The 67,061-nt window shown below is 51.5% G+C and overlaps 9 protein-coding genes and 1 pseudogene across 10 annotated transcripts in view; 6 read left to right on the top strand and 4 right to left on the bottom strand.

Annotated features, from left to right (window-relative positions):
- Nucleotides 1-1,801, top strand: part of Not1 (CCR4-NOT transcription complex subunit 1) — a 9,574-nt gene extending 7,773 nt beyond the window's left edge. Inside the window, 2 exon segments of the mRNA XM_029110528.1 lie at nt 1-1,098; nt 1,231-1,801. The exon segment at nt 1-1,098 is cut by the window's left edge and continues 784 nt beyond it. Coding sequence (XP_028966361.1) covers nt 1-1,098; nt 1,231-1,291 — 1,159 coding nt within the window. The 3' untranslated portion in view covers nt 1,292-1,801.
- Nucleotides 1,802-6,269: 4,468 nt separating this feature from the next.
- LOC100907787 (serine/threonine-protein phosphatase PP1 isozyme 7-like) lies at nt 6,270-7,901 on the bottom strand. The gene is made up of 4 exons (XM_003740014.1): nt 7,715-7,901; nt 7,197-7,449; nt 6,852-7,083; nt 6,270-6,479 (listed from the first exon to the last, which is right to left on the bottom strand). The coding sequence occupies exons 1-4, from the start codon at nt 7,899-7,901 to the stop codon at nt 6,270-6,272; spliced, it is 882 nt and encodes a 293-aa protein (XP_003740062.1).
- An 11,624-nt stretch (nt 7,902-19,525) lies between these two features.
- Nucleotides 19,526-34,285, top strand: chico (insulin receptor substrate 1 chico). Its single transcript, XM_018638179.1, has 11 exons — nt 19,526-19,607; nt 19,916-19,963; nt 21,916-21,923; nt 24,268-24,401; nt 29,214-29,416; nt 29,509-29,836; nt 29,970-30,760; nt 30,924-31,079; nt 32,515-32,823; nt 33,093-33,358; nt 33,593-34,285. The coding sequence occupies exons 1-11, from the start codon at nt 19,526-19,528 to the stop codon at nt 34,283-34,285; spliced, it is 3,018 nt and encodes a 1,005-aa protein (XP_018493695.1).
- A 3,236-nt stretch (nt 34,286-37,521) lies between these two features.
- On the top strand, nt 37,522-40,768 carry Srp72 (signal recognition particle 72). The gene is made up of 10 exons (XM_003740016.1): nt 37,522-37,624; nt 37,840-37,948; nt 38,094-38,279; nt 38,439-38,650; nt 38,801-38,940; nt 39,086-39,268; nt 39,361-39,711; nt 39,815-40,035; nt 40,215-40,562; nt 40,651-40,768. The coding sequence occupies exons 1-10, from the start codon at nt 37,522-37,524 to the stop codon at nt 40,766-40,768; spliced, it is 1,971 nt and encodes a 656-aa protein (XP_003740064.1).
- A 1,092-nt stretch (nt 40,769-41,860) lies between these two features.
- LOC100908208 (S-phase kinase-associated protein 1 pseudogene) lies at nt 41,861-42,349 on the top strand (annotated as a pseudogene).
- A 728-nt stretch (nt 42,350-43,077) lies between these two features.
- On the top strand, nt 43,078-45,658 carry LOC100908350 (uncharacterized). Its single transcript, XM_003740018.1, has 9 exons — nt 43,078-43,119; nt 43,203-43,406; nt 43,493-43,654; nt 43,826-44,005; nt 44,423-44,587; nt 44,706-44,850; nt 44,971-45,133; nt 45,226-45,416; nt 45,564-45,658. Exons 1-9 carry the CDS (start codon nt 43,078-43,080, stop codon nt 45,656-45,658), a joined length of 1,347 nt encoding a protein of 448 aa, XP_003740066.1.
- A 636-nt stretch (nt 45,659-46,294) lies between these two features.
- LOC100903352 (probable ubiquitin-conjugating enzyme E2 W-A) lies at nt 46,295-48,315 on the bottom strand. Of its 2 annotated transcripts, none has more exons than XM_003739986.1 (7): nt 48,311-48,315; nt 47,623-47,661; nt 47,397-47,485; nt 47,175-47,277; nt 46,878-47,033; nt 46,713-46,788; nt 46,295-46,579 (listed from the first exon to the last, which is right to left on the bottom strand). In XM_003739986.1, exons 2-7 carry the CDS (start codon nt 47,653-47,655, stop codon nt 46,566-46,568), a joined length of 471 nt encoding a protein of 156 aa, XP_003740034.1. In that variant the 5' UTR covers nt 47,656-47,661; nt 48,311-48,315; the 3' UTR covers nt 46,295-46,565. The 2 variants fall into 2 exon arrangements, with proteins under 2 accessions (XP_003740034.1, XP_003740033.1); XM_003739985.1 differs by lacking the exon at nt 48,311-48,315 and adding an exon at nt 47,912-48,048.
- Nucleotides 48,316-49,426: 1,111 nt separating this feature from the next.
- Nucleotides 49,427-50,920, bottom strand: LOC100903593 (dynein light chain roadblock-type 1). The gene is made up of 3 exons (XM_003739987.1): nt 50,730-50,920; nt 50,214-50,367; nt 49,427-50,030 (listed from the first exon to the last, which is right to left on the bottom strand). Exons 1-3 carry the CDS (start codon nt 50,785-50,787, stop codon nt 49,940-49,942), a joined length of 303 nt encoding a protein of 100 aa, XP_003740035.1. The 5' UTR covers nt 50,788-50,920; the 3' UTR covers nt 49,427-49,939.
- Nucleotides 50,921-52,679: 1,759 nt separating this feature from the next.
- Nucleotides 52,680-55,822, top strand: LOC100903735 (protein ABHD18). Its single transcript, XM_003739988.2, has 11 exons — nt 52,680-52,749; nt 52,823-52,950; nt 53,341-53,449; nt 53,554-53,746; nt 53,838-54,023; nt 54,134-54,274; nt 54,403-54,603; nt 54,693-54,788; nt 54,899-55,057; nt 55,159-55,322; nt 55,436-55,822. Exons 3-11 carry the CDS (start codon nt 53,349-53,351, stop codon nt 55,512-55,514), a joined length of 1,320 nt encoding a protein of 439 aa, XP_003740036.1. The 5' UTR covers nt 52,680-52,749; nt 52,823-52,950; nt 53,341-53,348; the 3' UTR covers nt 55,515-55,822.
- Nucleotides 55,823-57,708: 1,886 nt separating this feature from the next.
- LOC100908494 (lamin-A) lies at nt 57,709-59,834 on the bottom strand. The gene is made up of 5 exons (XM_018638180.1): nt 59,647-59,834; nt 59,350-59,549; nt 58,670-59,132; nt 58,294-58,585; nt 57,709-58,202 (listed from the first exon to the last, which is right to left on the bottom strand). The coding sequence occupies exons 1-5, from the start codon at nt 59,832-59,834 to the stop codon at nt 57,894-57,896; spliced, it is 1,452 nt and encodes a 483-aa protein (XP_018493696.1). The 3' UTR covers nt 57,709-57,893.
- Between the last annotated feature and the right edge of the window lie 7,227 nt (nt 59,835-67,061).

Here is a 67,061-nt window from a genome sequence, read left to right on the forward strand (position 1 = left end):
CCATCCGTCGAAGGTTCCGGGATTCGCGTTCGCGTGGCTGGAGCTGATTTCCCACCGCGTATTCCTGACCCGCATGCTTGCCATCACACCTCAGCAGAAGTGTTGGGGCATGTTCGCCCAACTGCTCCAAGACCTGTTCAAATTCCTCGCGCCCTTCCTGCGCAACATGGAGCTCGCGGCACCGATCCACCTGCTGTACAAGGGAACCGTCCGAGTGCTCCTGGTGCTTCTTCACGACTTCCCCGAGTTTCTGGTCGACTACCACTATGGATTCTGCGACATCATTCCCGCGAACTGCGTGCAGATGCGCAACCTCATCCTGTCGGCCTTCCCGCGCCACATGCGTCTACCGGATCCTTTCACGCCGACGCTGAGAGTCGACACCCTGCAGGACTGTCACACGAACCCGAGGATCCTGCCCGACTTCGTGCTGGTCATCCAACCGCTGTCGCTGCGTAAATCCATCGATTCCTACATGAAGAATCGACAGCCTGCCTCGGTGGTGACCGATCTCATCGAGGCCTTGAAGAGCGGTCCTCTCGACCAGGGTTCGAAGTACAACATCACTTTCATCAACGCAGCCGTTCTCTACATCGGCACACAGGCGATTTCGGTCGTTCAACAGCTGCAGTCCTCGCCGCAGTACCAATTCGGTGACAGCAGTCGACCTACTCCTAAGGGCTCAGGTCTTCAAGGACCCGTTTCGATGACATGGCAGGGCGTGTCGCGCACGCCACACTTCGAATTATTCGAGCAGTTGATGGCCGAGCTCGATCATGAAGGCGTTTACCTCGTGTTGAACGCAATCGCGAACCAGCTTCGCTTCCCTAACTCTCACACCGCGTACTTCAGTGCTTTGATGTTGGCTCTGTTCGCCGACAGAGAGAACAAGGACGAGGATCCTGAGATGAAGAGCATCAGCAACAACTCCACGGCGAACCATCTTCGTGAGCAAATCACTCGTGTTCTTCTCGAGCGACTGATCGTAAACCGTCCACATCCCTGGGGATTGCTGGTGACATTTGTCGAGCTCCTCAAGAACCAGCAGCTGAACTTCTGGAAATATGAGTTCATTCGGTGCGCACCGGAGATAGAAAAGTGAGTACCTTTCGATGGCCGTTCTGATTTTTTAAGCCGAAAGAATGGGGGTTTTAGGATGAATATCAAAATTCTCTTCTCGGAAATATTCATCCCGGGATCCGTGCTGATAACGTTGTTCCTCTCCAACAGACTTTTCGACTCCGTTGCCAGATCCTGCGTTGGTCAGGGTAAACCCGCAGGACTCGACTAACGCGCATCGATAAACAAGGAGTTCGCACCTGCACCCTCAGGAAGGGATTGAGCACGTTCACCATTCACGCATCTTTTTAAACAAAAAACCATTATGTAAAATGAGCGTCGAGAACGATTTCAAGCTGTGCTATTAGTAGATGAATGATTTTTTTGTTCTTGAGAACCATCGTCAAGCTCGCCTTGAATCCGCATGTGAAATATAGCTTCTACAATAGGGTTTCGCCCTATGTTTAAAGGACATACCAGTGATAGAGCTGGTTTTCAACGGTCTCGGACTCAGTCAGGATAACTTCAGCACTTCGTCAGCTATCCTAGCCGAGTTCCAATGGATGCGTGCGCTGTGTTTGTGTCTTGCAGTGAAGCTGTGGACGAGTTGGGGGACTTGTTCACTGTTAACTGGCCCCGGGATCGAAACGGCGATGGTTATATAGAATATATTCTTGCTTTGGAAATTCTATTCCTTATATGTAATAAATATACATACATAGCTTTCTTTCACAACAAAATATGTCTAGTCGTTTCTTGTAAGCCGGCTGATCGCGATATAAATTTTCATTCGAATCCGAGACGGAGCAACTGAGCTCTGAGTCATCAATCGACTCCCCGAATTTCGATTTCCCGAAGGCGTGCCCGTATCCGCAGCGCGAGCTCGGCTTCGTATCCTAACTCTATCGCACTGGTCTCAAACGTCCGAGAAGAGCCTCGATTTCCAAATCGAATGCGCGGCCCACTCAACGGGTCCAGTGACCGCGGGGTGATACAGTCGAGCCAACGTCTTGGAAAATTTCAGTCCAACGACTTGGATCGGATGGAGCTACCGCGCGTGCTACGCGACCGCATGACACGTATGATCAATTTCGCGCTCGGGAGAAGTCTCGAGGTTCTGGATCCCTCACCACGTCCTTGCGGAACCACTACCTGTGAGAAATACGAGCTTTCCGCCCGGCGCAACGATTCCTCACGGTATACGTTCACCTATATTCATCCATGTTCAGTTCATGTACAATTTATGCTTATCGAGCACACTTCTGAGCGGTCCCTGCAAATCCACGATGTCTGCGATCGGCAGCCCGTCAGGCTCGGAGCTATGCGCGTGTCTGCTTCAGCGCTCCGGCAGACGGTCTGAATGCGCTCGGTACCCAAGGTTCTGAGTCCAGCGTCCCGGATCCAGGCTGCTCGCGGCTGCTCCGACGATATTTCTGAGACCAGGCTGCTGCTCTTCGGTAGCTTGGGGACAAATACTAATTCCAAGTCCCCCTGCTGATCGTCAGTGATACTTGATGGTCCTCAGTCAGATCGCCCGAAATTTCTGACGGGGCGTGATTCGCTCAATATCCTCGCGGAAGATCGAATACTCTGATCCTTTCCTCGGTCCTTCCTTCATCGATAACACTACAATTTTCTCTGGGCTTCAAGACCCCCGGAGGTTCGGAACTCGCAGAAGGTACCGGGTTCCCCGGTCTAGTTGGGAAGGGAATATTGAATGACTACGCTGACGAATGAGAAAGCAACGATGGAGCCGCTGTAAAGCACGACGATGTCACGCGAATACCTTATCATCGTAGTCGACTGACGACGAAAGCAGTAGCCGCGACGCTCAAAAAGTCCATTCAGGACAAATGAAAGCGGTTGATGCGAGCCACGTGTCTGACTTGGGGTCATCGGAACTCTGAAAGTCAGTGTGCCGCCTAGTGATCGGCTCTACTCCGCATATCATTGCGGAAACGGGCATCGATCACGAGTCTCCCGAGCCTCGTTCACAATGGAGCTTCGTAATATATAATTCTGGCCGCGGATCACCCTGGAGAATTCAACGACGTATTTTCATTTCTCCATCGACAGAACTACGCTTGCCTTCCCAGGCCATCGGTCGTGAATGGCTTCCACAGGGGACAAGACAAAGAGAACTAAAGGACAACCGTTCCCGAGGCTTGCCTGGATGCTTACAGGGAGTGCTTGGAAGTGAGTACTCGACCTCGATACATTCTCGGATTAGGAGAGGAAGATGAAGGAGCCTCAAAATTTAGCAATATCCCACGCGAAAATGCGAGGCAAGCCTCAAACGATATCGGCAGCGGAGTTAGTGTGCTTCTCGTACGATTCGACGTCCCGGAGAACGGAAAATGTGATCGAGCTCCGTGAGAAACGATCCCAACCACAAGGGAGGCGGCACGGGAGGGTATCTATAAGGTGAGCCATGTTTGGGAGAGATAGATGGACTGTCGCTTCGATTCTCAGAGAATACTTGGGAGACGAGAATCTGTTCGTGGAAGACCGAGGGAGAGGGACTCAATGGAGGCCCTGTGGTAGATTCCAAGCATAATTTGTATGGCAGCTGGGAGGTCTCAAGCGGATTCTCCTGTACTCGCTGGGTATCGGGTCATGTTCCAATCCATAAATGTAAAGGCCACGGGACGAAGACTTTGTACGGTACTTGGGCTACCCCCCGGCACCGTTCCCTACACCTATGAGCTCAAGCTTATCATCGTGAGAAGCAGCACGGGAGGGCGCGTCGGGACCTAAGGCAGCTCAGGCAGTGAGTCGAGGGAGCTCCTACGCTACGACGCATATATCAAGCAACACGCTTGCGTACGGATTGTTGGATTGCTCGAGACGGCCTCACGATCGAGAGCTGAATCAGGCTCGGAGTCTCGAGGGGCAGCATTGTTTGTCGATAGGATGATCGGTATATGATCACGCAATTTTATCGGAGAAAATTGACGCTGGGCCCGATTTTCTCCCTGACCTCGCGGCACTAAAGGTGGGAACCTCAAGTTCAGGTGTGAAACGACAGTATATGTAGCTTATGCTCCTCCATAAAAGGAGGGAAGCATGAAAAACTATCAGATGGTGAGTCTGATAGTCTCATCATAACGGAGTGAATCGAAACTTCCGTTCCAAAAATCCAGGTAGAGCGTTGGAGGACATCAAGTGTCGAGCCTTCTCCGCGGAGCTTTTCGGAGACCAGGTCCTCCCTCCCATCCCGTCTCCTTCTTGTTCTGGTCACGTGGCTTTTGCCCGGGACCATATCGACCCAATCGTCAGATGGATGCCGCGCAGCACGAAGGGCGCCAGGATCCATGTCAAACTTCTCGCGGGACGCTGAGCGAACTCTTTACCGACGAGAGGAAAAAAAACGAGAAGTGGATTCAAGTTCTTCAAAATCCTCCTCGACTCCGTGTCATGTCTTCAGCACAATCGAAGGGAACTGCAATCCCTGGGCACTAGTAGTATCTCAATGTTCCGCCACGATACCGATCAGGATCTAGGTGTCTATATATATATATAGATCGATCCCAAGCGGACGAATCGCGAATCCGGATTGCTGACAAGCGAGAGGCGCTCTTACTCGGTGTCAGTACGGCATCGCGAGCAAGCGCGCGCATGTCGTTATGGCCATCTCACCTTTCTTCAGGCAACGGGGAAACTTCAATGATCAGCATTGCGTAATGAATTCAGGTCGAGCTCTCATTGGTTAGATTATTTCTCCCGAAATCGGAGGGTGCCTCGATCTGGATCCATCGGATACTTCTTTCAGCGAGCGAAGTCGGAAATTGATGAAAAGCATGAGACTTGATGAGTACCCGATCTAACTTCTGATTCGAATGCGGGCTGGGTGAATCAATACGGAAAAAATATCGTTTCCCATTAACACCACAAAAAGAATGAGATCGTATCTCCCATAGAGCTTTTTCTAATAATCATATTCCAGCCGTCATAGTCGAATCCACGATCTCACTTGGCTGGGCTTCCGTACGCATCCCATATTAACAGAGCTCGTATTCTCTTTATCTGCCCAGGGCTGGAATTCCCGCTCGAGATTTTTCGGGAAGAATCGCGTGCTTCCGACGAGACCTCAGCGCGGGAGATAGACACAGGCAACCATCATTGTGCGCATCGTCGATGGTTCGCGGCAGAGGTCCAGCCGACGGATGTCGCCTCAGCACGCGACGGTGTCGTCTCCGAAAAGCTTGCTCGCCGGGCTGTCGTCTGTCTCGGCGTCATCCACCGTCGTAGAAACGAACGAGACGACCCAAGGCTATATTTTTGGGCTTGTATTCCGTTGACATTCTGCCTTGTTCCGCGGTGTCCCTCGAGTTCCGCTTGTCGCATGTTTCCGCTTCTTGTGTCAATCGTCAGAGTCCTCGATAGTTTTAGATGGCGGCGCGGCGGTGGGGAGGTTTCCATGTAGTTTGTTGGTCGAACGCCTGTGTAAGTGTCGTATATCTACTGTTCATGTGACAACCAGAGAGCGGAACTCGCTCGGTCGGACTGAGCCCAATTCCATGGATGAATACTGAATACTCCCGCTCTCAGACTTGAGGAATGTGCGGCACTGTGAACCCTGGAAATCATTGCAGAGGACATGGTCACCTCCGACGGAATCTGTGATACCGCCGCACACACGGAGCTTGTCTGATGCACGTAATGATGCTCAAGATCGAACGAAGGGATCTGAGGATAATGGCGAAGGGATGATGCTTTTGAAAATGTCTCGACTGATTTCGAACCGCCGGAGAGAATCTTGTAGTTCAAGTCACCGAGCTGGGCGCGCCTTCCGACCCGGTGCTCGCGTCTTCCGGGATTTCATCCAGCGAAGTCAGTGGGAATGTGATGAACTCCTGATGCCGATGCGGTCTGAGTGTCGGTAATGGGCGACGGAACTTCCACCGTCTGGCAAGTATTCGCTCGGATTCGACTGCAGGCTTCTGTTCTCAAGAATCCATGTCCTGCCTGTCAAGGTAATCACTCCTCCCAGATATCGAATCAGAGCTCCATTTTGTGGTCGGAGAAGCCCGTCATCCAATATTCGGTCGTCAGATCAGCGCTCAGGTCGGGAGAAACCTGTATGAAAGCAACCAGTCATCCTCCGCCCAGAGCATTGTATTATCTCCGACGGTTAAGCAGCCTTGGAATATTCCAATCCGAAGCCAGGAAGTCTGAATCAGTTTGATTAGGTTTCCACAAGAACGAAATCAGCTCCCTTCTTCCTTGCAAAGCACAACTTCCCATGTTCCATTTCGGGCGACCTTCAAAAGTGCAGCCGGGTTACCATGTCCACAGAAATTCATCGTCGAGAATATATTGATCACATTCCGGTTGCAGTGATAGCGAAATCCTCCGGGTACACAATCGCCAGTACGACAGATGAGATCGAGTCCCGCTGCCTTCAGGAAACTCAACACCTGCAACGACGAAATTTTCTTCCCCTTTCAGCGTCAGTCCCGGCACCGTAGATGATTATTTTAGCAAAACTGCTTCGGAGACTGTCCTGTACGGAGTAAGGCTCGAGCCGCCTTCCGACTACAAAACCTTAGACTGAATATTTTCATCAGCGAGCAATATTCGCCGGGGATGTACGACCTAGCTTATGTTTATATCGAACTCAATCCTCGAAGCCCCTCGATGACGCTATTAGCTTTTCCTTCACATCAGATAAGTGCTCTCCAGACGGCGACTCGCCACCCTTGATGAAGGTATCGCCGGTCTCCTTCCCCTCAGGATGTTTCGGAGCGACAGGGTGCCGGCGAATGTCATAAAATGATGAGTATACTAACCTTATCGGAGCCATAGCCGCAGGACTCGTCGGCGTGTCCAAGGAAGCCTGTACCTTCGATCGGTTCGGAGAAAACGATTCCAGCAGCAGCTCGCTCGAGTGTGGGGAGCGGCCTAATTATTCTCCTCACGCTGTCGATGGTGTGAACATGTCTGTTGAGTCCCCCGTGGCAAGCGAATATTCTACCCGCAACAACACTCGCTAGCGGGAGGAAGCCGAAGAATTCCATGAGCCTGTGGAGATGGCTCAAATGGTAGCCGGACAGCGAGCCACTATGCTCGAGGTTGTCCGCAGACAGCCAGATAATTCGAGGATACACAAATGAATACCATTCACTTCTAAGGACCTTTTGTACAGATGGGTATCGAAGCGGTATTTGATCTCAGCCTTCAAACCTTTTCTCCGTGTCAGCTCATTCGTCTCCTGGGCTCCACGCAGCATCACAACGCAGCTCGGATATAGCAGTTTGTAGCTCACAAGGAGACAGACCACCTCGAGCGAATTCTTCCCGCGATTGACGAAGTCGCCAAGAAACAAGTACGAGTTCAGAGGCGGGTGCTCACCTACTTCGAGCAAATCCAGAAGGTTTCTGAAGTCACCTGGGGCATCGAAATACAAATATCGAGCTGCTCGAGAAACGGGGCTCTCTAGGCTAGGGAACTCGAGTGCTATCGTGATGAGTCGGAGCATCCTGGCTCGGTCTTCGAGGGCTCATAGACTCTCCTCAATTCACGACGGTCCGTCGTACCGAAAAATTTTGATGAAAGAAATCATGGGGAGCTCCGGCCCTTGGACTCTCGGATGTCGTCGGTCCCGATCCGAGACTTTGTCAGTGAATAACAATTAATTAGAAGTTGGGCTCACCAAACAGACTGCCACAAATCGTGACAGGCCCAGCGATTTCTGTGACTGATTCCTCTCGTCGGACGACCCGTTGACCCCAATCGAGTATGTATTCCACGTCCTCCCGGCTGAGTTCAGAAACCAGGTGAGTCGTTTTCCCAAAGTCGATCAGCTTGAGAACAATGTCTCGAAGACGTTCGCGATCCATCCTGCGGTGCGCCTGTTCCTTGAATACCAGAGCTCATTATTTTCTTTATCGGATGGAGCTTGGCCTGTCTGCGTGCTTACGACGGTACAGAAAGTACCGAATTCCATTGGCCGTTTCGTGTCGGACGAAACACGAGCGGAGGCATCGGTGACGCATGACCTTCCTCTGCTTGCGAGAAGTTCAGAGAGGCAAGTCTTTCGCGGGATCTTCGTCAACCAAGGAAAAAATGGAAGAAGGGATCCCACGTGACAGATGACAGAATGCAGACCCTTACTTCACAGCTCATCCCTCGAGCTTCCGACCGTGAGGACACTAGGAACAACGAAGACCCCGAAGTACTGGAAAAGTGCAGTCAACGTCGAACTCTTCGAATTTGAATGGAACGAAAGCTAACATTGAGGCTGAGTTTCAATGACAACGAATTCGCTGCCCAGGGTTGCGAGTCATGACCCCTGTGACGACCAAAAACTACGACGATTGATGCAAGAGAAGTTCACGAAACCCGGCTCAGCCTAAGGCCATTCGTAGGTTGAAGCATCGCAAAGTTGGATGACACTGCGATTGAAAGAACAGGGTGTCGAATGACGGGAGAATTGGTGTCATGGAAGGTCTTGACCGTCCCGTCCCTTGAGAGGAGACTGACAATGAGAACAATCTTTTTGCAACATACTTCGAGCGTCTGTCACGAGTGATCGTGAATCATCATTCCCAGGTAGAATACACTCGTAGCGCAAAAGTACAGCTTTTGCTCCAGAGCACTTTTTCGTGGTCATTATATCTATGAACGGCAATCATTCCATGACGGAAATGCAAAGGGGTCCCCACATTGAGAGCCGCATAGCTACCGGGGCCGGCGTCATTCTCAAGCTCGAATAGCGTGCCGGACGACGAATATCCGAGTGTTTCCTTCCCCCTCGAGGAGACGGCTCCCCATCAAGATCCAGAAGCCATGGCAAGAGAAACCCGAGGAGTAACCCGATAAGGCGAACAGGAGATTTCCTTGTAGTGAGGAGGTGCCTTGAGCGGTGATTATCCGGAGTTGTCCAACCTCTCAATCTCACATGATTCCCTTGTTTAACGCGAGGTGTACGAGTCCCGGAAAGAGGGAGTTGCATCGACGGAGATGCACAATATTCCGAAGATCGGCATCGAGGGAATCGTTCCTATTGGCATCCATCGTCCCCCCGCCAGGGAGAAACCGTATGAGTCCTCAAGTCGTCTCATCACATCGCCACGAACAAACTCTGAGACGTAGAGCCGCTCTTTGAGGGGGAGGCTGTGGGAAATAGAAGAAACTGCGTCGTGCGCACACTTTAATGTTCCGCCTAGGTATGAAGACTTCCAAATGATATTGTGTGAGCTCCACTGAGAGCGTGGCCAATCGTCCTCTATTGGTAAGCTCTCCTCTGGAGCCTCCGGTGAAATTTGTCCTCGAAATCTCGGAAGACGACCATCGAGGTACGTGCTTTCTCTCCGTGACATGCGGCTCTCGATCCTGTTCGTATTGCTGCTCCTAGGAGTCAGATCAATCGCGGTCACTGGGAGGTCTCAGACTCGCCCGGCTCGATTTCTAAATGGCCGTGACGTAAGCTTGGTCGGCTGATGCGCTCCTCCGGGAACGAGGACGACGATGGAGATGATTGTGCGCCGCGAATGATTACGAGCGCACACGCGTCAGGGTCCCCGGTCCCGTCTCGTATTCTATTTTAGGTCCGCAAACGCGTCAGCAAGAGCCACGTCGATGGGCTGAGACGGTTCATCCTCACACGGAGGAGTTGTTCCCTTGGGAACCGGCTCGCTATCGATGTTGAAGCACAAAACACCAGAACGAGAGCCATATGGAATGAGCTGAAATGGAGCCGGACGACGTCAGCCGTCAACTCGGCTGAGAATCTCGGCGCCTCTGAGCCGCCTAATGCTCTCGCGCATCCGAGCTGTCGCGGACTCTTCCTGGCGTCTATATCGTTGTTCCAGTGTTCTAGAGACCGTCGACATGAGATCTCCGTCTCACTTCCAGCGTTCGTCATTTATCGAAACGCATGCTGCGACAATGTAGTAAAGTGCTTCGACAGTGGCAGTGACCATAGGGAGAAGTTTCCTTGATTCGGAAGTGTCCCAAGCCAGGCTCCGCATCGTCCTGCTACGAAGCATTGTTGTCATGCTGTCGACGACGACCACGCAGCAGCGCTGCGGCCGCTACTTTTGAAACGTAGGTTGTCACTCAAAAGTACTTTCATAACTCATAACGCCGACGCTTCATTGCTGAGCTGGGAAATGCAATATTTGACAAACCAATCCCCATTCCTGTTTAACGACGTTGATCTCTGGTCACCGAGCATCATCATCGTTCTGATCGAGTCAATCACTGTGGAGATTGTGAGCTTAAGCGGAAGAAAGCCACTCATTCAGCGACAATTTAGGTAGAGGACCGCCGAGCAGCCGTTCACTTGCAATTGTTCAGTCGATCGAACGATATAAATATAGGTACAATGTTGCGAGCCGTCAGCCCACCTTTACGAAAAGAGAGAGTCTGACCCGGAACAGGACTCCGTGGAAGATGACCCAGGTCAATTCAGTGCATTGCAGAACCATTCCACGGCTCGAATCTCGCCGTTCTTCAAAATTCTGTCCGCTTCCATGTGACAGCAGATACTTTGACGAATGCCATAACCATCAGAGGATCTCTCTCAGTACATGCACATTATGAGCATCTCATGTCGTCAAATTCCGCTCATATGACAATCCGAGTATCCACTTGTTGAAGTTCATCTCGTAAAATGTCATCGCAATAGACGATCATCCCCGAGACGAGTTTGCCGGAGACTTGACGCAGGGCGTCCCGTATAGAAAGAGTTCCAACATATTCCCTGTCTCGGTATAAGGGAAAATATGAAGGACGCGCTTTGATCCATCCGGGTAGGTTCGCTGCCTGGAATCCATCGTCGGGAGCAATACCTCGTGGCTCGTAGATGATATCCGGTTTGTGGGTTGTTGGGTCCAGTCAGAGAGGGGATCTGGCCGAGAATGGCGATGTTCCCAAAATAATGTTACTCTATGGATCGGATACGGTGAAGTCATGCGCTGACTGGACATTGGTTCGAGGGTCCGCTCTCGCAAAAACTCGCCAATCCTTCTATGGGAACTTTTCGATGTGCCGTGAGCGATCCCCGAATGATTGAAATCATGCTATCGGAACGCTGCGCGTCACAGACACTCCGTGGGACGAGACTCGTGGATACTGATGTGAAAGCCTATATTGCATGTATCCGATGATGCCTCCGATCCGACGAATACCGCCTCAATTAGCCGCGCCGTCGAGCCGTGCTTGTTGTTGTGAGAGCGGCGCTGTGAGGGTGCTCTAGAAGCAGGGGGAGGAAAACGACGAGCTCATGGCATCGCCGCGAGCGATTCGTCTTCACCCGCAGTAGGTAAAAATATACTCTATTGTGTCGCCGGCGATATTCGGCTTCGAGTGTCGAGCGAGCAGAACAACATATATGCGCTAATGATCGGAAACAAGCAATAGAAATGGGTTTTGAGCTCTATGAGGAGAAGGATAATGGGTTTATACTACCTGCGAGTGTCGTTGTCGTCGCTTGCCGCGCGTAATCTTGTCAGTTTCATAAATCGGATCGTAAATCCCAATGACTGATTCGTCAGCTGTTTTGGAAGTGGCAGTTTTTCACCGACGACACCGTGTCGCCGGCGCGGAATCAGCTCCGCAAGCCCATCTGCCACGTCATGGAAGTGCCAGCTTCCACGACTCCAGCGGGAACGAGCTCGAATTCTACCCGAACGCCGGATACGCCTAAGCGATGAATGTATCGCGAAATCGGGAGTATTCTCTCGGGGCAGAATACTTCTAGGTGTGTGGAGGTCGTAAGAAGAACTCTGAGGGTCGCTCCGCGTAGGGAAGGTCTTCCTTTATGTCAATAATGGTGTCCCTGAGATCTGAGACATGTGCTTCATTCCCGGACGATTCCGTTCTCGAGAGAAACGCAAAAGCTCCGTGGATACCGTAGAGCTACGACGGCGACGTTTTACATACGCGCTGGAGCGTCATTTGACGCGGAGCTCAGCTCCTCGTAATCGTAAGATCTCTCGCTCTCACTATTCCTATCTGGCTTCCTTTCGTATGCTCTCTCGGACAAGAGGCTGACTCGTTACGTCAAGACATGTCCTTGCGTCACTACGAATCTGATCTCCGAGACGGCGCAGACAGCAAACGGAGTGAGACGCATTGAGTTCGGCAGGTAGGGCCACTGTCGGTGCTTCCGAGCGTCAAATAAATTCCGGGCGCCAACCATAGTGGGTGAGCGATTGGGTCGAGCTCCCAAATACATTCATTTTCGGGAACGCAGGAGCAAAGCCACTTTGCTCGAATGAGATCTCGATTTATGCGATGGATACGTCGGTCTTGAGACACCCTTGGTCCCACTTACGCACAGACCGTGTCGAGAGAACGCCTGCAAGGACCGCCCGAGCGGAGAGGGCGGATCAGCGGCAGATCACGTCATCATTGACTAGCCGTCGTCGTAGTAGTCCCCAAATAGTAGAGCTGGTGCGTTTAACAGTTATTCTTCGGACCACGGGCAGACGCAGTCGTGTGTGTTGTTGATGCTGCTGCTCCTGCAGGGAATTTTTGTGAAATTCTGATATATGCCGACTTCGAATGTGTTGAATGAGTGGTTTTTAGTGGACTTTATTTTCATCGAGCCTATGTGACTGATCCAGCGCACGATTGAAAGGTGAGATTAGGCGGAAATTCAGGCCACTCTCGCAGACAAACACGCAGCAAGCACACACACGGCCAGCCACGGCAGGCAAGCGAGCGGGCAGGCACACTGGCTGCCAGGCGAGTCTCACTCAAAACTCAGAACGAACCCAGGGCTCCCTCTGTTTTTGTTTTGACGAGCTTTTCCTCAGTTTTCACCACTTCGAGCGAAAATTTTGGATTTCCCTCGCGTCGTATGACGTCACACGATCTCTCCCAGTGCTACGACCACACGTTTCCAGTCGAAAACAACATCGGAGTCCGCCGTTCTGACAAAGGCATGACTACCCACGTTGTGACCACGGGGTGCTCCCTTCGGAAGTGTTTCCGCGAACTCTGTTTTGCTTAAGGTGGTGTTCCGAATTGTCGGACTAGAGACTCCCTCAGAGCGCGTATCCACGCCCTACGGAGGATGGAACGACATGTGTGTTGCAATTCCGTTATGGCTCTCGTTGTTGCGCAATTCGCCGCTTCGCTACTCTAGAAGCTGCGTGCTCTCGGTATGCTGGTGAGTAAGGATTCGTGTCTGTTTAGTTGCGTCTCGGGCCCGATAAGATCGCGGCGATCGAGCGGGGCGATCGCTGGTGAATTGATCGACCGAGCTCCGATCCTTTTGGAGATCGGAGCGGCAGTAGGAGCGCTCAACATTATCGCTCCATTCACTCGATGATCTGAGAGTGTCCTGGAAGAAGCTCACCAGCTATTAGAGTGCGGAGCGGCATGTCTAAGCAAGAGAGGACTTGCTGAAAGTTCTGTAAACAAGCCAATCGATTCCTTCGAACCTAGTTGAACGTGATTATTCTGTTGCCGCCGCCGCCACCGCTACTTGTCGGTTGTGCTACCCACGTGTGTATAAATTTTTGAATGAGTGCGGGTGAGTGACTGTTTGTCTGGTCGGCTGGTTGACTGACTCAATGACTGACTGGCGGGGCCTGATGTGAGCAGGCGAGGCCTTCGCAGAAGATCGTCATGAGCTTCTGAAAGCTTCCCGCATGTGGTCCGCCGCCGGAGAAGCTCAGCCCGCCGCAGACATCATCGATCCGAATTCAATACGTAGTGAGGGCATTTCCGGGGATTTGATCGATCGGCACCAGAAGCTATTCTGGTTATCGATACGAAGTGCTTGGGAGCGCAGTCCCGCTCCTGCGTAGTTTCCTCATCCTGGGAGAAGCTCATCGCGAACCTGGCGGTCTGATCTCTAATCGCTTTGTTGATTTCAAATCGATGCGCAGATATTCCCCCATCATCGATCCAGAGTGGCGGCATTCAGTTCGCCGGAAGCCTCCTCGAGGTTTTTCTGACAGCCAAATGCGGAGCAGCGAGATACACGCGTCTCCTGACGACAGGAGAACGTACTGCGCAGTATCGTGCGGCCGGCGGGTAAATGTTCCTCGGTAAACGCCCTGAATCCCTCCCGGCAATGGCGGAGGGGCGAGTTCGTGGGCGAACAGCGAATGGGGTGAGCGGGTGGCGGGCGTTCGAGTTGAACCCCATCGGGGTTTGCTACTTGAAGGCGCTTCTCGTGAGCGTTGCCCGGGCATGATGTTGTTGTTGTGTTTGCTTGTTCTCCGCTCGCTCGCTCAGTGGCTGGTTCGTTGGCTGCCTGGTTGGTTCGTTGGTTCGTCTGAGGTGCGTGGCCTTCTCGTCGCAGCGGAGGTCGACGACCCTCCGGTGGCAATAGATATCCAACGCCGCCGCTCGCGGCACCAGCAACAAATGCTGGATGGCCGGTCGAGCGACCGACCGACCAAGCAGCCAGCCGGCAAGCCGTTCGGTCGCTCGTCCGTTTGCCCGTCCGTCCGTCGAGTTGCTCACTGGAAGCCAGGCAGAAAGACAGGCCCGCAAAGAGGCTGAAAAGAAGTCGGAGAACACCGCCGGCGGCGGCACCACCGCCGCCGCCGCGATTACTGATCATGATGATGGCACTGATGATTAGGGTGATGCTCTCGGCTGCTTCAGCTGATGTTGTGCAGTGCGCAGCGTTTTCTCCAGGCTGTTCGCGCGCGCGCGTGGCGACCGCCCGAATGAATGAAACTCCCCAGAAAATGAAGAAAACTGCATCCATCGAACAATTATCTGAGCCACGTTGTCGCTGTCGAGACACAGTAGTCGTCACAGTAGGCAGCAGCGGCACCTTTCGTCAACAGCTCGAGTATCGTCCACAACAGCCGTCGAGAACTGACAGCTCGTGCCAATCGGAAGCATGAACAAAGAATTCGGCATTTGGTAGCGATTTCCCATTTGGGGGACCGCAAAGATCGGCACGAGCGGAAAACCGAAACATACCGAGCAAGCCGGAATGAACGGAAAAATGATAACATGAGTCGGAGAATGCTCCGAAGTTGCGGCTTTGTTTAGAGCAGCTGCGCTCCAGGAGAGATCGGCGAAACGCCATGTGCCATCGGCAGCGACACCTTACCGGAGACCCGCAATCACAGAGAATCGTCCCCAATGTTTTCTTAAGCAATAGAATTTCGTCCCGCGTATATTATATCCCTTGAAGAAGAACTCGGGAGGAAGAATCCCCAAATGTGGGCTGGGCTCCGAGGCTCAATCAGCTCCTGAGCGAATCGAGTCCTGAGTGAGAGCATTGATGGAATTCTTCGATACCTTCGCTTCGAGGCTCCCTCCTGGTATGCCCTCCGCAGTGCCACATGAGAAGCGCAGGATCATCGAGAATACACCGAATCCATCGATCGATTATCCGCAGAATTCTCGCGCGAGTTCTCTATTCTCCTCGGAAAAAAAGACGTTCTTTCCAAAAAACGCGTCTGCCTCCCCTCACTGAGTGCTCTGTCGTCGGGAGATTAGACGCCAATTGCGTGGTTGGTTGTTCAAGCTCGTGCCCGATGATAACCAGCCACGCATCGTGCAGAAGAAGTCCCCAACGAAAACAATCCGACTGACTCGACCGTCTAAGTGGCGCGCAAGTGAGCCATCAGCGATAACTCGATAACTACGGGAGAGAAGAGGGGTTTGAGAGTCGTAAACAAGAGCTCATCAATTTTGAGAGGGTTGGTAGGTGCTCGCCATTACCATCACTTCCTTCCTTCGTTCGTTCGCCGGCACGCTGACTTAATTTTGGAATGCCTCGAGTACTCGTGGAAATTCGACGCGGAACGCGATTCGCTCCGTTTCGGAGAGCTGTAATAGGATCGGAAACAATGGGAGAGAAGTTGAAATATACCGACTTAGTCTATTGTATATCAGCCTCTGACTTCCGAAAGAATTCATCACGAATCACGATGAACTGACCATCTCGGGCGCTCTCATCAGGGAAGTCTTTCTCGGAGCTACGACTGCTTGCCCTCGGAATTCCATCGGATTCGAAAAATCCGAACCTCAACCCCGAGCCTCTCAGAGCATGAACGGAGGTCCTTCAGGGTAGGGTAGAAACTCGTCTTATCGGAATTAAATAATACGTCCGCTCAAAACTGTCTCCACAGACATCCCACGCTGTTCTCCTGCGCTTGAAATGGCCTCTCGAGGATATTCGGGGGTATTTTCTGTTCGCAGAGCTGTGCTCAAACTTCTCGGTCGTCATCTGTCCCCAACATGATGCGCATTGTATACGTCGCACACGTAAGAGTGTGCGTGGGTCTGACGCATCATCATGGCCAGCTCCGCGGAAAACGGCGAATCGCCGACGGAGATGTTGTTCATGACTCGGAAGGGTACGATGATCCCAAACATTTTCCCCGATCCCCGATAAGTGCGGGAATCGCATATTGGAGCGAGTTAAGCTTTATGATATGGATGGGTATATGGTTCCCGAGCAGAAAACATCAGAGGAGAATTCAATTCTCAAGCGATACTCGTATATTTCGATGCGGTAGAAGGGAATCTCGATCCCTGAGACTCGGGCTCAGATGATACTGGTCGGCCTTCTCTTTTCCATGGGGCATTGGAACGCTCTGGGATGATTTATTTCGACTTCGTACCGGATGGACCCGCCGCCTACCGGATAAGTGTCGCGCGAGCTGCGACAGAGACACTCTTTTGACGAGAACAAGCACATTGAGAGACCGGCCGACGGTCTCAGGTTACAGGGAAACTGTCGAAGCCTTGGACAACAAACTGGAAAACTGTTTCTTGCCTCGCCAACCGGCTTTCGGAATCAACCCGATCTAGGTAATCATCCGCGGCAGGGTGAGACCGATCGATTTGGACTTTCTTCTCGTGCGGGATTCCGTGCGATATTGGAACTCATCCACGAGGCCGCAGTGGCGAAGTGGCCGAATCCGGATCCATGCGAGTGATCTCGCTAGACGCTGCTGTGATAATTCAGGCTGCTCTGGAATGGACCAGATTCGACCGCGAATTCCACATCGTGGTTCCTCTAGCTCGTTGACCTCGTTCAAGCTGTGCACCATACGGAGATCATGGACCGAAATCTGAGAAATGGCTGCAGCGGCATGGTTATGAATTTCCTCGCGCATCGCCTTCTTGCTCCGTCAGGGCTGATCAGTTGATGTCAGAAACTCCCAAAACCCATTTGAGGCCTACACCGGCCTTACTCGAGGGAGATAAGGTTTTTCTCTCATATTTCGACTTATTCTCTGACTCACGCCTTGTCACTGCTTGAGTGTTGCTGGTACGATTCCGTGCCCAAGTGGAGCGAGTCTTGTTTTTTACGCTGCAGGATCAATTTGATCGTACTCTTTCGGACACAGGCGGTAGGAGGGCGAAGCAGGGCAAATGTTGAGAGTCGACGAGCTTGATCCCGTTCGTGCCGGAGAAAAATTGAATCACGCCTATCAGCGGCTATAACACTGACAACTTCTATCGAAGACTCGACTTGTTTTTGTCAACTCTTGACCTTCCTTGTCAATCTTGGTCGGAGTCTAGAGTCTCTAAATACCGGATGAAGGAGGAGAAGAAAAACTGTCCATTTCATCGTCCTCTGTGTTCGCCACACTCCCTCCCGATCGCTCGGAGGAATCCGCGCGGGAAGTTGATCCCGCTGCGTGGAGAAGATCCCCGTCAATCGTTCAAGTTTTCTTCATCTACTTCGAGGCGGAGAGGAAAATCTTGAACAAACGTTTCGAATGGAAATACGGAACGCGGATGAGGCGGGGACATGTTGTTTACTCGGTGGTCGCTGTTGATCTCTTCATAGTCGGGAAACGCCACATACTGCTAGTGACGTCAATGCCGCGGCGGCCGGTGCCGCTCAAATTCGGGAAAACCATCCTCGCTCTTCACCGATGGAGGCTACCCAACAGCTCGTTAGGCTAGCCGTAACTTGATTAATCAAATAGGTTTAATCTCATCCGATCCTTTAACCTTTCTTGGCTCAATCAAGAGCAGCTCTCCCCGAGGAGGCTGATGGTCTCTCTCAGATGAGAGCACAAATCAAGTTCACGGGGACCTTGCCGGCAGACGACTCCCTTATCCGCGGCTTGAAGGATATGCTATCAAATTTTCAAACAGCGAGAGAGAGAGCGTGCCATCCGAAGGCGATGTATCTAGTCGTCTTGTGTTACTATTCTTTGATCAAGCATCTTATCAAGTTTGACCCAGTGCCCTTGAACTACGTCGTAAATCATTGAAGTTGAACCAGCCGATGCTGACTCGATTGTCGATTCGCTCCGCAAATCCATGGATAGCGAGGGTTTTCTACAATCTCGATTGCCGATTGACCCCGCGATTGAGACGTTGAACGCGTCGGAAAATTCCATTGCATCCCGATCAGCTGATTGATTGAGTAATGGAGTATTCGCTCGGTTCCTTGTACGATGAGGACTAGATTCGTCGCAAAACTCCCTCAGAAGAGTCGAAGTCGCAAAGGTGTTCAGAAATCGACACCGATCTCCACAATCCACAAAGAATAAAATTCGACCCGGAGTCGTCCCCATTCCTGTGTGAACGGACCAGCCCACGAATGAATGAGACTCGGCGGTCGTACTGGAGGCCGAACCTCTTCTCCGTCGTAGCTAGGAGTCAGAAGGGTAGCAGCAGAAGCAGCTAGGAAAACAGAGGCGCGGCAAAAAGGGAGAGCAGGGCCGCCGCCCTAGTCTCGAGGGGGGCGGAGGGGTGGGGGCAGGGAACAATACTGTGTATCAGAGTGTAGTGGTCACGTGAACGTCTGGCTGGCAGACTGGCTCCGTGGCTGGCTGAAGCGCTATCCCCGTGCTGTAGGCAGGGGGTTTTCGGGGTTGTAACATCCATCTACTGCGCGGCTTGGCTCGCGGGCTCGCTGGCGGGCAGGCGTGCCGGGCGGGAGGGCTGGCTGGCTAGTCCGTAAGCTAATGGGAGGCTTCGGCTGGCTGCAGGATGCTCGCCCGCCCGACTGCTTGGAGGAGTCGCTTAGTGCAAAGATGCGAAAGGGAAAGAGTTTGTTGTGACGGCGAATCGGGTGAGGACGACCGCCGTGCCGTCAGCTCCACCACAAGACCGAGAGACGTCAGCGCGAGCGGACGAGGGAGGACACAGTGGCTTCGTAGCGATGACGTTGGGAGGAAATGAGAGGCGAAGAGAGTGCTCGCTTGACGACGAAACACGGAGATGCTAATGGACCTCAGTTAGAGATCGGGAAGACAATCTTGAACTGGTCAAGGGATGAAGGATGGTCGGGACTCAATGGGAAGAACTTCGTGCCGCACTTCCACAGCATGGAGAGATCATGCGACGGGAAGGGGAAGTTCGGAGAGGACAGAGGAGGACCTCGACGGTTTTGGCCAATTCCTTCTAGAGTGGCTCCCGACTGCTTTTGCGATACCTCCCGAACGAAATTTCTCTGGTGAGGTAGAGCTTCCGAATCGGGGGAGAGTCGAGAGTTTTGGCGCCGACGAATGTGCTGCTAATTTCCCGGAGGAAATCCGAACGCCAAGCGAGCGTTGAGGCGGGCATGTGCGGGAATGAAGCCATCCATGCAGGTGTGGACGGTCTCGAGAATCAAATGCGGAGTCGACGTCACGCGTCGAATAATCGTAAATTGCCATAATTGAAAAGAGGAAAGATATCGGATTGCGTATACCGACCGATTAGACGATGGGGAAGTTCGTCGTCTGTCTGGAAGGGTCAGAGGTACTTTATCGAGAGAAACTCGTACAACGGAAATTCTTTTCCTGAAACAATGTCGGCGAAGGGATCAAGTTCTTTTGGACGATCGAAGCTGAATCGAAGCTATCTTTGAGCGCAGCAGATTCAAGCTTTCTTGAGCGAGAGACAAATGAGTGAATGCTCGATCAGGGAAATGACCGGTGACCCTCGGATCGACTTGTCGATGTTTGTACAGACGCGGGAGCTCCAGTGGTAGCAGTTGCGGAAAAGGCGATTTCAATCCTTTCGACGCCTACATCAGAATGAAGAGAGTTTTCGAACTCTCGCTCCTTCGCTCGCTCGGTATCGCACGTGTTGGAAAGGCGGCTTATGCGACAGGCCAGACAGGGAAGCGAACGAACGAACAGACAGAGCAGATCGAGCCGGCGAACTAGTGTTGATGATGATTGTACTTCGAGTAGCCGGCGCTGTCTCCACGAGGAGATTAGCCACCGCCGCCGGTGCCATCAGCAAGCAAGCGAGCGAACTGCCCTCCCTTCCTAGAGCAGCTGTCCTTGACGTCACACCCGTTCCTCTCCTCCCTCCCTCCTGCAGGGATGGAAGAACGACGAACGAACACACAGAGTTTCTCTAGAGGCCGCCGGCAACAAAAGAACAACCACTTGCGGAGCGGTTTCCGGCGCCGGTCGGCCGCCATTCTACGTCCGGAACGCTGTTCTCCGTGTCCGATCGAGTGTCTGTGCGTCGTGCGCGCTCACACACGACACCGAAGAGGATCGGACCGACGTCCGATACCGCTCGCCGTCGACGACGTTTTCGTTTCAATTTCGTGGCACCGGCACTGGATTAAGGGCAACTAAGCCGAGACCTTCAGATGCGGAACAGTCTCCCACCGTCTACGTGATAAATCTCTGCTCTCCTGAAATACACTTGCCTCGCATTGCTCCGTCCGTTGGCCATCCGGCCTCTGTTTATGGTGCTGCCGGTGGCGACGTCGACGACGACGACGACGGATAGACTATCGAGTCGAAACCATTCCGCCACAAAACCGCTGATAGACTCGGTACACTAAGCCTGAAAGCTCCGCGACAACTCCGTGGTGTCTGCTCATGAAGCATTCTCTGCAACGTTTGAGACGTAGCAGTTGATCGAAAGTTTTTGCGGCTTGTGACCACGCTGTGCCCGGCAGTTCCGACGGGCCGTCAGTGCTGAACGGTCCCGTATACTGCGACCGTCTGCTAGTTTGAAACGGGAGCTATCAACCCCATCGAGGATCTGTACTCGGCTGGTGGTCAACGCAGCGGGTGCTCGATGACACCGCCGGTGTGCGCCAAATCGCGTCGATCCGCTTCCCCGACTCGTTGATACAGACATATCGCTGCTCGGTCGATCTACAGAATTCTGTAATCCGAGACCGAGCATCGAACGCCGACGAAGCTCCGATGATCGGTTCTTACGCTCTCGACCGCCAAAATCGAGAGCAGCCAATTGGAGGCTGAGACATCCATCCGCCCACCCGGCGACGACGACCCACCTCACAACCTGCCCTCCCGCCTGCCTCCACGTTTTGCGGTTGCCATGCTGTCACGCAACGGATTTCGCATGGGAGCTCCAACTAGCCGATGAGGTGGACTCAAGGACTTCAGTGTCTGAAATAAACAACAAAAAATATTCTGGTGCATCGAAAATGTGCACGTCGACGCTTCCAGTGCCCTAGTGGAAAGATTTCGCTGCAGAGCTGCATCATCGAAAACATTCGAAGAAACCTCGTGTCTGTGTTCGGGCGGTGCTGACAAATCCGGTGTTTATCGTCTCTAGCGAGTGCCGTTAAGCTTCAGCCCATCTGGTAGTTGTGCGCTCGTTCGTAGCTCCGGAACAGCTATGAAACCAGATCAGAGGAAAAACAAATTAATGAGACGCGATAGCTTGATCGATACGCTGTCGTCCGCGGTACGTCGGAACTTACTTGACTTCAATGTTCGATTAATTCAATTTTCCGTAGTAATCGTTAAATATTCATTCAGACCCTCCTTTTGAGTATAGACTGAACTGACAGTCCTTTCATTATTATCATGATAAATATTATACCGTCGAGAATCTCCGTTGGATTGGAACGTTCCAACCCAGGTCGACGTCGAGCGATTAGCTCTCCGCTCGATCGATTCTCCGGGCTTAGGCAGAAGTTTTTTCTCGTATCGTCCGTGTTTTGTCGTACCCATCTTATCCGAGAGCTCGACAAGACCGTAGGATCGTCTTTCCGTCGAGTCAGCATCCGTAAAGGATTTTCATTCAGGACGGTGCCTGCGCGTCTCTCGAGAGAATTCGCTTGTTAGCCCACCTGCTCGTCAAGGAATCTTCCGATGCGCTGTATATCGGATTGTGACGATCGCAGTCGAAAGACCTCCCTTGAATATCGCACTCATAGTGAGTATCGAGAATCGAGAGTCCCGCTGATGCCAATCGGCACCATGCCATCCATACATATATTGTCAGTGAGATGATTCAAGTTTTATGCTGCGGGCACTGTGGCAGCCTAGCCATGAGACAAATACCCTGAGGGAGACAGAATTCATCAGTTCGTTTCCGACCGCGATTGATTCGGAATTCTGAAAATTTGGGGGTTTTGCTCTTCAATCGAATACCGCTCGTCGGCGCCCAAAGCAAAGCGGGAGAGGGTCCGCATCCGAGCACCCGAAAGCCTCGGTCACGTGGCACAGTCGAGCGAAATCACGACGGAGGAGATCTGTTACTCTGGCTCACTTGTTTGTTTTTCTCCCGTCGTCTCACAGAAAATGCCCCGCTTATCCGCTGTTGTGGTCTGTCAATCACTAGCGAGCAGTGTTTGTGTATGAATACGAGCGTAAGTGCTCAGCGCTCGAGCGTGTAACGACTTTCGCTGGGGAGCTCGCGAAGTGTATAATTATCGCTCATCGCCGTCATCCGAGCCGAATTTCACCTCGTTCCGTTCTTCGCGTGGCGAGTCTGTTCGTTGGTTGCTCGGTTGGTCAAAAACTTCGTCAGTCGTTCAACATCGTCAACGTGACACTTTTGACGAACCGTCTGAATTTAATGTGGTTTTCGACTATTTGTATAACGGAACCTTCCACTCTCACTGTGGCAACGGGAGGGCACCGAACGATGAGTGGCGCAGTGACAGGAAACTCCGAATTTACACCGCTACGATCATTGCCGTCCTTGAGCTTGTCCCCGCAAGCGTCAGCAACTGACGAGGTGACAACGTCCAGATGATTTATCTCATCGGAGGAGGAATTCTTATCCGTCTCCCGGACGTAAGTGGAGTCGATCTCTCGAGTCGAATGAAGATCATCGCGGAACTTTTCTCCTCCATTCTAAAGCGATCAATCGACGAAACGATCTGCGACAATGTGTCTCGCGAAAGTGGTCCCCCACGACGCGGCGTACAATTCATTGCCTTGATCGGGGATGTTTACCTCTTCAAAATGCTTCCCTTCAAGGGGCTAGACCATAAATGACGAGAATTCCAGTTGGATATCGATGAATTCGTGCGAAATCTACGCTGAGCCGGTAGCGGGTCCTATACTACACCACCCATTCGTAGGTGATCGCTCCCGAGAACCGAGTTGATCTACGATAATCTCTCAGTACGAGCGCATCGGAAGCCCCACGGAGGCTATCCTCTGGCTTAACTTATAGTTTCGATTGCTGTCCGCCTTCCGCGGATCGGAAAAGTCTGGAACAGTTCCACAACGTCGACTTGCTCTACTCGGCGGTCGGAACCTCCAAGTTGTCTTGTTGCCACGCTGTACTTCTCGCCCGATATCGGAAAGCACCTAGCAGAAAGTTTCTGATCTCGTCTAAGTTGGGCTGTAGGGACCACAGGAATACGAAATCCTCGCTAGTTAGATGGAAATGTCTCCTCGAGCACCGATAGTCAAACAGGCAGATAAATAGACGATCTCCAAGGCCGCCGGGTGTACACAAGGTCACCCGGCACGATCAACTTTATAGCCAAGGCTTAATCCGACGAAGTGACATTGTATCTAGTTCACGATGCGGCTCGTGCTCGACCCTCTCCTCTGCTAATGGATATGAATCGATAACGCTGTGCAGAGAAGAACAACTTCTTCGAGTCTCCTCTTGAGCCTCCAAGCGAGGCGCGGATCTTGAAAACATCTGAGGGCTCCTCGACGGAATTGTTTAATTTATCGAAATATTATACTTCGTCTGCCCGGTGTTCTTTGATTTGAGCTCTTCTTACGCCAAGGATAAGGTCCGTGTCCGATAAAGTTCGGTTTTAAGACAGCCGGGGATCTCGATTGCGATCCCGGAGTCGTCTGGAAATGTCGCCTCTCCTGTGATTGACTCCGAGACTATCGAATCCGATGTTCCGATGACAGGCCTGAGATGACATTCGCGAGTGATTTCGCATCTGAAATCGCTATATCGTCGAGGGTCTGAATCGATGCCCTCCTGCGGAGTTGAACTAACCTCGTTCTTTCCTTTGCGTTTCAGATGCGTCGAATATCAATCAGGGGAGGCGGTAATCGGAGTTCTGATTCCGTCGACGGCGAGAACCCGGTGAACGTAGGAGACGTGGTGTTGCAGGGATACCTGAAGAAAATCAAAACCGGGAAGAGGAGATATTTCGTCCTTCATTCAGGAAGCGCCGATGGCACTCAACCTCGTCTGGATTACTTCGAAAACGAGAAAAAATACAAATCCGGCGTAGAACCCAAAAAGTGAGTATCTGGGAATCGGCTTCCCAAACCCTCCTAGCGATTCAGAGACTTCTCCTCCTGTGGGATAGATGTGCTCGACCGCCCGGCTCCCAGGCTCTTGATTCTCTGGACGCTGCTCACTGCCGACTTGGGACGAGCTTGAGAAAGACCTACCGATGATCGGAATCTCGGTTTCCACATTCGAAGACCGGGTACCGATTTTCCAGATCTGATTTCGCTGAGAAAGCTAGGGAGAGACACGGAAAACGTCTCAAGGTCGGAACGAGCGAGAAGAGGGAAAACGCTTCTCAGACATCAGATTTCGCTAAAAACCGATCGTATCGCCCGCCGGAGCAGCTGGTCGTCGCCGGCGTCAGCCTCTGGCCCGTCGAATGAGTGATTGTCGACGAAAGCAGGGGAGTTTTTTTGAGCCGTTTCGGCTGTCGAACGCTTGCCCCTGGAGCTAATATCAGAAGATGCTCTGGCATTGAACTTGGCCTTGTCTTGAACTTGCCATCGTCCTCGCGGTTCTGAACGAATGTCAAGACCGCCATTCGTCCAACAGCCGGGCACCAATCGAGGCACGGATTTGTGGTCTAGCTCCAGGGTTGAAATCAGCCACGCGCGCAGAGTTTTCTCAAGGCATCTCTTGTTCACGTCTGTCGTCGGCCAGTCCGGGACTGGCTCAAGCAGTCGTCCGGCCCTGATCCGGCAGCTGCTCCGCTTGGGTATGTGCGCGAATCTCCGATCACAACGGTGTTTGTCGCTCCGAGGCCCCGAATTCACATTCGATGCGATCGCAGCTCTCGTCAGCTGCATTTCCGTCCAAAATCTCACCCTGCATATTGGCAATAGGCTTGAGGCCGAGAGTCGCTCTCGCAGTACCGGTCTCGATCCTGGATCAGGGGACAGCGTAATCATTGAAAAAAGCCTAAAGGATAAACATCGATTCTGATTTTCATCCATGGACGGGTGAAAAACCCTCCCTCCCGTGAGTTTTCAAGTTTCGGGACCTGACGCGCGCATACGAAAACTCACTCAACGCTCGCTGGCGATCGGAGGTACGGCCGTCAGAGATAACGGTGTAGCTTATCGTGGCTCTGCTTTGAGGTCATTCCCTACGGTGGTGAGGCGCCGCCTCTCCGCGCGTGGCTTGCTGAATATAATAATTTTGCTCAGCCGCGCCAGAGAGCTGCCGATAGAACTTGGCAGCGGCCGTCTATCACTCTTATTCATCGAGAGGAGAAAAATATGAACTGATGAATCGTAGATCTGGCCTGTTACGCCCTCATCCTCAGTCTTCCGGCCTCGGGTCATACCAAAATTGAAGTTATACACCGACTTCGTTTCTTATCGAAGACCCTTGAGTGCCGAAAAAAGAGAGATCATTTAATGAATATGCGAAAAATCAATATATGAATCGGGAACAAATTCCTAATTGCTGAGATCGACAATTGCTTATCTCAGTCAGTGATTCCTGGCGTTGCAGCCGGCTCTGATAAGTGAGCGCTGCATCAACCACCTGCGGTCTTTAGCCGTTTCAAATGATAAGGAGCCTCGCTGTTCTTCTTCTCTTTTCTACCATCTCGGAACATTGTACGGAAGGTTTGACCGTTGATCGGCGCTAGGCATGCCAACCTTTGGTGTTCGCAACTAATAGATCAAAACTATTTTCTGGGTTAACGTGACCTCCATTGGGGTCTGACTGTGAGCCGGCCGATTGGCGGCGCCGGCGTCATGAAGGTGTCAGGTCTTGTGGTATTATTCGGAAAAACTCGATGAGTGGCGTGAGTCGGCCTTGAACTCGCGCCTCGTTTCTGTGCCGCAGTCTCCTAGGAGAGATCTCGTAATGATTACATTACAACGACCATTGAAGGGCGTACCTGGAGTCCGATCCGGACGCGTCGCTGTTTCTCCCTGGGATGGAACTTGTGGGCGAAGGGCCCAAATCAGAGTGGAGCAGGAAACGGCAGACATCTGGGGGCGATCACCTCGGGCCCGAGATCGATAGGACATCGACTCGTCGCAAGGTCCGGTCTCTGAGGTCGCGTGCAGCCCTGGCGAACGTAGAAGTTAGCCGTCGATGCTTTCTCAGATGTATCGCCGCTATCAGCAAACACGATTACGTCATTGGTCGTTTGAAGGATCCGGCTTATTTCTCTCCTTATTTTTCGCCTCTCGCTTCGAATCGCAAACGTTCGCTCATCGGAATGAATTTCCGCTTCTGGTCGAATGATAAATATTCTGTCAGGATAAGGTTTCAAGTCGAATTCTATGGATTCGCATAACCTGGGAGAATGGAGCGCCTGATTCTCTTCTGCCGTCGTTTCGGCGAATTTTCCCGGTACATGAGCGTCGTCTCCGTCGGAACCCCCACGAGGTGACGTGCTTCCTACCGAGACGTCGGTCGGTAAACATCGGGGGAAACGACAAGAACGATCTCCAGAGCAATGAGTGAGCGGCAGTGGGGGGAATTTCCAGCTCACGGGCGGCCCATCGGTCGCCAGTTCGGCGTTGTATTGGCTCAGCTCGACAGCTCGGGAAAAAAACGCCAAATGCCAGCAAGGTTGTTAGGAATTGATACATCGATGGTAAACAATTTCGGCGGGCCCCGACTAGATCGTGTCGATGCCTAACAGCCTTCCGTCGACGAAGACCTTTCCTCTTCTCATGTGTTTATCGCGCGCGATCGAGTGATTTCACCGGTCGGCGACCGCGGATCCGCTCTCCATACCCTTATGTAAGAGATAAAACTCCGAGAGGAGCGACGCGTCGTCGTTATCAAAGTCATATGCATTACCAGAATTTTATTTTGCGAAGAGATCGCGGGATTCGCCGCTTCGGCGACGGAATACGAGACAGCGCGAACCGCGGCATCGGAACGTTGTGCGAGTTCTCAGTCAGAGGGCAGCCACCGCTCGCCGGTCACAGCAACGGGGAGGTCAACAGCAAGACTCCGGGCAATAAACTCGACTGCGGGAGGAGCAACAGGCCTGACAACAAAATGAGCGGGAGACGGGACCGTCAGCAACAAAATGGCTGCCGGCAGCCGTACATAGGTACTTCTCCCAAAAACGAGCCATCGTGCTCGCAGAAGCAACAGCGCGAACGAGCAGGCGGCGCGGCGTGGAGACGGTCTGTCAGAAACACGCAGAGTCTCATATGTTCTAAGTCTCCTATACGTAAGCAACAACGTAGCCCAGAATAGTGCTTTAATATAGCACGCTTAAAAGCGATAATTGGTCCGGTGAGCGACTTCGGAAATGAAAGGGCACAGCAGCGCCCGAAGATGCAAACGTCCCGCTGCCGAGAAAAAGACGCCAATGTTCGTGGCACCGGCGGAATTCCTCGAAGACTTCCCGCAAGGGAGTTGCGGAGAGGAAGAATTCAGAGACAAATCGTCCAGAAGAGAACGGGAGAACCTGTTTCCGCGTCTGAGGCGTTCGAGGCAGACATCCTATAGAGAGCTGTGATATTGAGCGGGGCGTATTTCATCACAGACGGTCTGTGCTCGGCTTGTCTGGCTGCGATTTTCTTTCCGCCACTGACGTGATCAGATTCCCCTGATTCGCTGATGTGAGCTCGCAGCATCTCGTCTAGTGTTTCTTCCCCCGAACACCGAGCTCCAGCCCTGTTTCGGGTGGATTCTGCTGGCCCCCGCGGGAAAAATTCCCTGAAAATCCCCGAAGCGACCGCTTGCGTCCCGCGGCGCGGGGCGGGGCTGAAGGATTAGGTTCGTGGACGAGTCGCTGAGACTCACCTCGCGGATGCATGCGCATCAGCTCGAACAACAGGATGTTGCTTTCCCTCGCGTCAATGACGACGATGGAGAAAAAAGGTCTCGAGTGCTCGAGGTCCGTGAAGCTTTCGACATCGATCGAGTAAAAACCGGCAGACTCGGCTCGGCCCGAAAGCCACCCTTTTAGGCTTGTTTACAACATTGTCCCGCTTGCTGGACCGAGTCTCCGAAGGCCAGCCGAATAGACTAACAGTCTGAGTGACTACTCGTGCCGGTGTCGAAGATGACCGTGGCCGCGAGTGACGGCGGCGGCGGCGGCGGTCCCTAATGATCTGAGAAAAGCGTCGCGCACGTGGTCCGGGATTCTTCGGAGAGCGGCGAATCATAGATGGCAATGGTAAACGTCTGGCGGTTTTCCAAGGAGACTTGTATCGAAACATCGCCTGTCGTCTGTTCTCATCGGCGTTCGCTTCTGACCGTCTGGTACGTCCTCGTCCGCCTTTCCGGATCGCGGCCTCGGCACGACGCCTTCCCGGAATCCTTCCATTACGAAAATTCAAAGCCTGGTGCTGATACTATCGCCGGACATGCCATGTCCGACGGATGTTGCCTAGTGGAGCTTCGAAAAAGGTTTTTCCCGAACAGGATTTGATAGATGCTCAATAATTTAGCAGCAACTCGAGCCAGGGTATCGGAGGATTGGCTAACCGACAAGCAACGGGAGAATTTACATGGAGAGAGCTCCCTCATCAGCCGTGAATTATTTATGAAGCGCTTGATTAATTGCTTTTCCGGATAAATCACTCCTCTAGGCGCTGAGTGGTCTCTCGAAAGGCTCTCTGATCGGTATCTCTGCAGGAAGTCGAGCTTGTTCGAGCATATGCACATACACCTGAACTGTATTGAGATTGATATGTACATATGTGTATATGCGTAGGGGACTGGTTCGAGACTGCCGCGTACGAGCTTCATGGTGGGAAGCCGAGAAATTCGCAGCCTAGCTCTCCCGATTGACTTCTGATGAGTGCGGAATTTCAAATCCATACTCGGAACAAGCCACAGGCCTCGAGATTTGAACGTTCATCCTTCTGCAGGTCGATCAACGTTCGAAACTGCTTCAGCATAAACAAGAAGCACGATCATAAAGGACGCATCGTGCTTGCCCTGTACACCAGGCAAGACTGCTTCGCCCTGCAATGTGCCGATACTGAGGAGCAAGACCGTTGGTGGCAAGCGCTCGTTCGACTCCAGCAGGAAGGACACCTGATTCCGGACCAGCAACCTCGGCCGAATTTCGGTGAGCTCTCGCACAGCGGAAGTTTTACCAATATGCGCGTTCTGAGTTCTGATCATCCAGCCTCGCTTTAACCGTTACGTCATTATCCACAGAACACATATGGGAGGTGAACATCAAAGACAAAGGCCTGGGGAACCAGAGAGTACCTCTGGGATCTCACAGACTGTGCCTGACGGCGCGAACTCTGAGCTTAGTGCGTATGGAACGCGAGTCGTCGAATAACCAGGGACACGCCAGCTCGTCTGATGCCGACGGATCGAACGTCCTCGACTTCCCATTGAATTCCATCCGACGATGCGGTCATACAGACTGTTTCTTCTTCATGGAGCTCGGTCGCAGCAGCATCACCGGTGCCGGGGAGCTCTGGATGCAGACGGGCGACACAGTCATCGCTCAGAATATGCACGAAGTTCTTCTAAGGTGAGCTGTGCATCCAGTCTCTTTGCCGAAATTCCTTATGAAATTTATCGAAAATTCAGACTATAGCCCTCTAGAACTCGAGTAGAAATCTTTTTCCGGAATTCTCAATCTCAAACTTCTGCCCCCACCCCAGCGCTATGAAGTCGTCCAAGTCAAACGAAGACCTGCATCGGGAAAGATCCAGCTCGACCTCGGAAAATACCAACTCGGTAGCTATTCCTCGCCTTCCCGGACAATTCATGGTCGGAACAGCCTTGGGGAGCTCACCCCATAGCGGCCAGGGCTCGTCCTTGGGCTCGACGGGTGCATCTCCGAGAGATCGAAGCGATTCGTTGCCGAATCGTTCGAGGCAAAACTCGGACTTCAACAGCCACCCGATGCACAGTAGATGCAATACTATGGATTGCACCCACGTCATGCATCCGCAACCTTTCCATTGGCCTGTTGGCCCGTCGACTTCGCCCATAGGACAGCTCCACAACCATTCGTCGGTGGAGAGCTGCACCGAACTCGAGAGCAGTCCTCACCAGCCCGTGCCACGAAATCATCTTCACATCAACGTAACGCATCCACTCGACCCTCATACGATAGCCGAGGAACAGGAAAATCCGGACTACATCGCCATGAACTCACCGTGCGGAGCAGGCGGATGCGGCGATCAAACCGATACAGGTAGCCTGATTCCATCGCCAGTCACATTGACAGATGGCGGGCCTTCATCGCACAGCAGTCATTGTGGCACGGCAAGCTATTTGCCCCATCAAAGCTCAACTTCATCGACCGAGTTCATGAAGATGTCTCCTACCCACGACGGCTCATCATCTCATCAAAACAGCAACAATAACAACAACAACAATACTGACTCAAGTTATATGTCAATGAGTCCGGTGGGCTCATCGGCGGCCAGCATCGATCTCCTCAACGGTGAGTCAACCTCCTCTTGTGCTTTTTCGCAATATCCATTAGTGATCAATATGCTACGAATGCTGTCAACGGAGACGAGCGTCGAGTGGCGCCATTTCCGAAGTTTTTGAAGCGCTCTAATTACACACAGAAGGCTCCGTGAATCACTGCGGTCCTCTTCCAGGCACAGGGACGCTTCCCAATGGATATGTGCCCATGATGGCCATGTCGTCAGTCGCGAATCTCGGTCTGCACAAGAGCAACAACTCAGAAGCCTCTCCTACATCTCCACCCGGCTACATGGAAATGGCGCCGTTGTCCTCGTCTCTCCCGAAATCCGGTGAATATCTTATCATTATCAGGAGCAGGTGTTCAGACGTCGATGATGTGCAAGAGGACGAAAATTATTTGATTTATATGGAATGGTTGCATTCGCCCGCGGCCCGGAGGTCAAGTACAGCGAGGCCGACACGTTCGAGACCGCCCAAGTCGAATTTCACGCATACGATGCCGTCACGTCATGCCGTCCAATAATTCATCGAAGACGACCTTATTTACTCACTGTCGGAAAGATAATGGTATATGCCTGACAGGAAACCATTATTTAAGTTCTCACCCAGCTGTTGCAGCGGCTGCTCGCTCGTGTGAGCTTGCAGCCGTTCGGGCCGGCTGCTTTTCACGCACATCCCTAGTGACGCTGCTTGTTTTCGCGGAGTCGATGTATATACGACTGTAGAAGTATCGCCGATGGAAAATTTGTTTGTTTATTCGCTGCGAAGGACTTGACTTGGCGATAGGCTTACAATTAGTAGATGAGGCTTTCGTTTGATTTGCTTTTTCCGGTCAATTATTCTCGGTCGGATCTTTATTGTATTTATTTACACACACACATATATCCCCCGGCCGTCTATGGCGCGAGCAATGAGAGAGTCATTTTTTTGCTGAACGAAGCTTTATTCCCCCGCCCGCTCCCGTGAATCGTTGAACCCTGTGTAGATAAACTCAAGATTCCTGAAACGAGACACGTCAGAAAGTTTCCTGGAGAGTCAACCTAGCTGAGGCTTGCGGGTTTATATCTCTTCTAATCTTCTTAGGACACCTTAGCGTGAATGTTTTTCGGTGCCACGTGTTATGAGTCCCCTGGGCCGACCTTCGCGTCGTGGTCCCATCTCGAAATTCATGGTTCCATTTGAGCTGTCATCCTTCTTCGCTTTCCTCCAGGCGTTTGGATGAGGAGACTGGGCCTCCGTATGAAGTTTCAGTGCTGTTGAGAAACCATCTGTCGCCCGCTCCTACAATTTTTTTTCAGTCAAGCCCCCGTTTCTAGATTGTCCAAACGCGCCTTTATGTCTGTTTGAAACGCTTCTCCCCGGTGGCCAGTATCATTCCTCCGACGGCTCAGTTCATCCGCGTTTTCCGCAATGAGATTCGATCTTCCCTCCGAGATTCCATTTTTTCCTCTCCCCGAGATTCCATCCGTTTCTGCTCGGAATATCATTTTTTTCTCGCTCGATCGATCGAGGAGCTCGTCGATGAATCTGAAGCGCGGCGGCTCCGCAGGTTTGCGATTCGACTGATTGAGCCTTGAGGCCCGGTGCAGCTGAGCGAAAGCAGAAGATTTCCATTTCTCTTGTCTCTGTCAATGCTCGAATGCAAGTGTGGCATCATCGCGGCAGTCGCGAGCCACCGAAGGCTCAAAACAAGAAATATGTAGCCTCCCTAGCGTCGCATGGTCAATGATAGTGTGTTGAGGAGTTCTCCGCTCTTTATTGCAGTCGGCGGTTTCAACAGCTCTTGGGGCTCGTCGATTCATTCCCTCCACGAGACTTCGCCCACCTTCGGTCTTAATCTGGAGGGTTTCCACTTGGACAAGGTGAAGAGTTTCATTGCTCCATCGACCGATGACGACAACTCCATCAGGACGGGCAGATCGTACTCCGTCGGCAAGCGCCCCAAAGAACCTCTTTCAAACACTGAGAGAGTACGAGCGTACAGCGTTGGATCTCAGGCTTACCCGCCAGCTCTCGCAGCTAAGAAACGTCAGCAACAGCATCAACAAGACATTCTGGCCACACCGACATCGGGTACGCCAAATAAACAACAAATTCTCTGACCGACCGGTTGAATCGTTTCGAGGAGAATCCCCCTCGCCCTCTCCACCCGGCAGGGTGTTCTCCACACACAGGGAGAGGAGACACTCCTCGAAACGATCCCGAGATTCTTTGCTTGCGGATGTACTTCGTAGTTCGTTCGTGCTTACCAGAATCATGAGAAAAGTTTTGACTCCAGATGAGGATACTTCCCCTTTGCGTACGGAGCAGTGTAATCACGATTTTGTTCTCTGTCGTTGCAGACCGGGGCCGTTCAAACAGCTACTCGAAGAAGTCGTCGAGTACGAGTACGCTCGGTGGATCTCGTCACGAAGAAGAGGAGAAAGATCTCATGGAGATCACCTACGATGAAAATTGGCACCGGACAACAGCCGCAGCCGCGGCTGCTGGTGCCGCCGCGGCCGCCGTCACAAGTCATTCTCATTCACTGCCATCTGGCGGTAGCACGTCGATCAACAATAACAATAACTACGACAGTGACTACCTTCCCATGCGGGTCAATTACAAGGTCCGTCTTACACAGTCGCTTTCAATGCCACCAGGATCCATTGCCTCCGCGTTGCTTCATTGAACATTATTTTGATTTGGATTATTGGTCGGGAAGTCTCTCGGCATGGTGCTCGTTGCAGGCCGTATGCGGTTCTCCGACCGTTGGCTCCTTCGAGAAATCCGACCCCTCTCGCCCTGTCCCCCTCCTTCCCCGCTCGCTCAATCTGACCTCGAGCCAATGTCTGTTTTCCAGGAACCGGAACCTATGAAGCTATTCCCAGTCAATGAAATCGATGTCTCTCCGCCTCAAGTCAAGGATTCTGTCCAGCAGAACGATTTCTCGACGGTGATGCTGAGCAAGAAAGTACCCAATCCCGATTACATGGACCTTAGCTGCGGGCCGATGAGCCCGCCCCAGAGCGTCCCTCAGATGCCGGCGTCGCGAGCGACCCCAGACAGTGACGGGGAATATGTGTCGATCGATATGAGTCGACCTTTCCCGAGTCGTCTATCGAGCAATCCCATCATCGGGGGCCCAGAACCCAAGAAGAGCAAATCGGCCTCGACTCTCGACCCAACAACTCCGATGACGACGCAGCATAACTACGAAAATCTCTCATTCGGAGCTAACGGAGCGACCGTCGAGGCCGTTTCCAGCCAGGAGCCGATGGACACGGATTCGAAACCGTCAACAGCGGTCGCCTCCGCGGTCGTACCCTCGGTTTCGAGCGTGTCGAACGGCAGCCACCACGAGCTCAACTATGCGGCGTTGGATTTGTCTCCTCCCACTTGTGAAGAGCCCCCAACCTCACGACCTTTGCCCCTTGGTTGCTCGGCCATGGAGCTGACTACCTCCAACCCCTCTGGAGTCGCCTACAGCGAAGTCGACTTCCGAAAGAGCGAAGGTCTTCGGGGCTCCTTGATACGTGAAGGACCACGGGTTTAAGACGTCGTGAAATGAAGTGGATTCTCTACAGGTGCCAAACGCTCCTGCAGCTGACTGCAGCAGGAGCCTACTCTTCTAGTCTCACACCACAGACGACCGTGCCACGGTTTTGGTTTTGTCCGCTGAAACGCATACGCTCGTGACGTCGCGTCGCTGCTCGGCGACAGTGCGACTCTGAACTAGGGCGGCAGCCGTGATCCTCGTCGCGGCCGAACTCGACCCGATTCGCGAGCACCGGCACCGCCGACGCGATCACTGCTGCTGCCGCCGCCGCCGAGCCGCCGAGCCGCCTTCCTCATCCTCCCTGCTCCACACTGTCTGTAAAAAGCGCCTCATCAACGTCGTCGACGATATCATCATCATCGTGTATAAAAACGCCCGGATCATACCGGAGGACTACTTTTCAATAGTTTACTAATATATTTATATATATTTACACGGAAAAATCGTGGAATGCGCATGCACGCCACGAACGCGCACGTCCCCTAACGGAAAGTAGCTGGGCGTCTGGGCGCTGGGTTCGATCGGGGGTATACCTAAACTCTCGGCCGGACGCTCGCCCATCGACGCATAAGACGAAAATAGGTCAACGAATAGAGATCAATGACAGTAACCTGGGAAGAAGCGGATAGGGAAATGAGGTTCATCTCTCGGAACGAGATATTCCTCGATAAGAGTAGTGTTTTGTCTCTTTGAGACAAAGAACGGAAGATGGCTGACGATACGACTAATGCCGACGCCGATGGTTAACGCCGGGATGTTACTGGTATAGAACTGAATTCCTAGACGAATGAGAAACGAGCGTGCAATGCTGGGATTAAGGGACGAGCTGCTCTCCGTAAGCTCTGCCAGATTTGTGTAAATTGAAGCGATTCGTTGCGCTTGAGATCATAGTCTCCGGGCTCCTATCTGGGACATCGGTCCAGGACGGGGAAGGAATAATGGGGAACAAATCACTGACTGAATTTGAGGCGAGCGAGAGAACTTCATCGGGGAACTCTTTTTCCTTCCTCGTCCTTCTGCGCCTCCTCCTGCCCCTATACCTACTACTCTCTCTCTCACTCTACATCTGTCGTCGTGATCACGTCTAAATCGTAGGACTCCAGAAGAAAAAACGGAAGACAAATCACAGGATTCGAGACAGCCTGGAACTCACTCGGGGAACTCGTTTTTCCCCTGTTCTCCTGCGCCTCCTCCTCCTCCTCTACCCTGTACTCTGTCTCTTTACTTCTGTCGTGGAGGTTACGTCCACATATACTTTGGAGATGATTTCCGCGAAATCACAGAAATGGAAAGAAGCTCAAAAACTCCAGAGCGCTGCGTGGAGGTTAACGTTGTGACAAATTATCGGTTTCGGAGCGGCTGGACCGATGATCATCTGGGTTATAGTTCTCTTTTGGATCTACCCATCGACATCGTTTCTCAAACTCTCCTTTCTGGAAGCGAAGAAATAAAACACTCGAAACAATCAATTCCTACATTCCTGATGGTGTATTGGGCTGACTGGTTGACAGATCGACTGACGACTTTTTGATTGATAGATTGATTGATTGACTGCGCGACCGATTGTCGCTGATTGATGAGCATTTCCATGAATTGAAAACTTTCGTTTCGTGCAACGATCCGCTGCTGCTGGGACAGCAACCGGAAGTTTGCTCGGAATGATGCTCCAAAGTGTCCAGCGGCCGACAACCGACCAATTGAAGTTTAGCTGATCGATTCAGTAATTCTTGCCCGACTGCCTGATTGGTGCCGGATCGGATAAAAGACAGAAGTCTTCTATTTTTTCTAAACTTGCCAACTCGAACTGACTCATGACGGGCAGCCTCCAGGCAACGGGTGAATCTCTCGCGTATGTTTCCGAATAGACTGATTATGATGAGGACAAGAACGGTTCCGTGTACGACAATACATACCCTAATTGGTCGTTTCTGATGTTCGATGACTCGAGCGATGACCCTGAAATTGTTCACGATTCCCATCGGAGCCTCGAAGAAAGGAAGGGAGAGCATCTCAACTTGAAATTCGAATCTGTACTGTGAACGATCGGAAAATCAATGTGTGTCACGTAATACCAACCGATCTGATCGGTTGCTCGAATAAGCGGAGGAACAGAGCAGAATGATCATTGTCTATCAATTGACCGTGTATAAACTATTATAATTTCCGATGAAAATCATTTTTTGTGTCCTAATTATACACACCTACTCGAAAATACCTCGGAAGGAATTCGTCAGCGATATCCCCACTCCCAGAGAGTCTAAGAGTTTCGTTCGCAGACGCTCCCCATAAGGCAGCAGATACGCTTCGGCCGACCTAGTGTGCCCAGGCAAGCTCAGGCACGCAGAAGCGGAGGAAGCATTTGGTCGCTTCCCTAGGTTTCCCGAGGTAAAGAAAAAGAAGGAGTCCACCATTTCTAGCGGAACTACAGATATCGACGGGGCTGATGGTCTCTGCTGGTGATTCCCCAGAATACAAGCGTTTCTGCACATCTTCGAATTTCTTCTCGGGACTGGAGCTTAGAGTAGGTGATTCGAATACCGGCAAGGGTCTCGCCGGACGGAGACTCTTCCTCGCGCCTGACATGAGTAACGCTGCACCCTTGCGAGTCATCTCATTGCCATGGTGTTCGTGACCGAAAGGTCTCGCTGAAGAATACGCACAAAGATGCCAACGATCGGAAAGTTCTCGATGCTCTCCGTGAGAGGCTTCAATTCCGGTTCGCACCTAGCCCATGGCTACGGTGATGATTAGATTATGAACGTGAAGTCAGGTTCGCGAGAGCGGTTCGACATTCGAGGGGGAGATCGAGAACGCCGTCTTTCTTTTTCGAGCTCCGATATCTACAGAACCCCCAGAACTCCTGACTAGACGATTCTCATATTCGATTTTCCTTGCCAACCTTTGCGTATCCAGACCACCATTATTAGGAAAACGTTATCCCCCATATGCATTCCTGTCTATTATTGAATCGAGTGGGCGCCGTACCGAGCGCTGAGAAGACGCACTGTTTCGCCCTCGAAGACGTGACAGAGTTGACCGCGCGAATGGAATTTGAATTGACGCGCCATTGCTCAACCTGCTGTCAGCTGTTCTGCTGCCAGCGTGTTCGCTCCGTTCCTTCCTGCTGGTTTAGCACCGATCAACAAGGCTGCTTATTTTGGTATTCACTCCACTCGCTTACCGTGCGGTATTCGACGAATTTTTGCGAACAGTCTTCCGAGACGAACAACGTGATGGCGACTCCGGAGTCGAATCCTCTGACTCCACTCTTCCAGGATCTGAACAAGTTCATCAAGATCAGCGATTTTGAGAAAGCGCAGAAAGTCGCTAACAAAAGTGAGTCCCAATCCCCTGAAATTCGGGAAGTCCATGACGGCGACATATGGCTCGAGGAAATTCCGAGTTGATCTTGAGCGCCGACCGATACTTTTGAGGCGTCAATATTATCCCATCGATCGGAGGTGCTGTCGTAAATTACGCCGAAGCAGACGGGTGTAGGTTGAGAAAAGCATTGAAATTTAGACGCGTTCGTTCCCGCGGCACCATTGCAGTCTTGACTCATCCAAACGGCGGGTACACAAATCAAAAGGCGATTCTCTGCAAGATCGTCTGTCTTGTCCAACTCGGCCGTTTCGAGGATGCCCACGAGTTTATCTTGAGGTGAGTATTCATGACGAGCGTCGGATGGGATCCCTGGATGAACTTATCGATTCCCTCGCGGCTTAAGACTGACAAGAGGATGGAGTTCTGACCTAGGGGACGTTCGACAAAATCTCTCACCGCTGTCAATCTTATCACACTGCAGAAATGAGGACAACATCACGGAAAACATCTCGTTTGAACGTGCGTACGTCTTGTATCGCACAGGTCGTCCGGAACAAGCTCTGGAACTCTTGGACAAATCCGGAAACGATGATCTCCGAACGAAGGAGCTACGCGGTCAGCTCTACTATCGTCTCGAGCGCTATCGCGAGGCTTACGATGTATACCGGTTAGTTTCGCGTAGTCGATCCTCGTAATGGTCCGTCCCAATTGACGAAGATCGCGAGGTCTTTGTGAAGAATGTCCCGTCCGCCGGACGGAGGAAAGCTCCGCGAGACAAATCCCTAGAGTCCCGAGTCGCTCACGAAACTCGTATTCATTCCTTTAGCGATCTTGTGAAGAATTCGGCCGATGAATTCGATCAAGAGCGGGCCACGAACTTGGCCGCTTGCATAGCTGGCCTCACAGCGGTGGATGGCCTTCCGAAGGGAGCACCGAAATTGCCGGAGACCACCTACGAGCTCTTATACAACAAGGCGGCTGTTCGTGTAGCGCAAGGCGAATTCAAGGAAGCTCTGAGCTTACTGAAGAAGTCCGAAGGTACGGCTACCGAGGTCTCTCAGCCCAACGTAACCGCGAAAAAATCGCTGCGATGAGGAATTTCAAGCGATGATGGGGACGGCAGAGCCCTCGGATCGGATATATCAAAGCCGAAGCATTGACCGCAATCAATCCTTCCGTGTCTTGCAGAACTCTGCCGGAAAACGTTGAGCGAGGAGGAGGCCTCAGAAGAGGAACTCAATGACGAAGTCTCAGTTATCTTAGCCCAAATAGGCTACGTAAACCAGATGATGGGTATACCTGAAGCTGCCAACAAATATTACAATCAAGTAAAGTATCTGGATATCCCGCGCGCTCGGCTTGTTGTTGGAGAGGGAACGCAGTCTGTTCGATATGAGGTTACATGTTTTGGGAGAACCGCTCTCCGAGTTGAGAGATTGTCTGCGACAGAGCGTAATGAAATATTCCTTGCAGGTCCTCAGGAACAAGCCTTCCGATGTCGCCGTGCTGGCCGTCGCGTCAAACAACATCATTTCCCTGAACAAGGAACAGAATATCTTTGATTCGAAGAAAAAGATCAAGGCTTGCATTGCGGATGGCATCGAAAGCAAGCTCACCAAAAGTCAACGGAAGAGCATCGCATTGAATAACGTGCTGGTGGGCGCATCTTCTTTCCCCATTACGTACTAATCAGGCCCTGTGCATATACATCCAAGAAGTCCACCTAAAATTATGACTTCTCTCCACAGCTCAACTACTATGGCCACTCTTCGTCGGAGCTCTGTTGGCGCCTGATGAAGAACTTGGAGGAATTGTCTTCTCCCGAAGAAGCTGGGATCGTTCTGCTGAAAGCGGCCCTCTTCGTGAAAGACAAACAGCTCCCCAAGGCGTGCGAGGCCCTCAAATCCTTCGGTGAAAAGTACAAGAGCGAGAGTTTGGCAACGAGCCTGGCGTGTGCCCAGATATATCTCAGCAACAAACAAATCGAGAAAGCTGCCGAAACGCTCGAAAACCTCGGCGATGCGACCTTCACTGCCGGTGTGTTGTCCGCTCTAATTTCCTTGCACAGGAAGCTGAAAGACGATGAGAAAGCTGCCCGGGTAAGTTCAGGTCACCGGTAACGATTCTCGAAGTCCGGGAGTTTTTCACGCGTGGGGATGATCCTCAGCACTGTATCTGTCCTAATGGATGTTTCCTCGGCAGCTTTTCAAAAGAGCGATTCAGCACCATAAGAAGAACAACCCGAAATCCGAGCTCTTGCAATCCCTAATCCGGAAGTCGGCTCAATACTTTCTAAGATTGGGCAAGCAAAAGGAGGCTGCAGCTCTGCTTCAAGAACAAAGACAAAGCGATCCTCACAACGCCAAACTCTTGGCGCAGTTGGTCGCGGCCTACTCGACGTTTGATCCAGAGAAGGCTAGAGAGTGAGTGCTGTAAAACGTGTCGAACGCTCAAATTTATTTTCGCTGCCACGGTCCGATTTCCCAGCTGGGTCACGCAATAATTATTTAACGATACCCGTGCGTTTCCCCGCTGGATCCTCGGTAAGGCTCGTTGTGAAATATCTTTTTGAGCTGATTTCATCTTCCTCACGAATTCTCAGGGTTGCCAAGGACCTCCCGAATGTTGAAGTCATTGCTTCTCAAGTTGACGTGGCTTCTCTGGAAGCGACGAACTGGGTGATGGGAACGCGACACGTGAAAAAAGTCGTGGCCTCACCAGCTTCGAAAGATAGTCCCCAGTCCGGCGATCCGACCAAGAAGGAAACGGCCCAGAAGAAAAAGAAGAAGAAGGGAAAACTCCCCAAAAACTACGATCCGAACGTACAACCAGATCCCGAACGTTGGCTGCCCAGATGGGAGCGTTCGACCTTCAAAAAGCGGGGCAAGCGTGCGAGAGAAGCAGCCATCGGCAAGGGACCTCAGGGAGCGGTCGGAAACACCGCCGACCTGTAAGTTCAGGATTTACGACTTGGTCAGTTCAGCTTTCCCGTGACTCGATCCATACCGCCATCTTGACTAATTGCATCAATTTTGCAGGGACGCCAGCAACAGGCCAACCCAAGCGGTCGAGGAAAACATAACGCCTCGCATGAAAGCGCAGAAGAAACTTGGTAAACCTCAACAGCGCAAGAAAAAAGGCAAAGGGAAATGGTGAAGGAAGGCCGATAATAAAAGAAACTTTCCCATACCGGTGTTCGAGTTATCAGTCGGTGTTCAAAGAACCCGAGTTAAATATCTTGGGGGAGGGTGCTGAAGCTTTCAAGAAAGTACTTTGGTGTTCCCTCGAGGAATCAATCAAGGGTTGTCTATCCGGCGCATCTCTCACATTCCCCTAAGTTCTGTCACATCGTTTTTATTTTCGCCAAAACGGCGTAACAATCCCAGTCTCAGGGACACGCACATACAGGATCCATGTAGCTGGATGCGTCCATGATTGACTCTCATGAAGGAACGTTAGGAGTGAGCATGAGAATCCCATCAGCCTCGCAGCAAACTGATGCTTCATCTGACTTCCAACTCCTGCACCGGCTGCCAGGATCAACACCGAGAACCGTGGATCAGGGAGCAGCTCGACGGGAATCGCTGCGGGTGGGAAGGGTGTTGTCATGTCCCGTATAGGTAGATGAAATTACTCTGGAAGAACTTCCAGATAACTCTCGACTATGATGCGAATGTGTCACTTCGTAGGCTGTCGTCCACCCCTCCAAGTTCAAGTTAATTCTCAATCCAAGAGTGGGCAGCTCAGACCGACTGGGGCTTGGGCATTGAGAACTAGCACGCATGGGTTCGCCTGCACTGCCTGGACCTGTCACTGCGCTTCGTCCCGCGAAACTCATTACCATTTCGCTTCCCCGGACCGCGGGAGGTGAAACCGGGTCATTGGCACACTCGAAGGACGCCGGGTGTACGACGAGGATCGGCGCATATTAACCTTAGGGGAGCACCCCCGGCTCTCTCCGGAGCTCGGGGTAGCGACGTCGACGAGCTCTGCGGTCGAAGACGAGCTGACCCGCTCAGTACAGATATTGCGAAGCGATTTCGGGACGCCCCCAGGGTCGAGGCTACCCGACGCATCCTTACTCCCTGCCTCCTCTCTCATCTTCAGATGTAACGGAGAGTAATGCAGTAGAACTGTGTGCTCTCGTGCTCTTCATAGAAGTGGTCATCAGTCGGAGGCTTCCGCTTCGGTTGCTGCAAATACCTTGGAAGCAGACTCTCGGTCATCCCGGAAGACGAAAATACTGAAATGCCTACGATCAAATTGACCAGCAGTGAAGGCACGGTTTTCGACGTAGATGTTCAGGTCGCCAAATGCTCCTTGACAATCAAGACAATGCTCGAAGATCTCGGCATGGACGATGAAGACGACCCGATTCCACTTCCAAATGTGAATACGGCCACTCTGGGCAGAATCATCGAGTGGGCGACGCACCATAAAGACGACCCGCCCCGGTCAGATGACCCCGAGACCAGGATGCGGGCGTTCAGGGAGGCGATGTCTACCTGGGACGAAGAATTTCTCGAGCTAGAGGCAGAGACTCTGAACGAGCTTTTGACCGCCGCAAATTACCTCAACATCAGAGGTTTGCTCGACCTCTGTCTAAAGAAGATCGCCGGCCGAATCAGAGGCAAGACTCCCGATGAGATTCGGAGTATCTTCAATCTGCCAGACGATTTGAGCCCGTCGGAGAAGGAAGAAATTCGACGTGAGAACCAATGGTGCGAACATAGATAGAATCAAGTGTTTCGTTTCGATAGTGTCCCCATAACCCCGTAACCGAACGTCACCTACATCGGTATCACAGGGAAAATTTGGCGCTCCTGAATGAAATAAAGTCGAGACCTTTCACATTGAGTGACGAGTAGTTTGTGAGTCGACTGGAATTGTAGCGTTTTGCGCTGAGAAGTCCCAAGCAGCACGCAACGGAAATCGAGGCCCTATGGTGGAGCAGCAGCCTTCGACTGAAGAAGCTCTGGGACGCTATACATACCTCTTCCTCTACGCCAGGGGAGCAGCAAGTCCCGGAACAGGGAGGGGTTATCGACGAATCCTATGATCGAACGTGTCTCTCGATTCCTGTCTGGACACCTGAGTTATCAGGGAGCAGAGATATTATGAGGTCTGGACTCTATTCCTCTGAGTTCAACCTCCGCGAAGAAGGCGGTCGATTTGTCCAGCTTGACCTGTTTGACTTTGACCCGACAAAGTTGTGGAACGGATGCAGAAAAATCGATAGCAACTTACGCTCTAATGATCGCTTAGGCAAACTAGACAGGTCTCGCGCCTAATTTACTATTCGAGGATGACCTTATCTTCTGCAAAGGAATGTCTCACTAATGAGACATCATGGTCTGGCTAATGTGTACTCGTTCATGAGATCTTAGATCACACGTATGCTAATCTTCTTGGGATTCGAGCAGCCGTGCTACCATTCGCCGTTCTCTGTTCGCCGAGAAACAGAGATGAAGTTCGCCAATGTGACCCTCAAATGCGCCTACACTAACGTGAGCTTCAGATTTCGAATGATAACTCTCTATTCTTGGATCCGATATCCTATTAGAGCGATTTACTTCTTCCCCGATCGTAGTTCATACCGATGGTGATAATGTATCATGAGAACAACGATCCGAATGGACGCAAAAGAATGTGGGGCCTTGTCGGATCTGCTTTTGCGAACATCACAAGCTCGCTGGGAATCGACTACGAGTTGATTGAGCCGCCAGATGGCATACATGGCGGACCATTGGAAAACGGCAGTTACGACGGCACCATGGGTCTAGTGAAGCGTAACGTGAGTTCAGGCAAATTCAACGAAGATTTTTGACGACAGGTGTCGAGAGCGCCTCGTATCGGACTAAAAGTTTCCCGTGCTTCCAGGAAGTTGATATAGCTTCTGGTCCTTTCCCGCTGACTGGGGATTTGTTTGACAACTTCCTGACGTTTTACCCTTTCAAATTCATCGATCTCGCCATCATCGGCGGTTTTCAGAAGGAATACGAAAGTCACCCTTTCGTCAGTATCCTGGAGTTCAATGTGGAGGTAGGTGTCGGGAAATCAGACACCTTATGAACTGGTCGATATTCTTCCTGATAAATGATGACTCTCGATCCTGACTGAGAAGCGTTGAAATACGAACTTCTACCATATGCGAAGAATTGGTCTGGTGCTGCGAAAGAGTCTGGTCTGAAGAATCTGATTCGATAATTATAGGTACGCTGGACCTATCTCGCGATCATTCTGTTTTCGACTTTGCTCAGCGGGTTCCTGATGCACCGTTATCGGGAAATGGGAGCTCCAGAGAGAGATACGAGCTCTCCGCTGACTGACAGTTTCTTGGGACTGTATGCGTTCACTCTTGGAACTGGATCCTTGGCCCACTTCAATCACTTGGTCAGTCAACACGAGTGGAATCGAGTGACGGTTGACTCTCTAGTCACGAACGGCAGGGGATATTCACAAACGAACGTTCTCTTAGGTATCCTTGAGATACCGGCAACCGGTATCCGATCAAAACCTCAATGGGGAAGATCCGGCCTTACCGATCAAAAAAGTCCAGATTCCTCATAGACGGCGGACTGCTTGTTCCAATGCGATTGTTGGGCTATCTCCGATACAGGGCGGGGAGAGAGGAATCCCATTAGTCGCAGGATTTTCGGAACGCACTTGAAAGGATCAAACGGAAGACGCCTTCCTTGAGATCAGATTCCAGATATATCATTGGAAACGATTCTGTGATTCTCGTATATCGGGCTCGATATGCGGCCACGGGAGCGCTGTCCCGATGACATCGATTGATTTCCCCTCCAGGCGATTCGTCTCCTTTATCTAGGTTGGTCGGTGGGAATGTTCTTCCTTGTTTGTTATTTCACCTCATGGGTCTGTGCGAGCTCCGCCGTGAAAACTCCCACCCCAAGGATCAACAACGTGGCGACTCTGACGAAATATCCTCACATTGTTCCTTACATACTGAAAGTGAGCGACTGTGTTTTTGCTCTCTTACCTAAAATCTGAAATCATTGTTTGATAATTGGAGATCGGACGCGATTCCGTAGCTACTTAGATGCTCTTTCGTTCATCCGGGACGCTTCAGGGCTGCTCCCTCCTGAAAGAATTCAAGGAATGCCCGCTACCTCACTATCGGGAGCTCTATAGGATGGTGAAAGACAATGACGGCGAACGGATACCTTCCGAGCAATTCGAGATCGAGAACTTACAGAAAGTCACCAATAATGAAGGTATGGAATCCGCTTGCCGATTATTATCTAGAGCAGATACAGCTCTCCTGCGTCCTCGCGAGCTCTCGGCCCTCGGTGTCGCTGACGCTGAAAGAAACATCCGAACGGGGGCTATTGTAGGAGTCATCATCAGCGACGTCCCTTGCGTAGAGAGCCATATGTGGCGTTGTAGTCTCTTGAAAGGCATGATGTACGTTGCCGAAGAGCGGATCGCTCAGATGCAGTTCACTTGGGCTGCAGTCTGGGAACTAGATCCGAAGATAGTGGCGGCCATCAATGAACGGTGAGTGACCGACGCGTCGAATCGGTATCATTTGAATCATTCAATTTTCGCTAATCAGGGTTAGCGTTTCTTCCCCATGGTGATGAAATCAGAGTTCATTGGATCACCGAGATGGCAGTGCCGTGGATGAGGTCGTTCGATATCAACCCGAAGCTTGAAGACTGTCTCATCAGGGGAAAATCCAAGCAAAGAACCACCTTTATCGATTTGGGCCTCTTCGACGTAGCGGCTGCGTTCTATCTACATCTCTTCCTCTGTGGTTTTTCGATATCCTTACTTATCGGTAGGTGAATCGCTGTTCGAGCGGAGTCCTAGCGAAGAATAGTCCGATCGACAGTGTTGCGGCAAAACTCATTCGAGGCCTGAAAATGCAGACCCGTCGCCCTCCGGTTTTGAGTATCCGATCCACTGAAAATTTTATCGATTCAAGGTGAAGTCATCATGAGGTCTTGTCGCGACAAGTCAGGTCGTCTCAAGGATTACTCATTCGGAAGTTTCACTCGGCTTTCGACGCCGTCGTCTTGAACGCTGAAATTTCGGCCCTAGTGTTGACTTGTCTCCTCTCGACGAGTCTGACGCCGATCGTAGTCGCGAAACTTGCGAACTTTGTCTTATGGAAAGAGCCTGAGTGCCCATATCACTTTCGAGTGACAATGTAGCGTTTGATCTCCTATGCCCAAGCAATGTAGGCTGCGAATCGCAACTTGAGACAAGCCTCCACTCGCAGGCATTTCGCCGCGAATCGCGAGGTCGATCTGGTGTGGTATACCATTCAAAGATTGGGCATACGCCCGAGAATTTCCAATAAAACCGCTTCATTGCACGTCTATACATCAGATGAAGAGTTCTCGCGCTTCACCAGAGAGCATCGGCACCCCCCTTGATGAACTCCTTGAAAGTCTGAGATCGCAACGGGAGAAGGAAGAGGACAACCACAGCCAAGCGCAGCCAAAAAGCTCCTCCGCCGTCGGCACGATGAGCTTCGGAGCAGATTTCTGATGTCACCCAATAGGGATAGCGCAATAGGCGCGAGAGGGAGAACCTGTTTTGAGTGGACTCGTCGACCGAATCAAATTGGTCTCAGTTCCCTCTTCTTGATCGCGATCGCAAATCGCAATGATTGATATCGTGAAACGCCGGTGTAATCTGCACGGCGATCAATTCAATCGGCAAACCCTCTTTATTCATCACATTTGGCAAGGAATTCCTGAGCGAGACAGGGAGCTGCATACTGCACGGAATGATACACACTATGAAAAGGTAAGACGTAACAGACGAGCGGAAACCTAGATTGATGAGAATCCAAACGATAAGGGGTGGCGCTTCCTCCTCCCTCCCGCGCCCGGGTCGTTGATGCTTACAAGTACTGTGGTTTGCATCGCAACGGTGCAAGAGTCACGATGCCTGATGGCTCACGGACGGGAAGCTCATTTTAGGCTTTGTCATCTGGAACGAGAAGCTGACATCCGAATTCTGCGGAATCTCCCGAGCTTGAGGCTCCGTAAGTGGGCTTACTAATTCTGGCGTGAAATATGTTACGGACCCCGCTCATCCGGAGGGATATGGGGTAAAAACTCACTGTAGTAAACCCATCTGTAGGCAGCCGGATTCGTCGCCTTCATGTGCAGGTAGTAGTCATTATCGGGAGGTCGCTTCTATGGGAGAGTTCCTTCGTTATAGTGAGTGTCATGTGCCTCTCTCTTACCGTTCCTCAGAGGATCTCTCGGTATTTCGGGAGACTGACCTTGTGTTTGCAGGACGCCAGCATCGATTGGATTGATACGCATACTGCCTCAACATTGAGACACGGTCTCCAATCCCTGGTCAAAATCGATAGGCATATATCCCCATTCGAGAAAACATGCGGGTTGACCGGCACTTGCGGGGGGACGAAGTTTACCTGGTCGGGGCGAAGCAATCAACTACTTTGTTCTTGAACTCTACTCCTTGATCTCCGAGGAATTACTTCCGGACGAGGGAGAGATGAGACTCTAGATATGACACCATCTAGATCTAGATTGTCTCGATTTCTCTCTCTTACCTTCGGAGGTTTGAAGGGGTAATCGTCGTTGAAAACGAACAGGAGTTTGAACTCTTCCCCCGCATAAATCGAGTCATTTGGCCCATACATTTCGAGAGTCCATCTGAAGTAGCGTGAAGTCTTAAGCTTCAGCCGACTCAATTTGTCGACCAGCAATGCTCTCCGAATCTATGAATATGCACCAGCCATTCTTCCCGGAGGGGATCTTGCATAGACACTAACTCCGTGAGATCGTCCCTCTGATTCGGAATCACGACGATACCATGAGGCGGGTCTGATCTCATGTTCAGGTATTCCTTCATGAGGAGCTTCTGTGAAGATGAATACACACATTTATCCTAATTGTTCCATACAGATCCATGGAGATCGAAAATGAGATACTCGCGCTGCAGGGCTGAGAGCTGATACGTTCGGACCGAAATGAGTCCCGCATGCTTCGGATACTTACGCTCAGTCGGTTTGCGGTGCTGTACGACGCCATGCTGATCTGCGAGAGAGCCGAGAAAGAAGTAAATTGAAATCGGTTCGAATCGAGCGTCATGCTTCGAGGGCTTGTCTCGCCCGTGGGAGGAACATTCGGATGTGCGTGATAGTTTCGAATCTCATGAATTCGCTTGACTTTTTCTGCGTCTTATCACTTATCATTATACCTAGATTGCTCTACTACGGGATGTAGATGGAGGAAGGTCCCGAGAATTCGGTGGATGGTCCTGTTTACTGACCTCAGGCCCGCTCACCTTCTCAACCAGCACTCCCTATCCGAAAATTTTATAGATGGCTCAGCGGCTATCGTACGCGAGCAATCATTGCCTTAGAACAAAGCTTTTGGCTCGCGCCATACCGGATCGAAAACCAGCTCCGCTCCGCCGATTCTCTTCGAACTTCAGAAGTTCGGTCAGCCTCCCTCAGGGGGTTCGACCATGTGGGGACGCTGTGCAGAGGAAGATGGCGGACCATGAAGCGAGGGGGGTTTTCGAACGTGCTGCCATCCGCCGTCAATGAGTAGCGAGCTTTCTCAGCATATCAGTCGAGAGACGCTCACCGACCCCTAGCGAAGAACAGCGCCGACAAACCGACAACGTGTCGGGTGAGAGCAGAGAGACGATCGAGTATTCTGGGAATTTTTCGAGACTTACGGATTCGGAGAGTGCCTGAGATGAGTACCGTAGATTTGCCGCAGTGCACGTCCGCTGAAATCCGACGAATTTCGATTAATCGAGCGTCCGGGTCGTTAGAGAGCTTTCAAATTTCACGGATAGAAAGACAACACAGATCGAATGTCGGGAAGTGGAGATCCTACGGAACCGCGACTTAGCGCATCGCACATCGAATAAGTCCTGACGAGAGAGCTCTGGACAAGCGTCAGCTGATCATCAGAGCTCTAAAACGAAGCCACTGATTCCTTCTACATTTCTTTTTCCATACGACTTTCTAATTTGGTTTCTTTTCGAAAAAGCGTTCCCCGTGATTTCGATGTGTGCCATGAGACCAGATGCTTCTCGCCCACCGTCTGTCGATTCCACGAGTTTTCAAATTGGATGTGCAGCTCATGCGCTACATCTGCAAAACATCTTGCGTCTCATACTGGCGATCTAGACTGATTGGGACCATAAATTGAAACGTTCGAGCCGGAAGAGCGAGTTCCGTATGTCTCAATCGAAGGACAAATGTCCGGAAATATGAACAGTTTCCCGAGGAGGTGACATGCCTCGCTATGAGCCCGCGTGAGAATTCTGTGAGCTGCCTAAACGAAAGATGGGGTTTAGAAAATGCTCCTACACGGAATCGTCAGTGGACAAAACAACGCGGAATCCGGGGTCGAATTCAGGAACTCGAATCGTGGTGTCAACAGATGCCTCGTGAACCAATTATGAGGATATACAATCTGAAAATCGACACTGGAGTTGTCGTGTGTCGCATCATGCAAACGTACATGTAGACTTCTCCAGCTCGCGATTTCGATCGATTTCCTCCTAAGGGCTCAGTTTCGTGAGCTCTGGGCCGTGCTCGTCTCCGTCGAAAGCGACCAAAACCTAGAGACTGCCGAGGCAGAGGCTGGGGGGGGGAGCATGATAAACTTGATTGGAACTTTGACGAGTCGGTCGGGATTTGGGATAGGAGACTGCGGATAGAGCTCAAACCTTGGACGAAGTTTCATTCAGGACCGAGATCTCGCTCGATCCCAAAACCGTGGAAGAAGAGAGACATTCACAAGGATGGAGTTTGGTTGGGATAGAAGACTCCGGATATAGCTCAAACCTTGAACAAAGTTTTATTCAGGACCGAGATCTTGCTCAATCCCCAAAACGGGGCAGAGACATTTACAAGGATGAAGGTCGGGCGATCAACTGATTTCAGCGAGGGGGAATTTCCGATTACAATGTCAAGCTCCGGCTCTCATTCTCGTGGCGGGAGAATACCGAGGGACATTTGAATCTCAAGCTGCGCTCAAGTCTCCCCGGGACTCTAATTGTCATCTATAATATAGATTTTGATTCCTCGAGCCTCGAATAAGCTGGAGTTGTCTGTCTCAGCAAACAATCATTCAGACGGATGGCACTGTCAAGGGATTTCGGGAAAAGTCAGGAGTCCGACTTGGGCTCCTCTCCGAATTCATTTCGTAATCCTATTAGTAGCTCTCTAGTCTTCCATCGGAAGCTCTCGGTAATTTATCTACCCCGCATGCAGCACAGCCATGTTCCTGTCTGGGTGCCGAATTCAGCTCGATGGCCGAACGAAGATACTTGGGAAATCCCCTAAGAAAGCTATGTTTGTGCAGTGCCCGTCATCTGGACCACGATCAACATGTAGTTCTTGTCAGGTGCTATCATCAGCTCGTGCTTCTTTGTTCGTAATCTGAAACAGCAAGAATCTACTGTTAGCTTTCCAGTGACGCTAACTCGTCGCGAGGCAAATCCATCGACGCATCCTGCCTAACTACTCGATATCAGCCGTGATTCCTCGGAAATTCATCTTGTCCGGTAGCGATGAGTCGAGTTCCGCTCACAAGTCAGGATAAGGGTTTGTGGAGAAACCCACCTCAGAAAGGTCAGATCGTTGGCAGAGTCAAGTTCGCGAACTGCCGCCTTCGCCGCATCTGAGAGATTGGATACTACCGAGGCGTATTTCGTCGTCGTTGCCGTATCGAATGTGGAATGTATTGGGTTACCCTCATGCGTCGTCACGATAACACCTGCGGGGAGATACCGAGAAACTTGGGCGTCTGAGGAGCCTCGAGTGCTTTGAATATTGTATATTGAATATAGTATTGTATTCCTCAAGCATGGTTCGCAGAAAGCCGACAGAGAAGCAGCAGACGGAGAACCATATTCGAAAGCGCACGGTCGGGTCCCGAACTTTCAGAGTCGCCTTTATCAGTCAATTTAAAGCTCGCGGAAAGATCCAGAGACTCATAATCGGACTAGCTCAGTTGACTTCCGCTCTCGAACTCCTTCCCTAAACGTGATCAGCTCAGTCCGATGAGCCCTGCATCATTGGATCCTCCCCTGGGAGTTCCTTCCGTGTCGACGGGAACATCATGTTCGAGAAACTTACCGGCAACACCCTTCTGCGCCTGGATTCTCTTGACAGTCTCCTCGACTTCCGTGGCCATTGTATGATTGCCAAGTACGACAGGGTAAATTTTCCACGATACTTAGAGCCGAATCATGCCCCAGTCGAGGAAGAGGATTCCGATCGCCTGTACAGCTGTTGTGAAATGACGTCAGAGGGCCTGCAGTAGTGACAACAACAAAGCTCGCCCGTCTGCCTGCTCACAAAATCTACCTGCTTTCGAGAATAAATGCATCTGCACCTCGCATCCGGCTCGTATAGTCGCGCGAAGAGCGGCTTCCACGACCGCCTTCTATGTCGGACAAGTGTTTAAAGTTCGTGCAGGATCGCTACCAGGATTGAGAAACATGAAAATTCACCGGCGCCATAAATTCGGCATTTCGGCATGGGAGTGCGATGGGAGTGATCTTTGCTGCTATAATCAGCGCGATCGGGCTGTCTTCCTACTTCTTCCCGGAAACTGTTCCGGCGGTCACGAACAGAGACACCACTCCACGGCCGTCGAGTTGGACCTTGATTGCCCCGTTGAAGTGGAGTTACATCGTGACTGTACCGCAAAGCCTAGTTTCGATCTCTCGAATAGAAGTTTCGTGGCATAGGGCATGGCTCCTTCCCGTTGCAGCCGGTTCCGTCGATGAAATACCCCGGGTTGGATCGGAGCAAGGACTCGCTCATCCCGTCGGCAGCCGAATCCGGACGCGAGCAAGGGAAATTCCCCAGGGAGAAATGTCCAGGGACTACCTAGAGTTCATATAGTGCTCAGAATTGTCTGCGGCATTCCCTTCTACGAGCCCGGGCTACGAGAAACTTCTGAATGTTCGAAGGGAACTCGCTGCTGAGAAGTTTCCCACGAGGGAATCATAATACCCGAATAAGAACAATCGGAGTTCTTCTGTTTTCAAACTCGAGCTACCACTGTTCCTCGACGCTTTCCCTCACCAGGAAGTGTGACGATCAAAGGGCCGTCAAAAGTTGCGATTTCTTCTCGATGCTAACGCTCCCATCACTTGAAACTCTCCCAGCAGACTCATCAGCCCTACAGCGTCGAATAGCTAATGGTGGCATGCCCTCATTCGCGAGACCCCGTACCGGCCTGACGCCTTCACGGGATGTGGATAGCAGTATTACGTGAGTGGTAAGGACACCGAGAACGTTATCGGAGGCATGGCTCGTCTTGACGACCTCCCGGGTTGACATGATAACCACCCAAGGGAATACCTAGGCTGAGAAGAGTGAGCTGGAGCATCTGGAAAGAGAGCTTGGAGCTCGACAAAGTTCAGGGCACAAAAGATGCCGCGCGGAGAATGGAGAGTGTTGCGAAGCAGAGCCTCCATGCCTTGAAAGGCGTCAGTTCCGTCAGCGAGTGCCTTTCCCCCCCCCCTAGGAGGGATCTGACGAATTCGATTGGAGACGTGATTCCGCAGCCCGCCCCCCGCCTTGGGTCATGACGCCCCCGTTCCACGACTCGGGTTCTGAATGGTCATTCGCAAGCTTTGCTCTAAATGCGGAATCCCGAGAATCCATTTTCCATCCTATCCACTTTTTCCACCGCTTGACGATGAATGATCGCCCGATGGGCTTGAGCGCCCACTATGAGAAAAAAAAGGAAATGAGCAAAACAGAGCTCGTCAAGTGAGACCGCCCGCATCCCGCGATCAGCAAAGATCATCCTCATAGTGAGGGCTGTGTCCTCTCGGTAGATTCCATTTTTGGGGAGATTACCCGCCTTCTCCCTCTTCGCGCGGTCCATACACTCAGCGTATGTAATATTGTACGGTGCTTTGAACATATATACGTATATGAGCTTCCACAGCCGCGCCGTGTCAGCGTCCCGGGTCCCGGTGAATTATCTGTCCCTCGAAAAACGAGAGGAAAGAGGAAAAATGTTGCGCGTTGTTGACGTCAAGACGACCATCAGCTGCTGCCTTGGTCGTCGATATATGATCCGTGGTGGGCAGCGTGTCGTTTCAGAATAACTTTGAGAATTCTCCGAATTTTCGAGGTAGGGATTCAATGAGGCGAAACTTTTCACTCCCTAAATGAGCTGGGCTCTCAATCCGTGAACCGTTTTCTAGGCCACGCAATTAAACTCCGATTAGCCCGCGAATCGAAAGCGTGTTACCCACCTGTGACGCAAGCGCGATACCTTAGTCATCGACGCTGGCAGAGTCCGAGGATTCCTCTCTGTAGGATATTCGAAGAGGTAGGGAGAGTCCTCAAGGCAACAAGCCTCCACTTTTGAGAGCTTCCTCTGATTGGAAAATCATCGGAATGAGCAGTTGGAGACATGTACGAAATATATCACTGGGAAGAGAACTCGCGATGGGACTCCAAGATTTCTGAAAGTGTGCATGCGGACATTGCTCCCGCTTTTGAGCTGATGGGAGAGCTTCCTTCTACGTCGGAGAGTTTCTCGGAAATCTTCTCATCACAGCCATTGCGGATAAGTGCGCAGAAGATTTGCTGTGATATTTCCCCGCCTGCCCCAACTACATCAACATTATTCCCCATTTGGACTCCTCTTCAATGAAGGCCTTCAAGGAATGCAGCCCTCAGGAAGTTCGGAGATGATAGTATTATGTTCCCGTTTCAGTGCGTGCGATGACAGTGAAATACCTTTCGAAGTTTGATGCTGTTTTCCGAACATACCTCCTAAATCAGTACTTCGTCAAGGGTTGGGGAGACCCGGCCACGATACACAAGTGAGTATATCTCATATCAATATCTCTTGTTGGGGAACGTGTCCTCAAGGATGGTTCGACTCCCTCAGAATCCCGATCAACTGTCCTCGATTCCTATTCCTCAGGATCTGTCAATTCCGAAAGGTTGTGGGTAACCGCGAGAAATGTACACAGCTCGTCGACGACAATTACCCCATACATATCGCCAAAGAAGAGGACAAGGGCGCCTATCGGCTGCTGGAAGGCCACTTTACCAGCCCTCTTGTACACTATTTACCTGATGTGATACCGGAAGAGAGCCACAAAGCTTATTTCGAGGTGAATTAGGTGACGCAATCGACTACGGATCGATCCTCCCTACTACTGAAGCAGATGGATTCAATCTACGAGGTGTATCGATTCCCTCCAGATGCTTATACCGAACAACTGGAAACACCCGCGTTTGAAACCCGTGTGCCTCCAGTTGGCTGGAACCGGAGATCAAAAATTTTGGAGAAGGAGAACACTTGTTGCCAAACCTCTCCTGAAAGAATTCGGGATCGGCTCGATTCTTCTGGAGAATCCTTACTACGGCTTCCGGAAACCTAAGGAGCAGGTTGGAGAAAATTTTCTCATCTAGCGTGGCATAGAACAATTATTGATATCATCCGGTCAGAGAATCCTCGATTCGTCTCTCATTCTTTCTCGCTTTCCGTCTCTCCGAAGCTTCGTACTGTCCTGCATAATGTCTCGGATGTTTTTGTGATGGGCGGTTGCCTCGTTCTGGAGAGTATAGCCCTCCTGAAATGGTGTGAACGACAAGGCTATGGCCCCCTGGCCCTGACCGGTATCTCAATGGGTGGACACGTAAGTGATTAGATCAGCTCTCTAGGTCTCCGACGGAGGGGGATTCCTTCGGCTGAGCGCATTGATGTCCTCAAGATATTCATATAAGTATGAGATACGTTGGGGCCTGAGCTCATAGTTCCTTCCAGATGGCTTCTTTGGCCGGAGGAAGCTTCGATAAACCTGTGGGCATCGCTCCCTGTTTGTCGTGGACGACCGCCTCCTGTGCTTTCACCCAGGGCGTCATGAGTGGCGCCATTCCTTGGGAGCTCCTCCAGAATCAGTACATCGAGGAACCGATAATACGAGAAGAGCTCAGCAAAATGATCGAGACTCCGAGCTCGGGCAATGTCAGTCTGGCACGCCTTCCTTAACTCAGAGACAGATAGATTTCCGTTCAAGGATAACACTTAACATGGAAGGTGGATCTCTCCTGCAGGACAAGGTTTTCCTTGCTGGTCAGGCATTCGCCAGAAAAGTCACTTATGAAATGGAAACGATCAGAAAACAAGAAATTTCGGACGTCTCCCAACAGGTGAGTTGCTCTCCACTGCGCTGCTCCAATGATTCTCGGGATCATTCTGGAATGGAACAGCAGAATCATAAGGGAATCAGGATCGGATTGAGACGTTCGGATTATTTCAGCTGTGGGATGGATCCCTGAGAAGCACTCTCGCCAGATTGGTCGAGTCCTTGCCGATTGATTTCCTCGCAGATCAACCTCCTTCAAGGGAGAAAGCCAAGGACGCTCTTAACTTCATGAGAGGAATCATGGATGAGTGCACGTCGCTCGGAAACTTCGGGGTGAGAATAATAATTGGTGGCCCAATCATCAGACCTTCCTCAGCAACGCCCTTTCAAAGATTCATGTCTGTGCTATAAGCTCGAGGATATCTCTTCTCCAGACTCCTGTAGATCCATCGCTGGCGATCTGCGTGGCGGCGACGAGAGACGCTTACATTCCCCGAGACGGAACTCAAGACATTGAGGAGGTGTGGCCAGGTTGCGAAGTTCGATACGTGGAATGCGGTCACGTGACGGCCTTCGTCTTCAATCAACATTGCTTCAGGTAATCCTTCTGAAGTCATTCGCGTGGAAGAGCTCCGGCTAATTCTCCGAACAATATTCGACCAGGTCATGCCCCAGGCGGTCTTTCGTAATAAAGCCCTCGCTCTCCCGCAGGCAAGCCATCGCGGACTCGCTGGACAGAACCGCCTCGAAATACTATGGTGAAGCTCTCTTCCGGAAACTGAGCTCCTGATTTTTCAAAATACTCTAAACCTAATAATTCTTCGACGCTCAAGATTTTCTAAAACCGAAACTTGTAAATGTATCCGCCTTGTATGTGAATTATTCGCAGAAAGACTTCCGACTGTTCACGGCTGGACGATGGATCTAGAACAAATTGACCTGTTATCCACGATTCTTCGTAAATAACCATTGCGCTGTGAATGAATTCAATGCGAGAGAAATATATCTAGGTAGTCAGCTACGCACATTTCGTCTCGACTGGGTATTGTTATTTCTTTTTACGTCGAACCGAATAAAGCGTTTTTGTTTTTCCGACTTGCCTTGGCGTCCAAGGATCTCTCAGTCAAGTCTAGGCATTGTTGAACTTCTCGGAGAGCGATCTCCCAAGACCCCGGCGCGTCCAGTGTGGCATGAAGAGTTTTAGAAGACTCCTGACGAACTCCTCTCAGGAGTTCCGAATCATTCTCAACCCGAGGCGAAAAAAGTCGCCCTTCCAGTGCTCCGGGGAAGCGGGATACTTCGATGGTAAAACATCCCAGCAGCGTAGTTTTCTCTCTAATAGATCACAGCGAAAAGGTGGACGCGATTTACGCGTCGGCACTGATGGTTTTCCTGAATAATCCTCTCCGAGGAAAGCGGGTGCGAGGTCGCTCCGGAATCCTCGAGGATGTTCCGCCGAGACAGTACAGGATTTTTGGATCGGTCGATGAAACTCGCGAGAAAAGCTGTTCGCTTCGCCACGGCAGGGTTTCAGGAAGTCGCTAGTGGATATAAGCTATGCAGACCCCGGTCATGCATAAGATATAAGCCTAAAATGCCCAACACAAGCTTGCATCAACAGAACCGAGACTTTATTCTTGAATTTGACATACAAGCTTGAGCCTGGGGTGTATTTTGATGGTTGGAATATCTCCTTCAGGAACCTCTGACGTAGAGCTGTCAAGCTTCACTGGATCGGACGAGGTATACCTGGAAGTGGTTCCTTCGGAGGAGTCGTCTCCGATATCCTGCGTGGCCCCAGGAGTTGTCGTTATAGCATCAGAGTCCACTGTGATGTCTTCTGAGTTCGCGGCGGTCAGCTGCTTGCGGAGTTGAGCGGGGCTGACTGAATCATGGAGTCGAAAGCCGCTTAGAATAGAAAACTGGCAGGATGGGATACAGATGAAGAGAATGCGCTGGAGAAATTCGTATGATTCCTCTCCCTAGGGATTCAATAGTCAAAACGTCGCGTCTCAGATCCATGCGAAGGGAAGGAGTGCTTCTCCTTCCCTCGCCGCGCGAATTTCGGCGCAGGAATCTGGAGTACCTATGGCGGGTAAAAGCGAACTTACAAGTGCGAAGCATCACACCCTCGGCGAGCGCCAGCCCAATGAGGATGAGAACCACGGATGTCTTCATGTCAAATGCTCTTCACGTCAGTCGACGGTATCCGACACGAAGCGTTTGCTTTTCCCTGTCAGACTCACCGAAAGTGCTTCCTTTCGAGAGAGGGTCCTGACGAGTCACGTTCCCAAGTCATCAAATACAAGGGGAGAGTGCCTTCTCTCGTGCGATCCCCGACGGAACGGCAGAAAACGCTGAACAACGATGTTCCTTGTCAGCTGTCATTTTCCACCGCTCACCATTTTCCGTGGGAGATATCAGCCTGAAGTACAGAGAGAATAGAGAGAGGATACGCCCGCTCCTGTGATCGGAGCTTCTGGGTAGGAACGGCGCTGCCCGGAAAAGCTCGGGCTCTCACCCCCTTCCAATTCTCCAGACTTTTCGGGCCTCCTACCCCTATTCTACCCATGATCTCGATGCCAAAAATTTAGGAGCCATGGGGAACAATTCATCTCCTGGCTGCAGGAACAACTGAAAGTCTCAGGGAAGCGTTGGCTCTCAGCGAGTCGTTTGAGTACTCCTCGCGATGATAGGTCATCACAGAAATTTCATGGCACTTTCTCGATGCGAAATTCTCGGATATGAGCTACTGTTGCCGACGATGGAATGGGAAGACCTTTCCACAAGTGTCATTCATCGCTGATGGTTTTGTTCACTCGGCGATCTAATCGAAGACCGTGAGAAGAGTTGACGGCGCCATGGACGGGCTTGAGGAAATATTATCTCGCACGTTCTTGAGTACTGACTGTCGAACTCATTCCGAGGGAACATCAGGCTCGTAAAACTCGGTTTATTGCTCTTGTGGGAAACTTTTCAATTTTTTTGATTTGATAGAATATAACGTAAAGGATTGGCTTATTCCGCCGGTGATGGTGGTGGTTCTTCGAGTGAACACAGGTACTGCCTCGACTAGAATGTTAATTCTGATCTCAGAGATGTTGGTTCTGACTCCTCACAATTCGCTTAAAAATCGTCATGGCCGAACGAGATGCCTCCCGACTCTTGCTCAACAAAGAGAGCATGACGCAAGGATATCCATGTGCACAAAATCCTTGGCATCCCTGCGGAAGTCTCGCTCAGCTCTGGTATCGCGACCTCGGGGACCGATCCGAGTCCTGCGTTCTGTTATTCTTGTGCCGCTGCGGTCATATATTTTGGTGACGAGATCGAAAGCGTCCGACTCGCTCCACGGCAAGACAGTTTCTTCCAGAACATAGTTTACTGGAGACTGATGGGTCGCTTTGGCGTCCGCGGACCATATGATCACCTTGCTCCTCGGTTCGATTATAAAATGCGGCGGGAGTCGATGACAAGCCTGGAATTATATCTGTGCTGGCTACAGTCTTCCGTCGACAATGCCTGTCAAACATCGATCGGGAGAGATCCGGTCATCTGGAGATCCTCACCTTATCTTCCCCGCATTCTTGAACGAGGTACCATCTACTAATGTCCAGTCGTTGGTCACTTTTGTTCTGTAGAACCACATACTTCCCTCGCCGGACATCGTGCTGCGGAATGCTCAGAGTCTCAATCGCGGGAAGATTCTCGTGCTCGGAAGCTGAAGTAGTGGGAGAATGCGAGGGATCGACATCGTGGCCTCTGGGGTGCAGCCGGAAGGAAGTTTCGGTGGTGCAAGTAAAAACACCGGAAGTACATCCCAAGTCGTTCCCGTGAGACTCCTCTCCGTCTAGCAGGGATCTGAACGGAAGTTAGAACTCAGAGCGATTCCCCAGAATCGCACGGATTATGATGGGCTGCGGCCGGAATCCGTGAACACCTCACCTGTACACCTGAAGTTCCTGTTGAATGCCATCGCCAAGCACGATCAGGGACTGAAGAGCGCTCAGCGCGTTTTCAAGCTTCTGAGTCGTCCGCTCTAGTTCCTCATCCCGCCGCAACAATGAGTTCGATAGGTGGGCCGTTCTCTCCTGCAGTCGGTCGATCTTCCGTCTTGAATTGAATTTTTCGTGGGCCATCTCGTTGGTGAGAGCCTGCAGTTCTTCCTGGAGACGAGTGATATGCTCGACAGGAATTCGAGTTGCCGGCGCGTCGTACTCGATTAGATCGTTTTCTTCCCCTTCCGTTGGGGCAAATCCAGCCGCGCATATCTCCTCAATCTTGTTCTTCATCGAGCCTCCGGATCGAAGTGCTTCCACAGATTTCGCAATGAAATTATCGAGCCCATTGCGGAGCACGCGCTGGTGTTGATTGAGTCGTAATCTCAATAATTTGTTCTCGCTCCGTACTGATGAAGCATAGTGAGTTAAATGATTATTCTTATTTCTCTCTTCCCTCTCCAGTCTATTCGGAATCTCGACTCCTGGTGAATTTCCCTCTCAAAACAGCGCGAAGATATCGAATACATCCAGAGGCTCCACAGAGAGAGAGAGTTCGTTCCGAGGTGCTACGCCTGTATGTTGTTCAGAGAATTCACGCGACTCCGTCGAATCTATCGGACTCACGTGAGTTTATTGAATTCTGCTCGAGTGTATGATCGACCAGCCGTTCCGGACTCGCCAATCGTCCAAGCTCATCACTCAGTTCCGCGTTCTCACTCCTTGCTTGTCGGAGCTCTGAAGAGCTCTCGGCGTTCGCCAACTTCAAGTCCTCATTTTCCCTTTTGAGCTCATCCACTTCTCGCTCAAGGAGATCTATGCGGAGACTGGAAGAGAAATGTCATAACATCTTATTAAAGCAAAGCGACCGGAGGAGAAACCGGGGAAGCGAGCGCCAACCTCTCCAGATATCAGGGAGCTCACCGTGCTTCGCATAGTCGCGTCGAGTCTCGTGGACACCCAGCACTCGGTTCGAGATCTTCTGAACTTATCCGACGGGCCGTCCCCAGGCATGATCTCTCTGACGTCGAATGGTCGCTGACGATGGCTGAGTCATGATTCTCGTCTAGCGTTCGACATCGCTCTCGGTTTGCGCCTCGCACGTCCTCCATAAACGTTAAGTGTCGAGCAAGTCTGGAAGATTACGCGTCACGGAGCCACTGATCGTAGGTAATTTTAGTCAAACTGACTGAAGAGCCCGTGATTCCTCACCGATCATTGAGAGACTTCATGAGGTCAAGCCGCTGCGCGGCCACTTCCAGGTATGCACTCCAATCGTTCGTTGGATCATTTAGTCCGAATTGCTCGGCAGCAGCCGACTCGTTGCAAGCGGAATGCACGGAGGCGTCTTCCATCCTGAGATGTCTCAACTTTCGAACGCGCGGCGAGCTACGCGCTGACACAAGCCTAATAGCCTCATCGAAGGCTTATGAACACTTCCGGACGTTTCCGTACATGAGCGCGACGTGCGTGTCACTTGAAGCGAAGCGATCCGGAGGTTTTCGATATCGGGTTCCAGCCAAGATAGGGGGCTAGGCTTCTTGGGCGTCGACGAATGATGTGGAAGCTCTGATCTCCCATCGAGTGGGGTCTCGTATGGTTATCATTTATCATATAAGTCGCCCGAGCGGACAGGCAAGGCTTTCGACATCCTTACCTCCCACGAGAATCCCAGCAACGTGGACTCCGCTTTTCAGGAACACATGGGAACCAGTCTGTTTTCATGCCAACGAACGGAGGATCCAATGATCCGTCGCCAATTTTAATGGAGTTTGATTGATCGAGATTCTTTGGAAGCCAGCCGATCAGGGTGAGGATCCTATCAACTGATGTCTCTGTAAAGCGAAGTCCACTTCACAAGATGTTCTGACCTTCCTTTCCGCATGAGGAGGTTTTCTGAAAAATTGAGGTGGCGGGAACACTGCTCTGGAAGCGGATGGATATCTGCGCGGAAGCATCGAATCGACAATGGAGCTCTTCGCGTGACCTTCGCCCCCTCCATAAGGGCTCGCGAAAGAGCTAGCGCTCGGGAAATATCATCGTCGAACATAGAACCAAGCGAACAGACTCGAGCGCGTTGTGTCGGAGCGGCGACACTACCCCATCCAGCCCCTCGTATTCGCCGGGCTCATGTGGCACGAGGTTGCGTACCACACTGTCGAGCTGCTCATGTGTCTGTGTCTAGGGAGATTCTCTTAGGTGCGTAGCACCCTCCTGCTGCTCACATGGAAAGACTTTTCACATGCACCCTATTCCAAGGTCTCCTGTGAAGTGTCTCTTAGGCTCGAAGTTTGTTGTCCCGAGAATGACCAATGACAACTCACTACACGCGACTCCTCTTCGTCAATATTTGTCGGGTCACATGTGTCCCATCAGCCGCATACCCCCGATCACTCATAACTTCAAGCTTCTCGTCATAAGCTTAAACCTCTCCAGGGGATTGAGTTTGTAATCTAAATCTACTCATCACGCCAGGAATGTCCGATCCGAGTTGTCGAGGACAGCCCTCTACAAAATCGTGTACGAGCTGCGAATTATCATGCTTGATTTCGAGGACACATCAAGGAGAGCAAGCAATATGAAAATATGATATTTCCAGAATGAAACCACACGGCCTAGCCCGGGCCGAGTTATGAGAAGTCATGACCTCAATTTGAGGCCTTCCTCAGCAACAGAATCGATCGGCTTTCACTCTCGTCGAATTCGTCGCCGGCTTCCTCTTGTGGTGAGCGCTTGTCTCGAGTGTTATCGACCATTCCCGTACGCATTGTTCGGTGCCAATATGGCGATTAATCGAGGGAGTTTTGTTACTGTTTTATAGCCCACTGCACTCTCGCCCGCTCAGCATCGAGGCTAACCTAGCCATCGGCAGCGGTCCCGGCCGCACACACGAAAACATGCGCACATTCGTATAGGATGAGTACGAGAGGTTTTAGCATTGGCAGGTCGGCAGGCTGGCGGACAGGCACCGCCTCGCCGTTTGGCTCCACCTTCGTGAAGCTCTGATAAGATCGCGATCTCAATCTCGAAGTCCAATCCATTGAAGGCCCATCTGTCGGTAGTCTATGCGTTGCGCGTCGGCTTCGAACTTGGAACGGAGGGAAGCGAGCCTGTGATAAGTAATTGGCGAAAAATTGCGCTACCTCCATTGAACTCCATGCCTAACAACTCTTGTCGTATCGACAGAGTCCAGGAAGAGGCCCTCGAGGGTCGCGACTCGTCGTTTTTTGAAGCTCGCACCCTCCGAACGACAGCGAATGGGTCAACGCACACGAAGGGAATGCACAGTTCCCGCACTGATGCGCGGAATTCAAACGTCTCTTGATTAACGCGCCCTCGATTTCCCCCACATTCGAATTGATTGAACCGAAAACTTTCCGCCCACTCTCAGAAGGGGGCGACCCATATTGCAGGAGGAATCGGCGCTGCTGTAGTCGATATTTTCCCGGCCACTGAAGGTCCGAGGGCCAGCGGGTGATAAGCTAGAGAGGCGTTGAAGAAAGGTGCGAAAAAATCGGCGGAACTGACTCCCGCTCGGACATCTATCAGTTACGGAGCTGAGAGGAGGCTCCGCGCATAGGATTCGTATGGATATTGCACTTGAACTCGATTCCTCAAGAGCAAGTCGCAATCAGGAGCAGGAACAATCGTTAGGGCGTGTCACTACAATGGAGAAGAGTTCTCATAAGGCCGGAACGCTGCTGCCGACTCATCCGTCCTCAACGATTGAGAGCGCGCTCGATAGGGGCACACAGCTCGTTCCCTTCGATCGGTGTCTGTTTCCACGAGCGCAGCGTCGAGGATTTCAAGATGTTGACAACGCGACTGGATCCGAAATGGTTCCGAGGCTAGAAACCTGCGCCACAACTCCATTCGAACGCGAGATGTGAAGTATCCGACGATTTGGGAAAATCAGGACCGAGTGGGAGGCAGAAAATCATGAAGGACGCCGTCTCAACGATAAATCTGTCGATATCTCTCTGGCATATTCCTCTGGCGAGTGGACAGGCGATCTGAATACCTACTACATGTGGTAGACGCTGTTTATCCGGGATTTGTCCGCGGTGGGGGATGTGAGTGCATCACTTGATCCAGTTCCAGATTCCGATCAGAAGCTTTTGTCGTCGGCTGATGAGATTTGGTCAATTTTGATTCTCCCATTCATTTGTTCGCTGTCTGATAAATCTGTCCGGAAGAATGTCTGAACCTAAATCCGAATATCTCGGCGAGATCTCTACCGACTGACTATTTCTGTATGGCTACCCGCCGACACGGGGGTTTGCTCGCTCAGAGCCCAGAACATGGGTTCGAACACATACTTTTAATCCTTATCTGACTGTTGAGGGGAATCGAGAGGAGAACGGCGCAAAAACCTTGCATACACGACCGATGTCAGATAAGACGCTTGGGGGAGTCCCCCGTGGTGGGATCGAGTGTGTGTTCACATCTATTCAGCCGGCGCTCTTATTCGTCAAATGACATTCTACTGGGTACCTACCTTTTCGAAGCCGGTCCGATACCGCCATAGGGGTTGCCAAGCGAGGGGACGGGAAGAGTTCCCGCGAGAGTGGAGGTGAGGTGCTTGCTCGCGGAGTTCTCGAGTGACCGGAAGGAAACTGTGGGATTCGGGAGAAACGAAACAGAGCTGGACCCTCTCGACTCCTCCGCAAAAGGAGACCGTGCGTAAGTTCCCAGGAGCGACACCCTCGTTCAGCCCCAGCCTGGGTCCCATGTCGGCCATAGCTGTCCCCGGCAGCGGAGCCGCCTCCGACACGTATCCATGAGTCAAGCTCGGAAAGTGTTCCGGAAGGGGAATTCAAGTTCTATCAGTCAATTTTGCTCCTCTGCCATGGACTGGAAGCGGGCTTGTCAGGGACCGGCCGAGGATGAAAAACGGGGTGAGAGAGAAGGAACAACCCATCCAGGCCAACAGTAGTGTCCTCCCGATGGCGTCGCACCTCTTATCAGATGTGCTTCATCGCCAACAGCCAGCCAGTCAGTCAGTCAAGCCGGGGACAAGAGCGGCGGCTGCAGAAGAAGAACAACGAAGGGACATATGTCGATGTTGAGAAATGGCTGGCAACGACAACAACGACGACGATGACTACAAAGGGAAAGATTGAGAACGAGAGAATGAGGAGCGAGAAACTTATCAGTGAACTGATCAGTGAGCAACGAACGGGCGAGCGAGCGAGCAAGCGAGCATGCGAAAGGGACTAAAGTGAGCATCCAGTCAGGGAATCTGTGGGATTTTGGCGATCACATGCGAATATGTGCGCATCTCACCGCCGATACGAGGAGTACTCGGGGGAGTACTGAGCCAAAACTCGGATCCGAGGGCCGGAACTCCCTCACCGCCGTCATGATCTCGTATCACGATAGTGCAGTGCCCTATCGACTCCGGAATACGGACGTCATGGCCAGTGATGCCATGGAGGTGAATCCTCCACATTATGTTTCGAATTTCGAATTGAGATAGGACTATTATACCAGAGGAAGGACACTTAACGAGATCTACATTATGAGCATGATTTCGGAGAGAGAAATCACGGGATTCAGGGGTGACCGCTGATGGGACACTATGTAATAACTTCTTCCGATGAATGGTGCCTGTTAGCCTCAATGTCCGTAACTGTTTCCTTCTCCCTGGGATTATTCTCCGGATCTCATTCCCAGGCAGTCTCTTCCCTTGGTTTTCCATTTTTTATGCGGATTTCTGTGTTTAGGAGTATGGAAAACTTGATGTATCATCTTCTCGATGCTCGCAGAGTATGACCCTAATAATATCCAAGAGACGACCTATGGTAATACACGGGATTCGGCAAACTTCACATGACCGAACGCTGAACGAAGTGTTCAATTCCTGGGAAATACCCGTTCGGAGCTCGGAATGCAGCTCCGAGCGCAAACCCACGTCTCTGGGAGTCATGTGGCTTTCCATCCGCAGCGCACCCAACGACATACATTAGTCTGTGACGCTTCTGATTCGATTTTATTCTATCGAATGATCGTCTTGAATACTCGTACATTTAGAGAATAATGGAGCATAAATCGTGGGGTGATATCCGCGCTCGCGAGAACTCCTGATGCGAGCAGTTTCCGCGAGCTCATGAATTTTTCCCCACTCCGAAGGGAAGTGGTTCCCAACTGTCTGGCTCTGTGTCCGTCAACTAATAGTCGGGAGCTGAGATCGCGATATACGTCGATTGGCCTCCGAGGTGTCGTCAGGAGAAAGTGTCGGAGAATGATTCGCGGAAACAGCGCTCGTATCTCGGTCTTCTTCCTGTCGCTCCTGATCGGAATCAAACAATCGTCAGCAGCGAAGTGGGCAGAAGAACGAGTAGGCTGGCCGATCGCCCGACTGTAAGTCCGTCCGCGCGGCCTGGCAGCAAGCAATCTTCCTCCGGTAATCTAGGAGAGAAAAAGGGGCGAGGTTGAAGATTCTAGATATCGTAGTGGCACACGACTCATATCCATGAATGGCGTCCGAGGATTTCGTGCATTAAGATCTCGATAAGGAATTTCCCAACAAACATTCGGTGCTACGATAATCGCGATAACTGTGTACTTAAAGGAAGATCCTTCAACTAACGAAGATTTGTCACCGCTGCGACTAGACGCGTCCGGCGAAACCGTTATCAGCAATCTTAGATCAGGAGCAAGAGAGACCTGTCGAGACACGCATTGTACATACTTTGCTCGAGTCGCCTTCCTCCCTCCGTTTCGAGCTCCAGAACTCCCGCCCCATATTTGACGACGGCAGATGGAGGCGTCGCGCTTATCTAGCTAGCATAATCTCAACATCGTTCGCCCCGGTTTTCTTCTGCTCCTCTGGAGCGAAGTCATTCGAATTTCTCGGGGCAGTCACTCGGTCAACAGAGTACAACAAGGCATCCAACATAAGATCCAGGTAGACACCGTGTAGTCGAAGAAAGTACACATGAAGGCAGTCACTCGTTCAGTCAGTCAGTCAGTCAGAGGTTTATCTTGATGGAGCTCAAATGACCACTTCCGAAGAATCTGTCAGCTTTGAGGTGTGAAGGAAGCTTGGACAAGCATGCAGGCAGCCGAGGAATAGCGAACAGATCGAGTGAACATTCGCTCATAATGAGATGCCTTCGGTTACGAAGCATGCCCGAGATAAACATCTGGCCGTTGAGATTTGTCAGCACTTCGCATAGACGACTCATCGGAGTCGAGGCTGCGCGCATTTTCGATGCTTCAAGCGCTTGTGAAATATAATCAATTCCAACATTTTTCCCCAAAATTCCGAGGGCTGGGGACAGTTGGAAGTGGAGCAGTGGCGGTTGTTTCTCTGGACTGATTCCCGCTCCAATATTTATCTGCACCATTTATCTGTCGCTGGCGTGACAGCTGAATCCAATAGGTAGGTATGTTCGTTTAGTCGGTGTTCGCTGATCATTAGAAATGTTCTCCAACACGGAAGGCTCCACCTTTTCCATGTAGCTTACTGGAGTCCATTTTCGGCAACGATTCTATTCGTGCCGACGCTCGAGTCCTCGCTTCGCATTCATTGTCTGGCCTCCGCAATTGAAATATACTGTCACTCTGAAAATCACCGAACGGAGAAGTGTGAGGTGATCAGCGTGGCGTTAAAAAGAAATGGACTGCAACAAAGTGTAGAGAACTCGATCATTGTTCTCATCCTCGGATCGTGATTTCTCGCCAGCAGACCCAATCTTCGTTCGCCGCCTCTCGAGCAGCGATGATTATAATCAGAGTCCGAGATCCTGGCTCGTGATAGACGACGAATCGATGGCGGAATGAAATCGCAAATATACGGCATGCGCCCGAGTCCTGACCGGGAATCTCGAGACTGAGTAAGGCAATCCCTCGATCAGGCGATCAGTTTCTCCTTGCCCGGTCATCCCTGGATATTTCCCCATAGTAGAAAAATATGAAATATTTTCCTTTATTATATTTATTTTATATCATCTTTTTATGTAGTATTTTCCTGAACTCGTATCGGTTCCATTGTTTATGCCCGAGGCGACTCCTGATTCAGGGGATTGAGGGTATAGCTTACTTGCTTCTCCGTCCTCATCGCCCCTCGGGAATCAGGATCCCCGAGCCATGAGATCCTGCAGCTCCGTCGATTCCTCTCCTGAGGACGAGTTTTCCTCAGGTACCGAAAAGAGATCTACCCTCGGGCGAACTCATCTGCGACCCGATCCGCGTCATCATGTGCAAATGGTCGTCTCGTTGACAAATGGCGTTTGGCATCGTGCCCTTGAGATCTGGGGACCTTCTCATATTTCAGGCGGACAACGTTCAATTACGTTGCCTCCGACGTCGAGTCCCCGCTGCGGGACGGCGTC

This window comes from Galendromus occidentalis, unplaced genomic scaffold (assembly GCF_000255335.2).
Source record: "Galendromus occidentalis unplaced genomic scaffold, Mocc_1.1 scf7180000076694, whole genome shotgun sequence".
Lineage (NCBI taxonomy): Eukaryota > Metazoa > Arthropoda > Arachnida > Mesostigmata > Phytoseiidae > Galendromus > Galendromus occidentalis.

Bases quoted from the DNA above. Each gene is read 5' to 3' on its own strand.
- LOC100907787 (XM_003740014.1), bottom strand. From the start codon at position 7,901: ATGGATCGCGAACGTCTTCGAGACATTGTTCTCAAGCTGATCGACTTT. The intron at 7,450-7,714 runs GTGAGCCCAACT...TCGATGCCCCAG, and splicing joins GATTTGTGGCAGTCTGTTTG to GTGACTTCAGAAACCTTCTG. The intron at 7,084-7,196 runs GTCCTTAGAAGT...CCATCTCCACAG, and splicing joins GATACCCATCTGTACAAAAG to GCTCATGGAATTCTTCGGCT.
- chico (XM_018638179.1), top strand. From the start codon at position 19,526: ATGTGCGGGAATGAAGCCATCCATGCAGGTGTGGACGGTCTCGAGAAT. The intron at 19,608-19,915 runs GTAAATTGCCAT...ATGTTTGTACAG, and splicing joins ACGTCACGCGTCGAATAATC to ACGCGGGAGCTCCAGTGGTA. The intron at 29,417-29,508 runs GTGAGCTCTCGC...CATTATCCACAG, and splicing joins GCAACCTCGGCCGAATTTCG to AACACATATGGGAGGTGAAC.
- Srp72 (XM_003740016.1), top strand. From the start codon at position 37,522: ATGGCGACTCCGGAGTCGAATCCTCTGACTCCACTCTTCCAGGATCTG. The intron at 38,280-38,438 runs GTTAGTTTCGCG...TCATTCCTTTAG, and splicing joins GAGGCTTACGATGTATACCG to CGATCTTGTGAAGAATTCGG. The intron at 38,941-39,085 runs GTAAAGTATCTG...TATTCCTTGCAG, and splicing joins CCAACAAATATTACAATCAA to GTCCTCAGGAACAAGCCTTC.
- LOC100908350 (XM_003740018.1), top strand. From the start codon at position 43,078: ATGAAGTTCGCCAATGTGACCCTCAAATGCGCCTACACTAAC. The intron at 43,120-43,202 runs GTGAGCTTCAGA...CCCCGATCGTAG, and splicing joins TCAAATGCGCCTACACTAAC to TTCATACCGATGGTGATAAT. The intron at 44,588-44,705 runs GTGAGCGACTGT...GGGACGCTTCAG, and splicing joins TTGTTCCTTACATACTGAAA to GGCTGCTCCCTCCTGAAAGA.
- LOC100903352 (XM_003739986.1), bottom strand. From the start codon at position 47,655: ATGGCGTCGTACAGCACCGCAAACCGACTGAGC. The intron at 47,278-47,396 runs GTTAGTGTCTAT...ACGCTACTTCAG, and splicing joins CAGAGGGACGATCTCACGGA to ATGGACTCTCGAAATGTATG. The intron at 46,789-46,877 runs GTCAGTCTCCCG...ACTCTCCCATAG, and splicing joins TGGCGTCCTGCAAACACAAG to AAGCGACCTCCCGATAATGA.
- LOC100903593 (XM_003739987.1), bottom strand. From the start codon at position 50,787: ATGGCCACGGAAGTCGAGGAGACTGTCAAGAGAATCCAGGCGCAGAAG. The intron at 50,368-50,729 runs GTAAGTTTCTCG...ATCTCCCCGCAG, and splicing joins GGCGCAGAAGGGTGTTGCCG to GTGTTATCGTGACGACGCAT. The intron at 50,031-50,213 runs GTGGGTTTCTCC...TTGCTGTTTCAG, and splicing joins AACGATCTGACCTTTCTGAG to ATTACGAACAAAGAAGCACG.
- LOC100903735 (XM_003739988.2), top strand. From the start codon at position 53,349: ATGACAGTGAAATACCTTTCGAAGTTTGATGCTGTTTTCCGAACATAC. The intron at 54,604-54,692 runs GTCAGTCTGGCA...TCTCTCCTGCAG, and splicing joins AGACTCCGAGCTCGGGCAAT to GACAAGGTTTTCCTTGCTGG. The intron at 55,058-55,158 runs GTGAGAATAATA...TCTCTTCTCCAG, and splicing joins CGTCGCTCGGAAACTTCGGG to ACTCCTGTAGATCCATCGCT.
- LOC100908494 (XM_018638180.1), bottom strand. From the start codon at position 59,834: ATGGAGGACGTGCGAGGCGCAAACCGAGAGCGATGTCGAACGCTAGAC. The intron at 59,550-59,646 runs GTGAGCTCCCTG...TTTCTCTTCCAG, and splicing joins ACGCGACTATGCGAAGCACG to TCTCCGCATAGATCTCCTTG. The intron at 58,203-58,293 runs GTGAGGATCTCC...ATATAATTCCAG, and splicing joins AAGAATGCGGGGAAGATAAG to GCTTGTCATCGACTCCCGCC.